At 41.2% G+C, this 72,089-nt stretch overlaps 2 protein-coding genes across 7 annotated transcripts in view; one reads left to right on the plus strand and one right to left on the minus strand.

Moving 5' to 3' along the window:
- The window catches only part of USP44 (ubiquitin specific peptidase 44), a 26,264-nt gene extending 23,612 nt beyond the window's left edge, over positions 1-2,652 (plus strand). For all 6 annotated transcript variants that reach the window (XM_077832019.1, XM_077832059.1, XM_077832027.1 and 3 more), the window contains one exon: positions 1-2,652. This exon is cut by the window's left edge and continues 9 nt beyond it. In XM_077832019.1, the coding sequence (XP_077688145.1) occupies positions 1-194 (194 nt within the window). In that variant the 3' untranslated portion in view covers positions 195-2,652.
- Positions 2,653-8,183: 5,531 nt separating this feature from the next.
- Positions 8,184-45,159, minus strand: METAP2 (methionyl aminopeptidase 2). The gene is made up of 11 exons (XM_077832073.1): positions 44,921-45,159; positions 43,621-43,725; positions 35,328-35,393; positions 34,883-34,985; positions 15,601-15,762; positions 14,013-14,194; positions 13,825-13,919; positions 13,620-13,716; positions 12,482-12,585; positions 10,674-10,789; positions 8,184-8,976 (listed from the first exon to the last, which is right to left on the minus strand). Exons 1-11 carry the CDS (start codon positions 45,081-45,083, stop codon positions 8,724-8,726), a joined length of 1,446 nt encoding a protein of 481 aa, XP_077688199.1. The 5' UTR covers positions 45,084-45,159; the 3' UTR covers positions 8,184-8,723.
- Between the last annotated feature and the right edge of the window lie 26,930 nt (positions 45,160-72,089).

Consider the following 72,089-nt stretch of genomic DNA (forward strand, 5'->3'; position numbering starts at 1 on the left):
CACACTGCAATGATTCCATACTCAACATGTGCACTATGGAAGAAGTATGCAAGGCTCAAGCCTACATCTTGTTTTACAGCCAGCGAGTTACTCAGGCAAACAAACACTGTAGAATATCATTTCCTAGCTCACCATCTGAAAACCAGCAGTGTACTGAATTTGTTGACTGTTCAAGTGAAAACAGTAGCAGCTAATCCAAAGCCAATTTACTGTGTACAGTAAAAGTTGACTTGTCAACTTTTATGCGTATTTTTAAAGAGAAAATGCAAGTACAAATTGTATTTTTTTACTTGTGAATCAATGTACATTGTTTATACACTTTTGTATTAGCTAAAGTAAGCACTCTTAAGTGTTAGTATAAATTTATATGGATGGTAGGTAACTTTCAAAGTACCTAGAATTGCTTTACAACTTTTTTTAAAAAAAATTTCCCTTTGAATTTTTAACTCTTACCTCAGGCTGTTTTTCAGCACTGTTTTTATATTTTGATAATCTGATTTGGTTTAGAAAAAAATACTCTCGATGGACAGCTGATGTCTGTATAATTTTTGTTAACTTTCTACATGTGTACGTTTTTATAGTATAATTTTATAGCATCTATTGATTCTTACTGTCTCTGGGAATCAGTCTTATTCTTCACAGAATATGAAGGTGCACTAACAAAGAAAGCCTCTATTAAATGTCAAGTAATAAACTTTTCTTCATTGGGGTAGGGATTTTTTTTCCTGAATGTCCTTCAAGTGATGGATAAGCTAGGCTCAGATCTACAAAACTGCTACTGAACGCTGAAGATGCCCATGTTTCAGCCTCTGAACGTGCACATGGGTGTGTCCATCTGCTGCCTAAGCCCTAGAGCAATTCACAAACTAAGAATGAGAGGCAGTTGGCTGCTTAAATTGCATAGTCAGAGGCCACTTACCAGATTCAAAAATGGGGGGGAGGGAGGAGACAGGTAGTAGTGCCCACCTTATAACTTGTAACCTGGGCTTAGAGCACTTGTGAGATGTGAGAGACCCAGGCTCAGTTCTCCATTCTGCCTGAAGAGGAGAAGGGATGTGAACAGAGAGTTTTCTATCTTCCAGGTGACTTCTAACCACTGAGCTGTGGAATTATGGGATGGAGCTGCTCCCTCCTGTTATTGTTCCACTAGGTGTAAATAAGGAAAGAATGATTGGAGCAGAGGGACTGGACTGGACCAACAGTCTCCCAACTCAGTGCCCAAACCCCTGGTCTACAGACTCATTCCCATTCTCATTGGGTGATCCATCCAATGAGGATAAATATTGGCAGAGAGTGGGGAATTGAACTTGGGTTGCTCACATCCCAGACAAATACTCTAACCACCTAAAACTTTAAGGTAGCTACCCCCAGCAGCAACCATTTTGTGTGGAGTGAGGCAGGCACCTAACTCATTTCCCTCAAAAAGTTTCTTAGGTTCCTAAGTCAGCTGCCTCCAGGCAGCAGGTTCCCCTTTGTGGATTGCAAAGCAGTGCCTATCTCTAAGAGGAGCAGGGCTTAGTATACACCCATCTGGGCAGCACCTACCATGCTGGCTTTTGAGGATCCATGTTATGGTTTTCTAGGTATCTAACTGTTAGGCACTGTAATGCTAGGCATTGCAACAGCCAAGTGCCTTTGTGACTCCCATCTGTAGTCACTGTTTTTCCCCAGTGGTGCCTATGGAGCTATACAGAAAGGAAAAAAAGATTATAGTGTTTTATTTGTGAAATGTCCAGAGGAAAACAATAGCATATGTGCTTAGTTACATGTCAGTGCATTAGTGATAGAAAAATGTAATAGAGCACAAATGAGGACTAGGAGATAAAACATGAAGGTTACTTATTTTACATGCACCTTTTTACAACTGTGATGCTAAACCTAAAGTGTTAATTGGGTTGCTACTCTTGGGGAAATTCCTTAGCTACCAAAAAGATTTCTCTTGCCAAACTGGAAAATGTGAGCCTAGTTCCTTAGAAAGGTAGCATTCCTTCAGTAATCTCTAGCACACATGAATAAAGCACCATAGTTAGTTGAGCAAAACACATTGCATAAAACACAACTGGAGCCTATTTAAATTTGGATGTGTTGTGGGAGCCACACCTGCCATACTTACTGCTCCTTTATTTCTAAACTAGTATTAACAGAGAATTCACCTCTGCCTCATTGCCTAAACAACTGAATATTTCCCCACCAATTGTAGGTAATGCCAAAATTGTAACGATTAGTTTAAGTTGGTGTGAAGTGTTTTTTTTTTCCCATAAAAACCTATGCAAATTACCTCAGTTCTTGGAAAATTATACCTCAATAAAACACTGTGTGGACTAACATTTTTTACTAGGGTTAGTTCCTTATCTCCTTGATTGATATAACATGTTGCTATTATAAAATAGTTCTTTATGTTGGAAAACTATACAAAACATGTAGAGTGTTACTCTTTATTAGAATATCTTGAGTATGAATCTATAGATTAGACCTTGGTGCAATATTTCATATTTTTTCATTCTGTAGTCCCCTCTCTGGAAACAGTTAACTGCTTACAAGTTTTACACTGATTTTTTAGGGGATACAGCTGATGCTTTTAATGTAAGAGTTTTATATTGCTATCTACCATTGTAGTAATTGAGCATCTTCCACATAAAATTGATTGTGTCATGGAGTCTTTGGTTCTCTTGTCTTGGGGTGTTGAGCTCTCCCCTGTATTTGAGAGCGCTGGGCTTTTAAATATTTCCTCTGAGAGGCAGTTTAGAGTTGGGGAATGGTCAAGACCTGTGGCTATCTACCTATACACCAGGTTCTCTGCCTGTTATGGTGCAAACAGAATGGCAGTTTAGTGCTTCATAGGTTTTAGGGTTATTTTGGGGGGGATCCCAGCAAGCAAGAATCTCTTCTCCCCTTTTTATGGAAGGGGAGCCACAGTCTCAGGCCTCTGTGCCACCAATAGAACCAACCACCGGTCAACCTCCCCTCTGTGCTCCACACCCCCATAAAATGAGGACAGAGTAGGCCAAAGGGCTCTTAGCTTTTTTGCTTGCTCTATTTTTAAAACAACCTTAAAGGGAACTCTGCCACAACTGTTCTCAATATTTTGCCAGAAGAAAAGCCTCACTGGAGTCTACACAAATGAGCCCCTAATAGAGAGACTTCAGTCTGTGCAGGTTAGTCTTCTCCAGCTATTGGGGCTCAAAATTCTCCAGGATTAAGGCCCCAGTCCACCTCAGCCCTTCAGGTTCATTAGTGGGTAACCAAGTGATTTTCATTCTTTCCAACTCTCCCTTCCAAAAGGAAAACTCAGGCCTCTTTAGGGATTTTCCTTTGCATTTCTTCCCCAATTATGTGTCAGGCTTCCCCTCCCCTATCCCAAAGTGCTGATAACAGCTTCAAAAGAAAACACCAACCAAGAAAACCCACCCTAAAAGGCAAGAGAGAAAAACCAGAGCTAGTGATATAGGATAGGAGAGGGGTTCCACACAGTGCTTATGACTTCTGCTTAGTTTCTCCCTTAAGGATGAGGAACTCTTGCTTTTGGATCACAATACAACCCGATCAAAGTAGCAGATGTTCTTTCCCCAGGGAGGAAAGTTGTGTCCATGACTGAAATCCAGCCCAAGGAAGAGGATGAGTAATCTAAAGTCAAGGATAACAATTAAACAAACATACAGAATTTGCCACTTCATTTTTTAACAGTGTGTCTCCTTCCATCTTAAATACTATGGAGCCTGAAAGAATCTGAATCCTTCAATTCCATGGCAACAACTTGGGCAGAAGGGATATATAGCCACACAGGAAGTCTGCAAAGCTGCCACCTGCTCATTCATCAACAACTTTGTAAATCAGTACAGGCATGACCTTCAATTCTCAACAGTAACATCCTTTTGCAAAATGATATTCCAAGTACTCCCAAAATAGACTACTACTAGTTTTAGGGGAGGGATAACACTTACTGCTCAGTACATCTCAACCATGGTGTGCTGAGCGAGGCTTTAGGATCCAGAATGGAATTTTTTTCTTTCCTAATGGCCATTTAGGGACAGACTTTTGTAGTGATCAACTCCCCTGAAAAAATCTTTCAGTCTTTTTGGTTTCTTATATAAAGCAAAGGGAGGTAGTCCCATAACAAGTGCCATGTAAGTGCTGGGCTACATAGATTTATGTATACAGTTAAAGCTAACTAAAGTTACTTGCAGAAGCTTTTTAGTTATTTTAATAAGAATTTAGTGTTACAGTACTAATTGGGAGGTATTCACCTTGGGTGTGGCCAAGCCCCAGAACTGTTTGGATAAGTCTGAACTGCCTCCTATATTCGTGGGGAGACAAGTGTAAAGGGCTGGTCTACTCGCTGATTTAGCTACAGTGTATCTTAGAAACTGATTTTAGAAATTACTTTTGCACACAATGTCAACTTGAAAATCTGTTCTTTTCTGAATGACTGGAGCCTTGCAGAATTGTCAAATGTGCCAGCACTGTACAAAATCTACTTGGTTACCTTTTACCTTGAATCTTAAGGCTGCTGGTTTGTCATGGCAAAAAGTCACAATTTTAGCTGCAAAAATCCTAAAAAAAAAAAATCACAGCACACTTTTCCAAGTGAATGAAGTGTTTTTACTTTTAAAAATGTACTGAAACATTTCAATTTATAAAACAAACAAAAAAGTGCCTCAAATTCATGTAGGAATAATCCATAATAGAATACTGAAGAAAAGTCTTATAAAAGCGGTATCAGGCCTTGCCTAAAGTAGGTTATGCATTCCTAAATCACATGGTTTTATCTCTCACCTGTCTTCACTCAACACATTTACACATGAAGAAAATTCTACAGAAGCACTATCTTGTTACAGGAAGAGAGCACTTTTCATTTTTAAGGAAAGCTAAAAGATGCTCCACAAAATACTGAGTAGCAATGACATTTTTAAATTGCAAAAGCCATGACAAACTTTGATTAACCATAAAGATAACCTAGGTGGTTTTTCCTCACATACAAAAAATATCTGAAGCAACTAGGGTTTGGCAGAGTTTCTCTAACTCCAACCACCACCTGTACAAACCAGACTAAAGAATTCCAGTAATGTTTACAAATCACAGCATTAAAAAGTTTCTCTTAACTCTTTTAAACTTTGTTTTTGTACCTCTCTTGGATTCTGAAGAGTTTTCCATACTGGAGGTAGTACTACAAGATCAAGTTGAAGATTTATAGTGAAGAACTGCTGTTCTGCTAAAGAACTAACCACTCTGCGGTTACTGCACTTTGAAGTTTAATCTTTTTTTTAAGAGGCACTATCCCATGCCTAAAATATATTCACTTAAGATACATGCTACAGTATGGGTCAGGTTGCTACATACCTCAGGCTCAGGGAAGCCAGAGTGCTAAAACTGCTACATTAAGCATCAAGCAATATAATCTGCAGTAAAGAGAAGTGTGACATTTACTACTGCTCTTTGAGTATACTGAGTACAAAGTTATTTTATGGCCCCCTGCTTCCCAATAGAGATATCAGGGTGGCAGCCCTTAGCAAGAGCTGAAATTTTATGTGACACAAGGCTGACATGCGACCTGCAAGTCTCCAAGGAAATTTTAGATCAACTATGGACTCTTTGAAAGGGTCAGAATTCACCACTCTTACTCAAGTTGAGCAGTACCTTGGGTATCTGCAAGTATCCCACTGGTTTCAATAGGAATACGCCCAAAATAAGGACTATTCAACATGGTGACAGACTCTAGCCTTCAGACTGTAAGCTCTTTTGGTTAAGAGCTGTCTTTGTGTATTCTGTGAAGTGCACAGAAAACTACCAAACAGTATATGCAAGGCCTTCAAAAGACAACTTTCTGTGTAATTATGTCCTGTAATTATACACAGTTTGCATCCAGCAGTTCTATGGTTCCAAAATGTGTTTAAACAGGAAGCATTCTACTCAAGCCTCCAAGCCCTCTATAATCCTTGTGCCTGCCATGTTTCCCAGGCAACACTGCCTAATAAAACAGGAAGTGCCTTGCCAGTTTTAGTGCCAGCTCCTTGCTATAGGATGCACAGTAGTGCTAACATCCACTTTCATCACAGTTGTGGTAGAAACTCACATAATGCAGTGGGCCATGCTTGTGTTCTGGGCCAAGGAGACTATCAAACTAATTTTAATTCTGCAAAATGCGATCAGTTTTCTCTCCCATGCCCTACTGTCTCAGCAACACTACTGCTGGTTGAAGTATGCAGCTCAAAAAGCAAGGGTGCCACAACAACAAAAAGCAGCCATATCTGCCCAACAGGGGCACAGCTGTGTCCTGCATCCCTCATGTGGTTTGGGTGTTGGGACAAGAAATGGAGGAAAACTACCTACCCGGTAAGATTTCAAAGTTATTTTCATATGCTTTTAATTGCTCTGGAAATGATCCATTAGAGAAGCTACAGAAAAAAAGAATGATGTCACTTACAGAACCACAACCAGAAGCCATAAGGCTGCCTGCAGAGTCTCAAGCAGAAAATTAATTGACGAGAACGGTATAAGGAAAATCAAAAGGCAGATCTACACTTAAAACATGACAGTGGAGCAGCTGCACTGGTGCTGTGCCACTGTTGCCCTTCAGTGAAGACACCAGTACGCCAGTGGGAGCTTCTCCCGTCGGCATGAGAGGCGGTGGCTATGTTGACAGGAGAAGCCCTCCTGTCAAGACAGCAGTCCACACTGGGGGCGTCAGGTCAGCATAACTGCATCGGTCAGGGGTGTGGATTTTTTATGCCCGAGTGACATAATTTTACTGAGGTAAGTTTATAGTGCAGACCTGGCAAAGCCTTTCAGCCCCAACCCTTTCCCCAAATAAAGCAATAAAGCTAGCTATCCACTGCTGGTACGTTACTAGTACAAAGGCTAAAAGTCTATGGCACCATCTCTGGTCCTGCCAATACATTTAAAAATCACGATTTAGCTGCCCAACAACCCCATCCATCCCACAGATTCTTTTAAATGCCAATTTTCACTACTGCAAGGTACTCAGTACAGTATGGACAGCATTAGCCAGCATAATGCCATTTTGTGATTTTAAGTTCACAGACACATGCAGATGTTGCTGCCCATTAGCTGGAAATACTTCACAGGATACATAGACTCCAAAGTGGAAACAGATAAACATGAATTAAATAAATGAGTTTATTTCACCCTTTCTATAAGCAACAAATATAAAGTATGGAAAAGTCAGGGATGATATTGTGGACCTAGTTTCTTTTTGACTTTAGACATTTTGCCATCTTTTGCTCCCCTCCCTCAAAACCGGGGATCAAGAGAGCTGTAGCTCATCTATCAGAGTCCTGGGAGATCAATACACAGCTCCCTTTAATCCAAAACGGAAGAGCTAACAAAATATGTAGTATTTCTAAATTAAAAAAATAAAAAGTTTTTGAAATAAACCAGAGACCAGTCATCTTCATATCTTCGTTAAGAGTTCTGTTTTTCCAAAGCAGGTATGTTTAAGGCACTCATGCTGACTACTATACAAGTTGGCATATTGGTTACCAGTAACTTTATGCAGAATTTTAACATTGAACCACATAAGTAGGCAGTGATGTTATGCCTACTGCAGTCCAAGCCCTAAAAATACTCATGTTTTAGTAAAATAAACATGAATGAGATTCAGCTAGTTATTGTAGCAGAGAGAAAATGATGCCTGTTATACCAAGAAAGTGTCAAGTACTCCAATTCAGTTTGCTCATCTGGAAGAGGATTCAATTACAGACTATAGCTAATGTTTTCATCCTCACTACTGTCCCTAAGTCTTTATAGCCTGTGTTTTGAAGAGGCAGGAAATGAAGATGAGCGAATATTTAATGTTATAAAAGGGGCTTTCAGGTACCAAAGAATCTGAAGTGACATTTTACTATTAAAGGTTGGCAGCAAGCCCAGTGATTGTATAAAGTGAAGCATTTAGCTTAAGAAGGCATATCAGATGTGCCTCCCTACTGAAAACACAACAAAGGAGTCAGTCAGAATGTACCTGCTAGCATGTTCCAATACAGAAAAACTCAAGACTGGAGAGTGACATGCTCAACGACAAAAAACCCCCAAATGGCTGGCACTGTCATACACTATACACCTTGACCTGGCTCCCAGCATAGATACTACTGTTAAATAAATGATCGATTGTCAAGTTTCACATAAATGGTAGGACAGGCCTAGTTTCAAGACAATAAATGGCAACTGGATATTTTTTATTATTATTTAATAGAGCAGTTCCCCAGCAGACTCCTGCCCAGAGTCATAACCAGACTTTTAAAAAGTATATATGTTTTTAAGATCTGAAAATTTGTCTATTTTTTACAAAACGGATTCCAGGAAATTTAAAAGGCAATACCATAGAGACCTTAGGCGCAGAAGTCGGGTGTAATCATTCAAAGCATTCAAGTAGGAATATGGTAATATAAATATTTGAAAAGCATTTATCATCATAAATGTTCAAAACAAAATTGATAACTCATTCCAAACTAAAAACTGAGCTTTATAGCACATATTTCCCTGAACAGAAAAAAATATACGTAACCTTCTCAAATATTTCTAGAGGCATGAAAGCTTTTTCCTTGGTTAGTTACATTAGAAGACTTGCCTTTGATTAAATTCCTTTCTTTCCAAACATGGAAAGTATTACATCGGTCCACTGTTAAAACAGACAATATGTTGCAAATTAATTCTGGTATAACGTGTTTCAACAAAGCCTAGAGTATAAAGGTGTTGAGGTGACACTGAGTTTAATAGTCATCTCCTCTGCTGACAACTTCTTTGCATGTTGGGCGCAATAATATGGTATGCTCAAACTGGGCGGTATATGAGCCTTTAATATCGCATAAGGGAGGATATGGATCCACTATCCCCAAGTCACACAGGTTCTTCAGAGCCATTAGATATTTACTTTCTCCCAGACGATCTAGCCATCTGCGGCAGAAGGCAAGAGTGCCAAAGTTTTCATTGATAACATTTAGCAAATGTTTTGCTCTTGGAAGCCTAGAAGAAAGAATGCACTGAATTAACTGCGAAGAAAAAAAAAAGGTACCACCAAGAAAGCATTTAATACAGAAATAAAATCCATGTAAAAAGATAAATGTGGGGGTGTTACACAATTGCAAAGCCAGTGATTTTGATGTCTTTTTCACATCACCTAAGGTTCTGTTCAAGGAGAAAAGTTAAAACTTTATTTTTCCACTGAAAAATACAGCTTTCAAAACAAACTAAAAATGCTGCTGCCCTATTAGCTCAGGTTTGCAAAACAGAGGAGAAAAGGTTTGAACTCATGCCTACCAAGCTCGCCTCAATTCCGGAGAGCGAGATGAAAAGGATAACTTCAAAACCTAGTTAGGCTCATTTACATGCCAACATAATTAAGCATAAGAGTTTTTTTTTTTTTTTTCCCAAGAAAGGAACTGTCAACAGAATTATTCACTTTGTAAATGACAAGTATTCCAAGTCTATCGTCCTGAAGTTTCTAATTTACTAAACTAATTTGGGATTAAGCTTTGACACCGGTAAATATCACTTTCACTTCTGAAAGTCAAATGATTTGTAAAATCTGTTAACAAATGTGCAAAATATGTATAATCTTCCATTTTTGTTTTGTCAAGACAGCTAAGAAGTGTACAACTTCAAAACTTAAGTATTTACAGACATGAGATTTTCCTTTTGCAACCTTAATGTTAATACAAAAAAGCATATAATGCATTTTACATATATACACACAAAACACACGGACACTTACTTCTAAATGTTGTGGATGCAGTAAAAAGACCTGGAAACAGTGCTGTGCATCTAGTGTACCATACTGTTACTTGCTATATTGTGTCTCTTACTCTGATTACCTGTGCTTCAAAAATACTTATCTGTTTCATTTCTAAAAATGCCATGTAATGCAATCCCAGTGAAATCTGGAAGTTAGCCTAAATTATTGGAGCACTTCATTTTATCTCAATGCACTGTTCTGAGTTGTTAATTTTTAAATACTCAAATATCCCAGCATCCTCAGCAGATGACGACACTAACAGTTTAACCAGCTCTGTTCCCAAAAAGAGATTTGCTTGTGCTACTGAACCATAAGTCACAGAAGCTCCCGGAAGGAAACAAGAAAAGCATCCGGGGTAGAGAGAAGAGGGAATTGTGAAGTTACAAAAAATATTTATTCTCTCATGTATGTATGTTATGATAGGAATATAGACTACATTTAGAGGGCATCACCTTTACTGATTTTTTTTTTTTGCTATTTTCAAGCTCTGAGGTAAGAACTGTGTCATCCTGTGTGTGTGAACAGAGTCTAGTACACACACACATACACAGGTTTCAGAGTAGCAGCCGTGTTAATCTGTGTCCGCAAAAAGAAAAGGAGGACTTGTGGCACCTTAGAGACTAACAAATTTATTTGAGCATAAGCTTTTGTGAGCTACATGCATCCGATGAAGTGAGCTGTAGCTCACAAAAGCTTATGCTCAAATAAATTTGTTAGTCTCTAAGGTGCCACAAGTCCTCCTTTTCTTTTTACACATATACATGTACATATTACAGCGCAGGTCATAAAAGCATCATTTACATTAGTCTTTTCAAGTCCCTTGAAAGATCTGATATTAGTTAAGAGGCTTTGCTGTACCCCAGCCCTAACGAAAAAAAGTGACAGCTTCCTCCAGTGCAGTAAAAAGAGCTTCAAAACCAGATCTAACCTTATTGGCACGTGCCCAACATCAAAATTTTTCATATAATGAGAACATTCCATGTCATCATGAACAACACCCTTTCCTGTGCTACCAAAGGTTTCTATAGCATATATTTCACCTTCCTAAAAGAAAAAAAAAAGACAAGTGAACATTATGTAAATACATGAAAAGTAAATCAATAGGCAAACGTTGAAACTTCTTGTATAATTAACACTTTAAGTCTAGCAAAATATGAACAGCAGGCAAACGTACATTACAAGGAATTAAACATGGATTGGTTCTTTCACTAAATAGCACCCTCAAATCTCTGAAATATTTAAAGTAAACTATGTTTCAATAACTCTTTAATTAACGTTAGGCTGGTCATGGAAATATTCCTTACTCCTTTTCTGCAGGGATCATCTATAGTGGTAAGATGACAGTTAAATCCTTGCCCTCTTTCTTACACTGCTAACAAGAAAGTCAGTATAGATAACAATTGCACTGGTGCTTTTTGTGATGAGAACATGTCATGACTGACCCAAGTAACTTCTCATAGGCCACTAAACATCTGTCAATAGTAAGTCACCTGATCACTACTGACCATGACTGGATTAGAAGCAGGGACCTAGAAATAAAATTAAAGGCTCCTTATCCCAGTACCAATCTTCTAAACAAGCCCTTGCTTTCTGATCCTGTTATTCCATTTAAAAATTAGATGCAGATCAAAATTGCAACTGGATGCGCTTGACACCTAATGTAATATACTTATTACCTCTGTGCTTGGAACAACTTTCCTTAACTTGTGCAACCTGTCCTTCAAAATGCTTCTTAAAACCCATCTTTCTGCCAAACCTAGCTAACACATACCTCCGATTACAGTTTACAAACATGCCTAACTGTTTTGAATCTGTCAAAATTAGACTGCAAACTTTTCAACTAAAAGCAACATGTCCAGCTCTGTTTGCAAGGCATCATGAACAGCTATAATACTACAGAAATAATTCCCATGCAAAAATTCACTAAAAGGATTAATTTTGTAAATACATAAAGTTAAATGACCAATAAGAACAAAGTCTGTTAGTTTATAGTTAAGGTTCCCCAATCAACCTTAGATGACATAATATTAATGCTCCTCATCTTTACCATAAAGGAACCTTTTTTATACCCAGTCACCACACTGCAATGACCTCTTCTGAAATCCTGATATGAAGCACAAACCTTCACCCTCACCACAAATACAGATTTACTAAGCACATCTCAGGGGTCACCAATGCACACAATAACTCTTCCCTTCTCATACACACTTCAACAACAAGGAACACTTGTGCTGTATTTCTTATCTTCCATGCACATTCCAAAAACAACTTTACCTTATAATCAAAATTCCACTAGAAACTGGACAGCCTAATCTACTGGATCCACCGTACTTCCAAACGTCCAAATTCTTATTTTAAGTTCATCCTTTAACTTTAGAATTCCTGGCTCTTGTTTTCCTTCTGAAAACTACAATATTCTAACAGTATTACTTAAGTATATGTATTCACAATTTTAACTAGCATAAGTCCGTTTTATTACAAGATCCCAGAACTTTAATTTCAGAAAAGTGACTGGTAGCTGGAATAGTGGAGTCATGAAGACGAAATGCCAAGCTCCAAAATGATGTTCAATATTTCACAAAAATTGTACTATGCATAGCAAAGTCAATTCCATTATTTTCCATGTGGGCACAAATACTACACACTTGGACAATGCAAGAGATAACCTTTTCTAAATATGTCACCAAAAGAAAACTAAGTGGAAGAGAGTTAAATACTTAAGATCTCTCAGTGTACCTCCATTCTTGTTGCTTCTCCTCCCTTCACAATGGGCACAGTTTTTCCAGCATGTATCCTATATGGCCCAATTGAATGTCCATTCAGATTGCGAATTGGTTTCACTATTACAGAAAACAAAGTAAAATATAAATAATTAGGTAAGTCACTAAAGGATGTTTAACCCTTCAATGCCAGTGATGTTAGCCCACACGTGGAGTACTGGAAGCGAACTGAAAGACCCATACATATTGCAGAAGGAACAACAGAAAATCACTCTGTTCTTGTATAGAACCACAGAACCACAGAATATCAGGGTTGGAAGGGACCTCAGGAGGTCATCTAGTCCAACCCCCTGCTCACAACAGGATCAACCCCAACTAAATCTTAAATGCTATTCTTTTATTATGTTCAACCACAAGCTGTTGGTGTTAGCAAAGCATTAAGGAGGGGTTCTCTTCATTGGGTTCTGAATATCTTTATCCAAACCTGAATCCTACTAAACTTTTCAAAAATATCACACCACATCTCCTTAAGATCCAGAATAACCCACAAACGGAATTTTATTTCCATTTGATGTGTTCAAATTTCTCATATAATGCTGCTCAACTGTGTCGCCACTCAAGCACATCTGTTCAGGGACTATGTCTCTTTACCTGTTCCTTAAAGCATAAAGGATGCATTTGGATATTACATAAATGTATAAATAAATAGTTGTAATATAAATTTCAGCCAGGCAAGATCCCAACTTATTGTATATATGGAGTAATGGCTTTATTACTATGAGTGTCATAATTCAGGCCTTAAGGAAACTACTTAATAATTCTAACCAGTAGATATTTATTTACTATGTATTTTGCAAACAAGAATTATGAAAGGCTGTTCTCACTTTTCACATCTGAGTACAGTAAATGCCAGATGTGGTGCTTTTGACAGTGTTTGTTGAGTATAAACAGTGAGTTCTCAATCATTCAGGGAAAAGTTCCTTTAGGATACAGTTGAGGAAAGTGATCATATGAGTATGTATAATGCAAGTTACTTGTAACACACACTTATACTACCACAAGCAAAGATCACTTCAACAGCTAGGAATAAAGTAGGATTTGTACAAACACTCCCGGGATAGCTATTTCTACATACTCTAAAGGAGAGAGCTTGCCTTGATATGTTTTGCCATCAATTTCGACCTCATAGGACTCCATAACTTCTTGGATGGCTTCACCAACATCACAGAGACGAACATCTATTCCAGCACACTGAAAATAAGAGATAAACAGAGAAAAGTTTGAAAATCTATTATGAGGGATTTAGCTTGTGTTTAAATTTCAGAACCCAGTAAAAATTAATTTTCATAATTAGTTTACCTTTATACCAGTATTAGTAGCATCTTTTACTGCTTGTAATAGTCTATCATATTTTGGATTGAATGTAACAGTAAAAGCACAGTCAATAATATGACCTGAAATCAGAACAAGAAATTAGATTCGTACAATGTTTCCATCCAATGAAACAATCCAACAATATCATAAGGAATCATAAGGAAAAAACCAACCACTAATGTGTGTTCCAAAGTCTATTTTGCAAATATCATCATATTGCAATACTGTAGGATCTCCAGCATTGGGAGTGTAGTGGGCTGCACAGTTATTCAGAGAACATCCAGTGGGAAATGCAAGACCTGCATTTAAACCATTTTCTTTTATCAGCTTACGTGAGCAGTCTTCGAGTTTTTCACTAGGAAAAGAGAGATGTTTCTATTAAAATCACACAATGTACTAAGACAGTTAATTTTAAAGCACTTGTTTACAAATGTGAGAACATACAAGACAAAGAAAAGCATTAGCCTAAACATTTAATTTCATTTTATTTGTAACATACAATCAGGAAAAGGTACAGAGCCGAAAAGTAAGCCCAGTTAGTAATGATTTAGTTCCTTATTTTATTCTAATCTGTTTTGAGACTGTTTAATTCAGTCCTGTGTTTGACCATATTAATTTGTTTTCCTAATGTTTTTACTCAAATTTGAAAGAAAGAATATACTTTGCAAAATATATTTAACTAGTCAGGGACACAATATTCACAATATAAATTCTGGGCAAATGAAACTGATTTATTTTAGTACAGTTACTTATAGCACAGAGACTTTATAGTCTCAGAACTGTTTAGTAATGTGATCAAACAGATTTTCCAACTACTCAAAAAAGGTAATTCAATCAAAAAATAATATACTATTTCCATATATTAATAGCTAAGGGGGTAAAATTAAAGCTTGTTGCATTATGTATATTTTCTTGGGCCTTGCCTACACTGGTTTACTTAGCCACTGGTTTAGCTACAGTGATACAGCTACATCAGTGCAAGCCCTCATGTAATCCCAGCCCTCTGGTGTAAACAGTGACTCACATCACTGTAGTTTATCCCACATCCCAGTATCAAATACCAAAGACTCAGAAGAAAGATTACCTGGATAATTATTTCTTTTTAACATTAACCCTGACAATCAAAAGTTTTAATTTCTGAGCTCCCAGGTGAGAATGTCACAGAAGGAGGATTGCGCACTTGCTTTTCCAGCAGAAGCATGACCAGAATGAAAACGATGCTAGTGAGGAAGCAGTAATATGCAGGAAAGATAATGCTGTGGGGGGTACGTGTATACATGCTAGCTTTGTGCCTCTTTTCCCATTCCTAACAGTAGACTGCACCTATGCCGCTCCTACACACAGTATTTTACTGGAAATGCTGGCAGAAACTGGGAAGAGATGCTTGTGACACTATCCGAGTCACATGCTGCTTCTCCTGGCACCCTGAGGAAGTTTTCTGTACAAGAACAGCAGAGGCACAGAACCGAAAAACATACAACTCAGGTGCTAAAGTGAGAAACAGATAAACACAATGGTCAAGTTAGTATGGGAACTCAATACTAAGAACTCCACTGACTAAAGAAATGGTGCTGATGGACTCTATAGACAAGAGGAAATGAAAGGAATAAATGGGAGACATTGAAAGAACCCACCAAAAAGTACCCTTAACTCAGAGCATACAAAGTGCAATCAAATTAAGTGAGACATTTTGACAACCCCCCGGCTACAAAATGTAGTTTTTATAATAGTGTCTTTCAAGAAAAATGTCTTTATCCTCACCAGATTTCTATCATTGTCATTCCAGGTTTGATCCAGCTCATAACATATTTCCTCACTTGTCTGTGTGCCTCAGCAGCCTCCCGAAAATCATTCCAAATCTCTTCACTGGCTTGATCTAGTGCTTTCTTTTCATCGCTTGTAGTTCTCCAAGCAGCAGTTCGCCTTTAAAGTAAACATGATGTACAAGTGTTAAAATTAAAACCACCACCAGTCATCACCACAGTATTTATTAGAACTCTGATCTGAGGATTGCAAAATGCTTACACAGTCACTTAATAATTAACTCTCAATGTCCCTTTGGGGTATGAAAGATACTTATTTTTGTTTTAAAGACTACAGGAGGCCCACTAAAAAAAAAACTCTAGGCACCCAAACAATTAATTAGACTTACAATCCTATATGATCATCCAGCAGTGAAAAAAATCATACCCAAATAATGAATTAACTCAGTCAGCCAGTAAATCAACCCCCCTTTAGTCTCCCAGGAACTTATGCTCAACTTTCCCCCAAACTCCATGAAATAAACAGTTTTTGTGACATCTTTTAGACTGGCAGGTCAGAGACCATTTAGAGCTTTACACGTCATGATCAACATCTTAAATTCTATCCAGAGACTAAAATAAACCCAGTGCAGATCTCAGAGCCATGTGCTCTCAGCAACATGCTCCACTCAATGAGTAAGGTGCTACGTTCTCCATTAGCTTCAGTCCTTAAATGGTTTTAAGCCGTAGCTCCATGTAGAATGCACTACAACAGTCTAATCTTGAGGCTAGAAAGACATGAGTAACAGTTTGTAAGGACTCCTTCTGAAAGTAAAGTTGCATTCTTCTGCCCCATTACAGATGGTAAAAAGCCAGCCTGGTTACTGCTGAACTATAAACATCTAGTAGAAGCTGAGGTCTGATGTTTAGCCAGAACTTGCAAACTCTGATGACTGGTGGCAAATGTACTCCCTCAAAAGGGCTATTACCTAAGTCATCTCCTAAATCTGCTTACCCCAACCCATCACCACCTCCTCATCTGGTTGAGGCTCAGCCAGCTCGATATCATTCATCAGAAATTTAGGTATTACTTCTCCCATCACTGTAACAGCCAGCTCGGGGGTGGGACACAGCAGAGTCACACAACAGTTCAAGAAAGGAAGTGAAGAAAAATACTGCAGCTACAGAAACTGTCTATATTTCAGAGTAGCAGCCGTGTCATAGTCCGTATCTGCAAAAAGAACAGGAGTACTTGTGGCACCTTAGAGACTAACAAATTTATTTGAGCATAAGCTTTCGCGAGCTAAAACCCTATATAAATTCACACTGCAATTATTACAACTGGAAGTTAGCCAGAACACCCTGATTCTTACAAATATCACTACGGGGTCTTTAAATAGACAAGTAGTTTGGACTTCAGTTTTATGCTATTGAAAAGACAGCACTTTCAACAACATCTCATCCTATTCCGTCCTGGAATGGAACCCCTCCAAAAGAGAGGGAGGGGGAGTCTGTAGGTAAAAGAAAAAGCCAGAGAAACAGTCAATGGGAATGGGGAGTGCTGTTTACAACCACAGGTCCTGAAATTTATCTGCCAATGAAATGCACCTACCTACACCTTCTCCCCAATAACGAGTTTTTAAATACATCAGAGGAAAAAAACAGCTCTGAGTACAAAGAAATCTCTGAAGTTTTTTTTTTTTTCAGCTAATAAATAAATAAATCAAGCTTCCTGCCTCACAGGGCCTTGACTACCTCTACCAAATTCAGATCCACCGACTAACACAGTGACATTTCCACAGTATTTCCTTGCTTTTCATTGACGTATACAGAACAGAAAAGACTATCTATCCCTCCTCAGGCCATATGCTACCAGCACTCCCAGCTATCTTCGAGACACCACTGACTTCCTGAGGAAACTACAATCCATCGGTGATCTTCCTGAAAACACCATCCTGGTTACTATGGATGTAGAAGCCCTCTACACCAACATTCCACACAAAGATGGACTACAAGCCACCAGGAACACTATCCCCGATAATGTCACGGCAAACCTGGTGGCTGAACTTTGTGACTTTGTCCTCACCCATAACTATTTCACATTTGGGGACAATGTATACCTTCAAATCAGCGGCACTGCTATGGGTACCCACATGGCCCCACAGTATGCCAACATTTTTATGGCTGACTTAGAACAACGCTTCCTCAGTTCTCGTCCCCTAATGCCCCTACTCTACTTGCGCTATATTGATGACATCTTCATCATCTGGACCCATGGAAAAGAAGCCCTTGAGGAATTCCACCATGATTTCAACAATTTCCATCCCACCATCAACCTCAGCCTGGCCCAGTCCACACAAGAGATCCATTTCCTGGACACTACGGTGCTAATAAGCGATGGTCACATAAACACCACCCTACACCAGAAACCTACTGACCACTATTCCTACCTAAATGCCTCCAGCTTTCACCCAGACCACACACACGATCCATTGTCTACAGCCAAGCTCTACGATACAACCGCATTTGCTCCAGCCCCCCAGACAGAGACAAACACCTACAAGATCTCTATCAAGCATTCTTACAACTACAATACCCACCTGCTGAAGTGAAGAAACAGACTGACAGATCCAGAAGAGTACCCAGAAGTCACCTACTACAGGACAGGCCCAACAAAGAAAATAACAGAACGCCACTAGCCATCACCTTCAGCCCCCAACTAAAACCTCTCCAACGCATCATCAAGGATCTACAACCTATCCTGAAGGACAACCCATCGCTCTCACAGATCTTGGGAGACAGGCCCGTCCTTGCTTACAGACAGCCCCCCAACCTGAAGCAAATACTCACCAGCAACAACACACCACACAACAGAACCACTAACCCAGGAACCTATCCTTGCAACAAAGTCCGTTGCCAACTGTGCCCACATATCTATTCAGGGGACACCATCACAGGGCCTAATCACATCAGCGGCTCATTCACCTGCACATCTACCAATGTGATATATGCCATCATATGCCAGCAATGCCCCTCTGCCATGTACATTGGTCAAACTGGACAGTCTCTATGTAAAAGAATAAATGGACACAAATCAGATGTCAAGAATTATAACATTCATAAACCAGTCGGAGAACACTTCAATCTCTCTGGTCACTCGATTTCTGACCGAAAAGTGGCTATTCTTCAACAAAAAGACTTCAGAAACAGACTCCAAGGAGAGACTGCTGAATTGGAACTAATTTGCAAATTGGATACAATTAATTTAGGCTTGAAAAGAGACTGGGAGTGGTTGAGTCATTACACAAATTAAAACTATTTCCCCTTGTTTATTCCCCCCCACTGTTCCTCAGACTTCTTGTTAACTGCTGGAAATGGCCCACCTTGATTATCACTACAAAGGGCTTTCCCCCCCTCCCCCCCCGCACCCTCTCCTGCTGGTAATAGCTCATCTTAAGTGATCACTCTCCTTACAGTGTGCATGATAAACACCCATTTTTTCATGTTCTGTGCGTATATAAATCTCCTCACTGTATTTTCCACTGAATGCATCCGATGAAGTGAGCTCTAGCTCACGAAAGCTTATGCTCAAATTAACTGGTTAGTCTCTAAGGTGCCACAAGAACTCCTTTTCTTTTTGCGAATAGTAAAACACTGGAGTTCTTCTTTAAGCTGGGCAATGCTGTCATGACAGAAAAATTTAGAGATGTGTCACCATGGACTAGGAAGTCCCCTAGCAGAAAGTAGCTCTTAGTGGCAATAAGATGTGAGGGCTGGCTCCACAGCCAACTGTCCACCCTGGTGCGGAGATGGAAAGAAGTACACCTGCGCCTCACTGATTTTCAGCTAGCATATGGTCCCTACTCAGATGGTGTAAATTAGAGCAGCAGAAGTGATGCTTCAGCTGACTCACTTTGGGGTGGGCCAGCCACAGAATCAGGAAGCTGTGACTGCTGATAGTGCCCTCTCTTGTGCCATGAAGAATCTCAGCACAAGAGAGAATCTAGCCTAGCAATTGCTACTTCTGCAATGAAGACAATTTCCTGAGTGAAAATAAGGTTCCCACAGCAACAGTAACTATCCATTTATGTGTATGCATATATGGTCCTTTGTTACATGTGCAACAATACAAAAATACTATGTACTGTGTGTGTAACGAATGCTAAAGTTACTTGATTGATATTCTTACTGTATTTGTCAAGCAGGACCACTGCCCAGCATTTTGTGATTAGTAATGATTCTACTGAAGTGTCAAAATGCAAATGGACAAGTTAAGTGTGGTCTGGCAACTTTTCAGACATTCTACTAGATTCTCAATTTAAAGCTGCATTAGCAGCTTTTTGTTGTTTCCTTTTTATCCACAGATACATAAATATCACAGCAATGAGTGCAATATAAGAACCCACAAAAAAACCCAATCATCATATGAAGCATTATCAAATGTCTTTCAAAGAAATGGAACAAAAATTTAACAGTTGCTTGCGTATCTAATTGGGATCTTTCATGCTCTAGGGGACAGTGCACTGGACTCAGTCAGGATACTAGGATTCTAATCAGATGGGCCACAAGCCTGCTTGAGCAAGTCATTTCACCTCTCTGTGCTGCTGCTGCATCCCCTCCAATCCTTTGTCTATATTGTCTACTTAAAACTATAAGCTCTTTGGGAAAGGGACCTCTAGACTCTATTATAATACAAACAATACTTAATGAGTTATATAAAATCTGTTATACAATTAGCTTTAATTGCTGTGCAAGTGACCTGTCAAGATACTGTTAATGTGGCAAACAAAGCATACTAACAGGTGCTCCAAGTTCAAAACTCTGTAAAGGCCATATAAGTGATCTGGATATTTAGTCAGGTATGAAATTCTCCCCATCTGAATGCCCGTGAGGTCAAACAGGAAGGATAAACATTTTTTAAAAAATATTTTAAATTATTGGGTTTTAATTAAAAATCTACTTATTTTTGTTGCTAGTCCTTCAGCAATTTAAGACTATAAAATGGGAAGAAAGTAAAGGTGGATCTTCTCAACTTGTTTATATGTAATAAAGTTTTTCCTACACTTAAAAGCCTCATCTATGTTGAAAAGACAAGTGCAGAACCACATTAACATCATTACTATGAGAATAATGTGAACACAACATCGATAAAGCAAAAATCCTAGCAAGTAAGACCATCTTCTGATATACTGAACTTCTTTTACAAGTCAAGAACACTGCAATGCTTCTGCCAGGCTCTATTCCCCCATAAGAATTTGCAGTTTGAAGTCAACGGGATTTGTACTGCTAAGTAACTTAGGTGCTGCTGAAAAATCACTCTCTCACACTTACTGGCAGGAGCCTGTCTTTCAGCTCTTATTCTTGAAAATTTGGGCCTATCTGTATAAATGCACAGTAAACTTTGTTAATGTATTGAATGTTTAACTTTTGACTGTTAACACTGAAGCAATTTTGTTCTGAAGTGCTAAAGACTGGGATACTAAGATAAAAGTAGTAAAAATATAATTTTTGTTCCTAATCCTGCAAGCATTTATGCACACACTTAACTTTAAGCACAAGTAGTCCCATTGAAGTAATGGGATTATTTGAGTCAAGTTACATATCTGCTTGTGTTTTCTTCCCCCAGGATCAGGGCCTTCATTTTCAATATTCTGGTTATTTATATCAATTTTGTAAAATTAAATTAAGATACCCTACCAGCATTTATAAAATTTAATTCATTATACACTTTAATCTAAAATTGCAGTCACAAATTTTCAAATTAGTTTTACAAAGCTTCAACCTCAAAAAAATTGTTCCAGCCTGCATGCAAATTAATGTATGTACAAAAGCTCAGAGAAATCCATTTTGCCACGTCTTCCTGAAATTCAGGGAAAACAATGTATTTAGGATGCCAGACATGCTGTTTTCAAAACTCCATAACTTAGTTATTTCAAAATCCAAGTGCCTTGAAAGTAAAGATAAAAGTCTTCAGACAGAACTAACAAAAGCCAAGTTTAAAACTTAAAAACAAAGCCACTGTTAAATCAAACAAAAAAAATTCATCATCTGGTAGATTTCCCCCCCTAACTTCAATTAACCTGTTTTGCTCTATTAGTTAACTCTCCACACACAAAACATACATTCTAGGTCGCAATAAGAAAATCCAGTCCAAAATAAATTTTTGAAAAAGTATCTAACAGCAAGGGTTAAGAATAAAAGTGCAAAATCACGCTTAAAGAGTCAAAGTCAGCTTGAAAATCATATTTTCATAACAAAATTCTGTACCTAGATTAGAGAATATTCTTTTTTTCAGTTTGCTGTATGCATTTGGCAACACTGCATATCACATCAGTTTCCCTATTTTGCTAATATTCAGTTGTTGTTCTTATTGCACACACTAGCATGAGGACATCACTCCCATGCACAGCTCTGAGAAGAGCTCACATGCACTCTTCACCACAAGCTCTCCAGGAGTGTTTTAACAATAACAGTGGCAAAGATTAAACAAACTGAAGCATCAGCAGGTAGGCACATAGACAGCACACTTATTCCGCGGCACATGCATTATCCCCCTGGGAAGAGAGCCATATCAACAACAGCAGAAAGAATCTTATAAAATTAATTTAAATTAAAAAAAAAATCTGTATATGCCCTTTAAATGGTGCTCTATCAGGCAACCAAATTATTTTTTGATTACTCAACTAGAAAACATTTGAATTGACAGCATTTCTTTAAATACCATATTATAGGTTGCTACAATATGGGAGATGTTCCTGCTCCCAAGGAAATCAAAGGAAAAAACTCATTGACTTCACTGGAAGCACGAGAAGACCTATGATCAAGAAATAATCTTGCTTCTTATGTATAAAATGAAAATAATTACCTGTTATGGGAAATGTTCTGACATGTACTTTATCTAGTTCAAAGCAGATTTAAGTTATAGCTAACTGCTTAAGCCAGAAATGCCAGATCAGCACTTGGATTTTAGAATATCTAAATAAAAAATAGGAGTGCAATTCAAGAGTAGATTTGCTGAAAGCAAACTATGTAAAGGAACTATTTCTAGTTTAGCAAGCCTTGCTCCTCTTCAATAGCAGATTGTTTTAGGTACAAAAGAGATGCATCACTAAAATAGCTTTTACAAATAGTCATATATAAAGGCTAGAGAAAATTGACCAAAATACTTATTTATTGATTCTTCAATACTTGGCTATATTTCACAACTCAACAAATGATAAAACAGGATGCCATTTCTTAATAAATTAGAAATGTTGTCCAAACTTTTATAATCTGTATTCTCTGCGTCAGTCTGTATGTAAATCTGTATCTAGAGATTTAATTCCTGGAGAGTGGGAGGGTCATTTCTCTTGGGCCATCAATTCATATGCTCTGGGTAAACCCTATTATTTGTATTATCTAGTATGCTAAAAACAACTTAGGTGAACAAAGTGGTCATTTTATCAATAAATTTGAGCATGTCTCTGACCAAGGCTGGTAACATTCACCTCCACAGAGGTGAATCAAAAGCTATATATGAAGTGTGCCTGGTTGGTTCTTCCAATGGACATAAAGAATCTGTTTACACTGGAAACCTAGTAGTCCTCCATCCTCCTACTCTAACTGGATTAACAATAATAATCCCTTTTAGGAAACCCTTTTATACCACGAACTGAAGTGAAATACCTTATTCAAATGACTTTACCTTGATACTCACAATATATTCAGTAACAATAAGTCTCAGGGTTATAGGACATATTGAACTCCTATTCATACCTATGGTGCTTGTTATATTCTATATTAGTAATAGCCATTGGCTGTGCACAGCCACTACAAATGCTTTTCAAAAATTAGAATTAAAAAAACACGAACATTTCACATTATATGAAAGGTAAGCATCTCTTAGAAGTGAGCAACGCTATATGAAATACATACTTCAGTAACCCCAGAAAAGGCACTTTGCCTTGATGAAACAATCTATTCTTTTATGGATAATTCCCAGGCAGTTTTACAAGTCATATAATTTGTCTTTAAACCACAGTCTTTTCATACTTAGAGTCACAGCAAGACCTTTCACAATATCTAACAAATATATAAAATACAAAACTAACAATGATTGAACTACAAAACCTCATAATCACAGGTTATTAAAAACTTGCAAAAGCATGGTGAAAGAATTACCAGTGAGAATACATGGAGACACAGATCTCAGTCCTATTCGATTAGGACATTATGCTTATTTTGTTATCCTGCACAAATCTAAGAAATTCAGTTCTGCACGTTGAACAAGACCATATGGACCTGATGGCCTATCTCCCGAAGGAAACAAGGAGCCCAAGTTATTTACTCTAGCAATGTTTAGATCTTTTCTTCATCTTTCACACTGATTCGGGAAATGAAATGGCCTTATAGGAACCAGAGGATACTGATAAAGTTTCAATATGATTGTGTCTACCGAATACAGACAAAAAACTGTGTGGTTGAATACTGGATGCTCTTAAATTACCATCTGGATTATTTTCCATTATCCAATCAGATCAAAAAGAAAAGGAGTACTTGTGGCACCTTAGAGACTAACCAATTTATTTGAGCATGAGCTTTCGTGAGCTACAGCTCACTTCATCAGATGCATACCGTGGAAACTGCAGCAGACTTTATATATACACAGAGAATATGAAACAATACCTCCTCCCACCCCACTGTCCTGCTGGTAATAGCTTATCTAAAGTAATCATCAGGTTAGGCCATTTCCTGGAAATGGCCTAACCTGATGATTACTTTAGATAAGCTATTACCAGCAGGACAGTGGGGTGGGAGGAGGTATTGTTTCATATTCTCTGTGTATATATAAAGTCTGCTGCAGTTTCCACGGTATGCATCTGATGAAGTGAGCTGTAGCTCACGAAAGCTCATGCTCAAATAAATTGGTTAGTCTCTAAGGTGCCACAAGTACTCCTTTTCTTTTTGCGAATACAGACTAACACGGCTGTTACTCTGAAACCAATCAGATCAGATGCTCTAAACGTTTTGTGTAATGTTATTTACAAAGCAAAGATGCTCTTTGTAGAAAGGTATTTTGGAGAGAGAGAGCATCACTGAATGGGGGAAAAGAAGCAAAAGTTCTCTCGGATATGTTTTGAAAACTCAAGGTTCTCATTCATTTTAGTTAGCTCATACTCAGTCTCTCAAAATGAACTTAAGTGTCAGAACTACAGGACAACATTTAATAGGTATGGAAAATGCAGACACGAGAATAATGGCAAAAAGCTAATGTAACAGGGCAAATGCGTTCATCCTCATGCACCAGTGACAGCCCTTGGACCCTGTAGATGCAGGTCATGTGCTTGCTCCTAGTCATGTGCCTACAGGTAATCACATAAGGATTCCTGTCTCCTCCACAGTGGAGCAGACTAGACACCAAAGGTCGGGGGGAGGGGGTGCTCCAAACCTTAGGGCAAGGGTCTGAGGGGAAGACACCAGCAGAAAGCAGGAGATGGCTGGGGAGGAATCCTCAGCTAGCAAAGGCTGTGAAGCTCTAGAAGGGCCGTAAGGACTACGAAGCCCTTTGATACAAGCACTAAAACAAGACCAGAGGGACAAAACCAGAATTTTGTTTCTTTGGTCTGAATCTTGGTTTCTAAGTTAATAAAGAAAAGCCCTGAGTAAAAAAAAATTGAAATTATACTGTTTGGAGCACAGTTTCAGCCTCCCCAGTTAATGAATCAGCCAACCAGCACACAGCCCCATCAGATTCAAAGTAGGCAACTGGATGCACAAAACAATACATCATTTGTGGTGCTAAAACAGAAGAAATTTTAATGGAACCAAAATCCCAATCTAACTGGGCCAGATCAGAATCAAAAATTTAGATAATCTGGACAATGGGAAAGTACAAGGCTGCAGCAACAGTAGAGATCATGCACTACTGGACCTGTGTGCACTGGCTATTTGGTTAATATGGAGAGCTGGATAAACAACATTCTACTGTATCTGGACAAGACTAACTGAAGGAACTGAAAACCATAATTTAAGTAACTATGGGCAATAACTCAGCAGAAACTGCTCTAAATGTTAAAACAAGCATAAAAACCGAAACATTCAAACAACATTTAAAACGCAAGATCTGGATGTGCTGGACAAAACGACTTAATTTCATTGTGAAGGACTTGGTGCCCACAGCTCAAAATCAGAATACAGACATTAACACCCTTTACATGAAGTGCACAAACGATACCTTATTATGGGAACCTAACAGAAAAACTAGGTTACTAGTACACACCAGATCTATAAGTGAGAAAATAAAAAGACTTTTTGCTGGAACAAATCAGAGAAACAGAATTTCTCCCTACTCCATTTTATATATGAATACATAAATGCTCTAAAGGGCATCCAGGATTTGATTGCTCTTGCTTATTCTAAGTTTATACAATTGAAATTTATTTCGTCTATTAGTTCTGAGGATTTAAGAAAACAGTGAGTAAGGTATATGGTCTGGGCAGCTGTTTAATGTCCCCCAGAGACCCAAGTTATCCTAATTATCTGCTTCTCCCAGAAAGTGAAAGAAAAAAGGACATTACAACTTTGTCTTAATCAGGCATAGCAACATAAGGAAATTGTGTAGTTTGATTTGTTTTTAAATGGTCCTTTAGTAAATACTAAAGTCTACTTCTCTATGTTATGCTTACCATATTTAGAACTACTGCTAAAATAGCATAAATATTGTAGAAATCAAATTTTCTGTAAAACGTGTGGATTTCAAAAAGCCTTAAAAGTTTTATATAAGAGTTTCAAAATTTATAGTTAAAATTGAACATGTAAAGCATAAAGAATGCACAAAATACAACAAATGTGAATATGAACTACAGTATTCTCATGTACTGGTATTACTAGTTCCAAACTGAATCTTGTTAGTATTTCAAAGAAAGTGTCGAACTTTATTATAGCAGAATGCCAACTTTAGTATACATAAGGTTGAGAAGCATTTTTTGTTTAAAGGAAAACTCTTAAGTTCTCTGAAATCCCATGCTTACTCAGATTGTCTTGATATTTGCTTTGCCTTACGGGATGCTGGGTAGTGTTAGTGGTCCAAATTTGGGATCATTTGAGAAGTAGTCCTGACATACAACCCTTCCCCACAAAAAACAGTATTTTACAAAAATCAATGGGTTCTTAATAGGGCTGTCAGTTAACTGCAGTTAACTCACACGATTAACATAAAAAGTAATCACTATTTTAAAAATTGCAATTAATCGCACTATTAAATTAATTGCATTGTTAAACAATAGAATATCAATTGAAATTTATTAAATATTTTGGATGTTTTTCTAAATTTTCAAATATATTGATCTGAATTACACAGAATCCAAAGTGTACACTGCTCACTTTATATTATTTTTTATTACAAATATTTGCACTGTAAACATTATAAACAAAAGAAACAGTATTTTTCAATTCACCTCATACAAGCACTGTAGCGCAATCTCTCTATTGTGAAAGTGCAGCTTACAAATGTAGATTTTTTTGTCACATAACTGCACTAAAAAACAATGCAAAACTTTAGAGCCTACAAGTCCAATCAGTCCTACTTCTTGTTCAGCCAATTGCTAAGACAACCAAGTTTGTTTACATTTACAGGAGATAATACTGTCGCTTCTTATTTACAATGTCACCTGAAAGCGAGAATAGGCGCTCGCATGGGACTTTTGTAGCCGGCATTGCAAGGTATTTACCTGCCAGATATGCTAAACATTTGTTTGCCCTTTCATACTTTGGTCACCATTCCAGAGGTCATGCTTCCATGCCGATGACGTGCGTTAAAAAAATAATGCCTTAATTACATTTAAACTCCTTGGGGGAGAATTGTATGTCTCTGGCTCTATTTTACTTCCATTTTGCCATATATTTCATGTTATAGCAGTCCCGGATGATGACTCAGGACATGTTGTTCATTTTAAGAACACTTTCCCTGTAGATCTGACAAAACACAAAGAAGGTACCAATGTGCGATTTCTAAAGATAGCTATAGCACTTGACCCAAGGTTTACGAATCTGAAGTACCTTCCAAAATCTGAGAGGGACAAGGTATGGAGCATGTTTTCAGAAGTCTTAGAAGAACACCACTCCAATGCGGAAACTACAGAATCCAAACCACCAAAAAAATAAAATCAACCTTCTGCTGGTGACATCTGACTCAGATAATGAAAATGAACATGTGTCGGTCCGCACTGCTTTGGACTGTTATTGAGCAGAACCCCTCATCAGCACGGACACGTCTTCTGGAATGGTGGTTGAAGCATGAAGGGACATATGAATCTTTAGCACATCTGGCATGTAAATATCTTGTGACATCAGCTACAACAATGCCATGAGAACACTGGCTCTCACTTTCACGTGACACTGTGAACAAGACGCGGTCAGCATTATCTCCTGCAAATGTAAACAAACTTGTTTGTCTGAGTAATTGGCTGAACAAGAAGTAGGACTGAGTGGACTTGTAGGCGCTAAAGTTTAACGCTGTTTTATTTTTGAATGCAGTTTTTTTCGTACATAATTCTAGATTTGTAAATTCAACTTTCACGATAAAGAGATTGCACTACTGTACTTGTATTAGGTGAACTGAAAAATACTATTTTTTTTACAGTGCAAATATTTGTAATCAAAAATATAAAGTGAGCACTGTACACTTTGTATTCTGTGTTATAATTGAATATATTTGAAAACGTAGAACACACCCAAAAATATTTAAATAAATGGAATTCTACTGTTTTACAGTGTGATTAATCGCAATCAATTTTTTTAATCACTTGACAGTCCTAGTTCTTAACTGTTTTTTACACACACCTAGGGCTCTGGTGTGATTCTGATGTCCCCCAACAGATCTCAGTTATTCAACATTTATAGAATCATAGAAATGTAGGGCTGGAAGGGAACTCAAAACTTCTTCTAGTTCACCCCTGTGCACTGAGGCAGGACCAAGTTTACATTTGTCCAAAATCGTTCTTAAAAACCTCCAGTGATAGTGATTCCACAGCCTTCCTGAATAATCTATTCCAATACTTAACTATCCTGATAGTTAGAAAGATCTTTCTAATATCTAACCTAAATCTCCCTTGCTGCAGATTAAGACCAGTTGTTTCTTGTTCTACCTTCAGTGAACAACCCTTAACGTATCTGAAGACAGTTACTGCCCCCTCAGTCTTAATATGCCAGTTTTTTAAACCCTTCCTCATAAAGGTTTGGAAAATATGACCTATCATTTTTATTGCTCTTCTCTGGACTCTCTCCAGTGCGCCCACATCTTTCTTAAAGTGTGGCACCCAGAACTGGACACAGTACACCAGCTGAGATAACTCCCAGTGCTAAGGAGAACAGAACAATTATCTCCCTGACATACAAGACTCCTGTTAATACACCCTGGAATATCAGGTTTTTTTCGCAACTGCATCACACTGACTCGTTAGTGATCCACTATAACCTCAGCTCAGTGGTTTGAGCATTGGCCTGCTAAACCCAGGGTTGTGAGTCCAATCCTTGAGGGGGCCATTTAGGAATCTGGGGCAAAAATTGGGGATTGGTCCTGCTTTGAGCAGGGGGTTGGACTAGATGACCTCCTGTGGTCCCTTCCAACCCTGATATTCTATGATTCCAGATTCTTTTCAGCAGTCCTACCACTTAGCCAATTATTCCCCATTTTGTAGTTGTACATTTGATATTTCCTTTTTAATTATAGTATCCTGCACTTGTCTTAATTAAATTTCATCTTGTTGACTTCAGACAAATTCACCAATTTGTTAAGGTCATTTTGAATTCTAATCCAGTCCTCCAAAGTGCTTGATGTCCCGTCCCGTCCCCCTTCCCAGTTTGAGGTTATCCACTAGTTTTATAAGCATACGCTCCACTCCATTATCCAAGTCATTAATGAAAGTATTGAATAATCCTGGACCCAGGACAGAATACTGAGGGATCCAAGCAGACACCTCCTCCCAGTTTGACACCAACCATTAATTATTCTTTGAGTACAGTTTTTCAACCAGTTGCAAACAAACTTTATAATTACTTCATCTCTGGACTATATTTTCCTTATGAGAAAGTTTGCTTATGAGAATTCATGAGGGACTGGGTCAAAAACCTTACTACAATCAAGATATAGCTCATCTACGGCTTCCCCACAATCCACAAAGCCAGAAACCTTATAAGAGAAGTAAATTAGGTTGGTCTGACATGATTTGATGGGTTAGTGCAGTGGCTTTTTTTTAACTGGTGAATGCTTTCACACCGCAAGCCTCTGAGTGCGACCCCCCCATATAAATTAAAAACACTTTTTAATATATTTAACACCATTATAAATGCTGGAGGCAAAGCGTAGTTTGGGGTGGAGGCTGACAGCTTGCGACCCTCCATGTAATAACCTTGCGACCCCCTGACGGGTCCTGACCCCAGTTTGAGAACCCCTGTGTTAGTGCATGGCACACACTGCCCCTTTGGGTCCAAAAATGGGGAGTAACTGTTTTTTTAAACTTCTGGAAAATGGGCCCTAATTTTCACAGCTAATTTGGAAGGGGTTCAAACTATATACAGAAAGTTAATAATTTATATACTTTCCACAGAGAGGCATGAAAATGATTGCTGGGCGCGTTGTGACTTTTCCATCTGGCGGATTACTACAGTAGAGCACCAGCACTAATCAATCAATTAGCACTGATTAGAGAGAAGATGAAGGACGATTAGGAGTGTCTCCTGCACCGACCTGAATGTGCTTAAGATCAAGGGCTCTCCCAAGCCCCCATAAACAGGAGGTGCTCGTAACGTGCTTAGATTCTTAATATTTTTAATGCAGACCTAGGTAATATGAGGGAGCCGGGGACTGGCACAGTGAGGGAGAATGTGGATGTATGTGTGGACTGAAATTAGACTGGAAATTTAGACTGGAAATTAGACGAAGGTTTCTAACCATCAGAGGAGTGAAGTTCTGGAAGAGCCTTCCAAGGGGAGCAGTGGGGGTAAAACACATATCTGGCTTCAAAACTAAGCTTGATAAGTTTTTGGAAGAGATGGTATGATGGGAAAGCCTAATTTTGGCAATTAATTGGTCTTTGACTATTAGCAGTAAATATGCCCAATGGCCTGTGATGGGATGGGATCTGAGTTACTACACAGAATTCTTTCCTGGGTGTCTGGCTGGCGAGTCTTGCCCACATGCTAAGGGTTTAGCTCACTGCCATATTTGGGGTCGGAAAGGAATTTTCCTCAAGGGCAGATTGGCAGAGGCACTGGGGGGTTTTCGCCTTCCTCTGCAGCATGGGGCACGGGTCACTTGCTGGAGGATTCTCTGCACCTTGAAGTCTTTAAATCACGACTTGAGGACTTCAGTAGCTCAGACATAGGTTATGGGTTTGTTACAGGAGTGGGTGGGTGAGATTCTGTGGCCTGCGTTGTGCAGGAGGTCAAAGTAGATGATCATAATGGTCCCTTCTGACCTTAAAGTCTATGATTCTATGCCTGGGAGAGTGCAGGGATGGATGGGGAGATAAATGGGGACGCGTGTCACAAGAGATGGGTTGGAAGCCTCAGGCCAGACAGATGGGTAACAAGGACATGAGTGACATGGAGCCTGTGAGCCCCACATTCTTCCCTCATGTGTGCGCATGGAACTGGAGTGCCCAGCCCTCATTTCCCTTACTTCTCATGTGAGCCAGGATCTGGAGAAGTCCTGCTTCTCTGCATGGGAAGCTGAAAACAGGCCTGTTCAGCGCATGTTCCAAGCCCATGGTGCTGAGACGAAAGTGAGGGGTTGAGAATGGGCACGCTTGCTGCATATCACAAGCTCAGAAAAGAATAGGAACACCCACTGACATGAATTGCACAGTTCGCACACCTTAGAGCTATTGTTTTAGGCTTTATTCCCTTGGGGTGTTCTCATTTAGCTGAGAACATATTGAGATGAATGGGCCACTTCATACATCTCTGAGCCTCCTAAGCTGCAGATGGATGTATAAAGATTCTTTCCCCTACATTAGGCCCAGATCTGGGGTAAGAATGTTCCATCTCCACTCTCCTGCCCCTTCCTGATTCCACGTGCTACAGGCATTCCTTACAGCCCCACCACTTTCCCAGTGCTCCATGGGCCCGTCAAATTTAACAGGGACATGGAGTGGCAAGGAGGAGGATGGAGCTGGTACAGGCATGAGGGGCTCAAAGCAGTGGGAATGCACATGAAGGCTCAGAACAGTGAGCAAGATGGATGAAATGTTGGAGGGATGACTCAGCAGCTGGGGGCACCTCAAAAAATCAGTTATATATGCACTCTTATTTTTGACACTTTCATCAGTAACATGGGATAGGAGAAAGGGGTAAAGAGATTTTGACAGCATGTTAATCAAATCTCCCCCATGTCACATCTTGGTATGTAAACAGCAGAGAAGAGAAATTCTTGAAAAGAAAGTAGAGTTTAGAAACACAGGCAGGAAATAAAATGAAATTCAGCATGCAAAAATTCAAAATTAACGTACGTGATAAAAAGTAATCCAAAATCAATTATTCACCAGTAATGCAAAAAAAAAAAAAAACAAAAACCCCAATTAACATGAGAGTGGACAACAAGTTCTATGAGCCTGCAATACAACATGACACCAAAAAAAGTAATGCCATTTTATGCTAAAAGTGCCCAGGCATCACTTCAGGGGCAATAACCCCTTTCCATAATAATCTCGCAAGACCACACTATATTATGTTATATTCAGTTCTGAGAATCTCAATTGCAGGAAGACAAACTGAAGTAGTTTCAGAGAAAAGAAAAAGAAAGCAGAGGAAAATTTAGCCTGAGTAGAGGTTAAAAAAACTACTGATGAGGCTCTACTGTACTGTGGAATAGTCTTTAAAGTAACTTAGAACATAAGAATGGCCATAATGAGTCAGACTAATGGTCCATCTAGCCCAATATCCTGTCTTCTGACAGTGGCTAGTGCCAGATGCTTCAGAGGGAATGAACAGAACAGGGCAACTATTGAGTGATCCAACCCCTGTCAGCCAGTCCCAGCTTCTGGCAGTTGGAGGTTTAGGAACACCAAGAGCATATGGTTTTGTTTTCCACATTTTCTCTTATATCATCTAAAATTACCCAAATGTATCCAGTAGGACATAGTCTTACCTATCAGAGCTGGGTTAAGATTTAGTCGTGGGCATTTTTAGCATAAGTCATGGACAGGTCATGCGAAATAAACAAAAATTCATGGCCCCATGACCTGTCCTGACCTTGTATTATAAATACCCCTGACTAAATCTTTGGTTTTCTCGGGTGCTCCGCGGGGCGCAGCTGCTGCTCTGGAGCGGGGTCTCCAGGGCACCCGCTGGTGCTGGGGGGGGGGTAGGGGGGGCATTCGGGGTGCCTGCTGGTACTCAGCGTAGGGGCTCTGGGGCACCTGCCACCGCTGGCAGAGGACAGCCCTGCTGGCCTGGGAACACCGTACTGCTGCTGCAGCGGCGCAGGACTTCCACTGCTGCTGGTGCGGGGCAGCCCACGACCACTGCTGTTGCAGGGGGGCGGTGCAACTGGCCTCAGGGCTGCCCCAACAGCCCTGGGGTCAGTTGCACCTGTCGGCTGCAGAAGTCACAGAAGTCCCGGAAGGTCACAGAATCTGTGACAGACTCGCAGCCTTACTGATCGGTAACAGTGGGTGGGTAAATGAACTAAATGACTGCAAAGTTCCTTATCTTGTTTGATTCAGTTTGAAAGCCACACCTATTGTGTATGGGTCACTTTTTAAAATGGGAGAGTTATTTCATCTTCCATTGTTCAAGGAGTTATGTCCGTCATAGCCCTGAAAAATCAATTATCCATTCACAAATACTTCAATATTTGTTGACTGTGTTCAAACAACACCTTAGAATTTCTATACAGTTCTCTGCCCTCAAAAAAGTTGTTCACTTGAGCCTGGAAAGCCACAGGAGGCAGCCCCACTGAACTTTCAAGCCTTTCACAAATCAAGAATTTTTTTTCCCTTTGTTGGGGTCAGATAATCATCCCTTGTTAAACAAAAGAAACCTAACAATTGGTAAATTTTTGCATTTAGCTGGCTAAAACATATCAAATTATTAAAATCTATATGTGGAACCAACTGAAGAGAAAATCGCTTTGAAACTATGTGGAGTTGTTTTGAGTAGGAGCACATGAGTGGAGAGGCACAGGATACTCAGTCAAAAGAATATGCTTTGTATTTTGACTTAAGACACATTTTAAAGGAAGACTATCAACCTGAAATTTAAGCAATTTCAAAAAATGAAGCTACTTTTCATTTAGGTACTGCACCTGTCCATGAGTTCCCTTACCAATGTTTGTGATTTTACAATCACATTTTATTTTCGAAACTTTCACTTCTACATTGCTGTGACAGACTCAAACAAGTGAAACTGGCTATATAAAGTACAGAAAGTAAAAAGTACTACAGGTAGTTGACAGCACTCCATAAAAGTAAACAGATACAAAAATATTTCTCTCTCAAATCTTTCAGTTACAGTAAACTTAGGCATACTTATAACATTGGCAGGCATAAAAATTAGTGTGATTTTTAAATTTAAATGCCATTTCAAAGAGATGTTGCTAGAGCCGTGAACATAAACAATGTTTTCAACAAATTTTACCTCATTTTCTGTTAGTTAACTGTGTGTGTGTGATGGTCACCTAAGTCTCATGGCATTACTTCTGCTACCTGAGCAGACAAGTTTTTTTTTAAACAAACAGGAAGAGGACTTGACATCAGGGCGTAAATATTCATACATTGGACACACTTTTTCCGCTAATGTTACACCTAAAAAAAAAGTCTGCTCCTAAGAAAGTCTGCGGATAGCAAGTAAAAAATTGTAAAAATCACATTATTTGTATGTGTTCAAATACTCCTCCTGCTCCTCCCACTTTCTGTGTTTTTCACCCAACTCCAGTCATCACTATGCTCCACAGCTAGCATCCTATTAAGAGGATCAAGGAAGTTCACACATGCTACTGCAGTTATTTTAGTATATTTAGGGACTCCACAAGAAAGCAAGCTACACAAATATTTGAGTAAAATATAAATTCAGTCCAATGGAGTTTAAAGGGTCTGGAGGGAGAACATTTCTGACCTGATAACCTCTGTGGAGGAACTTGTTAGATGATCCAGTAAAGAGGCATTACCATCAATTTTGTTCACAATCTGCATTAAAAATTAGTCAAGCAAAGCAGCAGGAAAATTAAGTCTTTCATTGCATATCAGAAGTTCTTTCAGATCAGATGTATTTATTTTTTAAACTTAGTTATTTTTTAGACTTAAAAACAGAAACAAAACATTTACCCATCTTGTGTTGGTGGATATTCGCATTCTTCTCCTTTTGGAAATATGCTACTGGGAAATAGATCACATACTGGAATAGAAGGTGGATCTGTCTGCACCTTAGCTGTTGAGTAAACATTTTAAGAAGTTTTATACTGCAAACTGTAAATTATTATCAACTGCAAGAAAAGCAAAAATAGCAAAGCATATTTAAGAGCCTCCTGCCAGAATTTCGGCTTATCCCCAGAACACCATGTACCATGATGCCCTCAAGTCATCTGACCTGGCTAATGCTCAGTGCAGCATTCAGAGGCACCAGAGAGAACTTTCAGACTGCCTTGGCCAAGGATCTACGTTGTGTGCCATCCCCCATGATATTTTTAATTGGACAACCATAATAGAGTAGGATAAGTTTAAGTGAGAATATGAGAAAATTCCCTTTATTATTGTTGTAATTGACACCTACGTCCTCTCTTCTTTTTCTTTTTCTTCTTTTTCTTCCCTGTTGCTCCATCTCCTTCACCCTCTCCGTCTGTAAAAGATATGTGTTTATATATACATACAAACCCTCAAAGAGTTAAATGTAGGACAAAAATTATCATGGCACCTTACTGAGAAACTACCAGGTAAAATGGCTTAAAGAACACTCAGAAAACTGATACCTCAATTTTATACAAATTATGAGACAACCTGTATCTGACACCTGAGTTTACAGCTTGTACAAAGCAATGAAAAATCAGTTTTATACAAACTCTGTCTGAAAGTTAAACATCTGACTTCAATTAAAATGTGTACATCCCTTTTAAACTAAGCCACAAGCAAACAGAAGAATTTGAGTTTTGAACCAGGTACAACACTGCATCTGGAACCAGTGCTGCTTCTACCTCAGCTGCATTGAACATGATGTTGTTCAGATTTGTTACAAGACCCCAAATCCATAGATTCTACAAACTTTGAAGAAAGCTGAATAGGTAAGAGAGACAGCTAGAAGCAATCACCAACAGTTGCAGATTCCTTCCCAACTCCAGATTCAGATATAATAAGATATTTCTGAAAGTACCACTGCTGATAGCGTACCTCTGAATAGTTCCTTTATGTTGGTGGCATTTTTAAGAAGTGAACCAATGAAAAAATATGAGGAATTTGTTAGAAATAGAATACTTTCCATCCCAAATCCCATTCTCTGAATCTAGCTAACATGAGGCCTCTGCAGAAAAGGGGTTAGAAAGAATCATATCGGACAATACAGCTGGAAAGAAGTGACTACCAGTTTAATGAACTGTTACTTTCCTTTACCAGAAAAAGAAAAACAGTGATGACAGAAGTCACAAAAGTCAATGTGGTGTTCACCACATAAGTTGTGCAGAAGATATAAAAGACAGGTACCCCAGGAGTGGGACTAATATTCATGGTGCTCCTTCCTACAAATTTTCAGAGCTTGAAGAGAGAGGAGCACATGGCATCAAAACAGCAAGAAACAACAGCTGGAGAGTGATTATAGCATGGTTTGACTCTATCCAAAAACAGTATTTACTTAACATGATGTGGCTACATCTAATAATGTTTACCTACTCCATGTGTGCAAAGATTATTTAACATTGTACAATATGTTTAGCTGAAGTGCTGATCACTCTGTACATCTATTTTACCACACCTTCTAGATTGGGGCGGGCAAACTTTTTGGCCTGAGGGCCACATGGGGTTTTGGAAATTGTATGGAGGGCTGGTTAGGTGAGGGGGTCGTGCCCCGCCACCCCCCCGGACTCCTGCCCCATCCAACCCCCTGTTCCCGACCCCCCCCCCAGACCCCTGCCCCATCCACAACCCCCCGCTCCCTGTACCCTGACTGTACCCTGACTGCCCCCTGACCCCCGCCACCCCATCCAACCCCTCCTCTCATTCCTGACTCCCCCTCCCCCCCCCCCAGACCCCTGCCCCCATTCAACCTCCTGTTCCGGCCCCAACCCCTATCCACACCCCCACCCTCTGACCACCACCCTGAACTCCCCTGCCCTCTATCCAACCCCCCCCATCCTCCCCGCTCCCTGCCCCCTTACTGCGCTGCCTGGAGCACCGGTGGCTGGCGGTGCTACAGCTGCACCGCCTGGCTGGAGCCGGGCCACGCCAACACCTCCACCACGCAGCACAGAGCACCGAGTCAGGCCGGGCTCTGCAGCTGCGCTGCCCCAGGGGCTCACAGCCCCGCCGCCCAGAGCATTGCGGCAGAGCAAGGAGAGGCTGGGGGGGGGGGGGGGGGGACGACAGCCTCCCGGGGCAGGAGCTATGGGGCCGGGCACGAGTGTCCCGCAGGCCGTAGTTTGCCCACCTCTGTTCTAGATCCAAATACTAGCCACTCCCAACTCTCCACGTTTTAGTTACAAAAACTGATTCCAGAAGTTGTCTCAATTTCTTACAAATATAAAGTGTTGCTATTTTCGTCATATTTACTCAGAACCCCATATTTGCTCATCTATAAAAATTGACAGGGCATTCCTTGGACAAAAATTGGAATCACTAGATCTCCATGCCTTTCAAATGGCAAATGATTTATGTAAAATGGTCAATGTAATCTGAGTTGTTAAATAGATTGGTGATTTTTAGATCATTGCAGCCCTGCAATGGGTGTAGATTTTAGTCCGCAAAAGAAAGTCCAGTTTCTGCGTTAAGTATCTCATTTTAGCATCTTTAAGGATGTCTTATAGATACATACAGCTTGTTGTTTCTGCTTTCTAATCTGTCCTGCCAGGTTCTCAATCAAAAATGTATTTAGCATTTAGGTGGTCAATCTCTCCGAAGAGCCTGTACTTATTTCTTTCAATCACAATAACTGTGTCACACTGATCTTGACCTTGAACTGTGCTTAATCCATTAACACTGAATCAGAAAAAGTCGTAGCCTTGGCATATAGTTCACTAACTCACAAAGTCAGAGCATCTTCCAGGTCCCTATGCTAATCACTGCAGACACTGGCAAAATTCAAGAGGTCAGTAGCTAATCTTATTCACTTGCCAGCTAATGTCTTACCCTGCACCCGTCCACACGACAAAGCCATTTACTTCGACTTAAAGGGCTCTTAAAATTGACTTCTGTACTCATCCCCCGAAGAGGGGATTAGCGCTGAAATCGACCTTGCCGGGTCGAATTTGGGGTAGTGTGGTCGCAATTCAACGGTATTGGCCTCCAGGACCTATCCCGGAGTGCTCCATTGTGACCGCTCTGGACAGCGCTCTCAACTCAAACACACTGGCCAGGTAGACAGGAAAAGGCCCGCAAACTTTTGAAACTCATTTCCTGTTTCGCCAGCGTGGCAAGTTGCAGGTGAGTGCAGAGCCTATCAGCAGAGGTGACCATGCAGAGCTCATCAGCAGAGGTGACTATGATGGAGTCACAGAATCGCAAAAGAGTTCCAGCATGGACTGAATGGGAGGTACGGGATCTGATCGCTGTATGGGGAAATGAATCCATGCTATCAGAACTCCGTTCCAAAAGACGAAATGGCCAAAAGTTTGAAAAAAATCTCCAAGGGCATGAAGGACAGAGGCTAGAACAGGGACCTGCAGCAGTGCCGCGTAAAACTTAAGGAGCTCAGGCAAGCCTACAAAAAACCAGAGAGGCAAACGGCCGCTCAGGGTCAGAACCCTAAACATGCCGCTTCTATGATGAGCTGCATGCCATTCTAGGGGGTGCAGACACCACTACCCCACCCCTGTGCTTTGACTCCATCAATGGATTATCATGCAACAGGGATGCGCATTTTCGGGACGAGGAAGATGAGGAGGAGGAGGCTGAAGATACCGCACAGCAAGCAAGCGGAGAAACCATTTTCCCCAAGAGCCAGGAACGGTTTCTCACCCTAGACCTGGAGCCAGTACCCCCCCGAACCCACCCAAGGAGGGCTCCCAGACCCACCAGGCGGAGAAGGGACCTCTGGGGAGTGTACCTGTGTAAATATAATACATGGTTTAAAAGCAAGCGTGCTTAACGATTAATTTGCGGCCAGTACAGCTACTGGAAAAGTCTGTTAACATGTCTGGGGATGGAGCGGAAATCCTCCAGGGACATCTCCATAAAGCTCTCCTGGATGTACTCCCAAAGCCTTTGCAAAAGGTTTCTGGGGAGGGCAGCCTTATTCCGTCCTCCATGGTAGGACATACTACCATGCCAGGCCAGTAGCAAATAGTCTGGAGTCATTGCATAACAAAGCATGGCAGCGTACGGTCCCGGTGTTTGCTGGCATTCAAGCAACATCCATTCTTTATCTCTCTGTGTTATCCTCAGGAGAGTGATATCATTCATGGTCACCTGGTTGAAATAGGGTAATTTTATTAAGGAGACATTCAGAGGTGGCCGTTCCTACTGAACTGTTTGCCTGTGGCTAAACAGAAATCTTCCCCGCTGTTAACCACGCGGGGGGGGGGGGGGGGGGTGTGTGAAGCGATCATCCCAGAGAACTGGGTGTGTGTGGTGGGGGGAGGAGGGGTTAGTTGGGTTTGTGCTGCACGTTAACCCGAAAACCGCAGCCCCTCCTTTTAAATTGCCAACCCATTTTAAATGGCCAACCCAACAACTGTTTGGTATGGGAAATGAGGGTGCTGCTGTTTGAAACCATTCCCACGTTATGAAGGTTAAAGAAGCCAAAAGACTGGCTTACCATGGCTGCCTGCAAGCCGAATTCTGTTGCCCGCCGGCCCTGCGTGTGTGATCTCTCTCACCAAACCAGCAGACCCTCAATATAAGAGGCAAAATGCAACCTTGTACCAAATGCACATGTGCTATGTAATGTTAACAGCAAGGTTCACTCGAAAAGAGTCTACCCATTGTTCTCTAAAATGTGTCTCTAACTACTACTCTCCCTTTTTTTCCCCCTCCCGCAGCTGCAAATGTTTCAACGCTCACACTACCATCGCCTTCCCAGAGGCTAGCGAAGATTAGAAGGCGAAAAAAACGCACTCGCGATGAAATGTTCTCTGAGCTCATGCAGTCCTCCCACACTGAAAGAGCCCAGCAGAACGCATGGAGGCAGACAATGTTAGAGTCCAGGAAAGCACAATATGAACAGGAGGACAGGTGGCGGGTTGAAGATGATAGGTGGCGTCAGCTTGCTGACGGAAGGCAGGAGTCAATGCTGAGGCTACTGGAAGATCAAACTAATATGCTCCAGGGTACAGCTGAGGTGCAGGAAAGGCAGCAGGAGCACAGACCGCTGCTACAGCCCCTTGTGTAACCAACCACCCTCCTCCCCAAGTTCCATAGCCTCCTCACCCAGTCTCCCAAGAAAGCGGTGTGGGGGGGGAACGGGGAGTGTCCTCTGGGCACCCAACCACTCTATCCAGAGGACTGCCCAAGCAACAGAAAGCTGGCATTCAAGTTTTAAAGTGCAGCGTGGCCTTGTCCTTCCCTCCTCCTGGGCTACCCTAGCAGTTATCCCCCTATTTGTGTGATGAATGAATAAAGAATGTATGAATTTGAAGCAACAATGACTTTATTGCCTCTGCAAGCGGTGATCGAAGGGGGGAGGGGAGGATGGTTAGCTTACAGGGAAGTAGAGTGAACCAAGGGGCAGGGGGTTTCATCAAGGAGAAACAAACAGAACTTTCACACCGTAGCCTGGACAGTCATGAAAGTGGTTTTCGAAGCTTCTCTGATGCGCACCACGCCCTCCTGTACTCTAACCACCCTGGTGTCTGGCTGCGCGTAATCAGTGGCAAGGCGATTTGCCTCAACCTCCCACCCCACCATAAATGTCTTCCCCTTACTCTCACAGATATTGTGGAGCACACAGCAAGCAGTAATAAACAATGGGAATATTGGTTTTGCTGAGGTCTAACCGAGTCAGTAAACTGTACCAGTGTGCTTTTAAATGTCCAAATGCACATTCTACCACCATTCTGCACTTGGTATTAAGGGGTAGGCTGGGTCCCCAAGGATAACTGTAGGCATTTTAACATCCCCAACGGTTGTTTACTGGTCTGGGAAGAAAGTCCCTTGCTGCAGCTGTTGAAACAGACCAGAGTTCCTCAAGATGCGCGCGTCATGTACCTTTCCCAGCCATCCCACGTTGATGTCGGTGAAACGTCCCTTGTGATCCACCAGTGCTCAAAGCACCATTGAAAAGTACCCCTTTCGGTTTATGTACTCCCTGCCTTGGTGCTCCGGTGCCAAGATAGGGATATGGGTTCCATCTATCGCCCCACCACAGTTAGGGAATCCCATTGCAACAAATCCATCCAGTATGACCTGCACATTTCCCAGAGTCAGTACCCTTGGTAGAAGCAGCTCAGTGACTGCGTTGACTACTTGGATCACAGAAGCCCCCACAGTAGATTTGCCCACTCCAAATTGATTCCCGACTGACCGGTAGCTGTCTGGCGTTGCAAACTTCCACAGGGCTATCGCCACTCGCTTGTGAACTGTGAGGGCTGATCTCATCTTGGTATTCTGGTGCTTCAGGACAGAGGAAAGCAAGTCACAAAGTTCCATGAAAGCGGCCTTACGCATATGAAAGTTTCACAGCCATTGGGAATCGTCCCAGACCTGCAACACTATGCAGTCTCACCAGTGTGTGCCTGTTTCTCGGGCCCAGAATCGGTATTCCACTGCATGAACCTTGATGTCCACACTGTCGGGGCCCATACTTTGAGAGAAGCCTGTGTCCATGTCCTCATCCCTCTCCTTACTGTGCTGCCGTCACCTACTCGCCTGATTTTGCAGGTTCTGGTTCTGATTCTGCATATACTGCTGGATAATGCGCGTGGTGTTTAGAACAGTCATAACTGCCACGGTGATCTGAGCGGGCTCCATGCTTGCCGTAGTAAGGCGTCTGCACAGGTAACCCAGGAAAAAAGGCACAAAACGATTGTCTGCCGTTGCTTTCACAGAGGGAGGAAGGGGGACCAGATGACATGTACCCAGAACCACCCGTGACAATGTTTTTGCCCCTCCAGCCGTTGGGATCTCAACCCAGAATTCCAACGGGTGGCAGAGACTGCGGGAACTGTGGGACAGCTACCCACAGTGCAATGCTCCGGAAGTCGATGCTAGCCTCGGTACTGTGGACTCACTCCGCCGACTTAATGGTCTTACTTGGGAACACACACAATCGACTGTATAACATCGATTTCTAAAAAATCGACTTCTATAAATTTGACCTAATTTCATAGTGTAGACATAGCCTCAGAAACACAATAACTATACTTTCCATTATCTCAGATGAGCTAAGCTGCAAGCCCAATTCAGAATGCAGAAGAACCGTACTGAATACTTTCCGAACCCTTCTTCCCATCCAGTGGGCAGTGTTAGGGTTACCCAACTGTGGAGATGGCCAAAAAATTGAGTATTTTTTTTTTTAAAGAAAAACGAACAGGAACAGATTTTAGGCACAGTCTCTATGCTATTTCCCACAATTACACAGATTTCAAGTGGTGTGAAAAGAATGGGTCAGGCAAAAGACACCAAAGGCAATCAAAAAATTAAAAATTCTGATACTTAACTTGTGTATATTGTAAAAGAATTTACAAGTAATTTGTACAGAAGAGAGGGAGAGCGTTATTTCAGTGAGAATAGCACTTTAAATTTAAGGTTAAGTATTGATAACTACACTGTAAAAGAGACAGAGCACAATGAAATTCAATGTACTAGTTTATCTATGAAGAAAAACACTCTCCCCGAGATAAAATATCCAAGGATTCTAATCCCCCCCCCGGAATTCCTTTCACTATGAAGCATTCACTATTATTCTCACTGAATTCTGACTCAACAGCCATCATCGTAACAACGTACACATTACATTAACATTAATATTCCTTTACCCCACCACTTGAAGTAAGCCATCAGAAATCCAGTTTTATCAGAACATAGTACTATGAACAGCAATTAAATGGCCTTGGATACTGTACATACATTCAGAATCAAAGGTTATTGACTAGTACTATATGCACCAATGCAATTGTTTTTCGTCTTTCTACTAAGTGTTTTTGGATACTAATATCCAATTTCATATGTTCTGAAACCTAAAGCTCCAGAGGTAGTTTGCCAAGAGATGAATTTAAAGATGATCACTTTAGGATATTGAGCCAACTTTAATGATAATTCAGCAGACAGGTGCTAAATGCACGGTTTTATTACAGAGAAAAATGAATTTACTAAACAGGTTAATTCTATTTGATTTTCAAACATGTAATATGTTTATAAGATAAGGTATGTTTAAATTCAGATTAGAAACAAAAAATGATTCACAAACTACTTGTTTAGAATCCGTATTGGCAACAATCAAAAGCATGTACCTGTACTGCAGTGTGTTTCATATTTCTTTAGTTGGGTTTCTGTGCAACAACTAGGATTACAGGTAGAATTTTCTTCAGTGACGAGAAATACACACATTTTATAATAGTGTCTTATTTATTTTAGCATCTCCTCAGACTCTTCCTCCAGCATTCCCCTATGTTATTTGTTCTATATCAGACTAAAAGATCTCTTTTGTGGTATAAATCAATAAGGATAAAAACCAGCTACAACTTTTGCTATTAGCTTGCACAATATGTTTGTCTGAAATTTAACCTCTTGCTCAAGTTACATAATGTTGCTTAACAGTGAATGAGGATAGCAAATTACTGAATATGAAGAAAGATACTGCAAATTACAATTTTGCATGAAAAAAATTACTTAAACTGGAAAAAACTAGACAGCTGTAGAAAATACAATTTCAAGCACTTCATAGACTTTCATTTTAGATGTTAAAAAAACAAAAATGTTACACTTGCCTTCATCATCATCATCTTTTTCCTTCTCCTCCAGTGTTTGTTTATCCAACTGTTTTGCTATATCATCAAGAGCACCTTCTAATTCTCTCTCTGTTTCTTGTTGTCCTGTTTGCAAGATAAAGTGTGATTTAACACAATAAAATGGCTCTGAATTATGATATGAAAACCTAAAAAATTATCTAAATATTTTTACCACCCGCATTATGAAGATATCAGAGCACTTCTCACCTTTTCTAAAGTAGCAAACGCATAATAACAACTCTTAGGTACTATGGTGACAGGGGCCATTATAAAAACCTGCACATAAAGGTAAGATTATCCAATAGTTCAAATAACTACAGTTCTTTTCTGTCTGTATAACTCTGCTGTCCCTAGCACCAGCCTGCTCCAGGGAGATAACACAAGTGTTATGAAAATAATGATAAACATGAAGTATCTTCATCTCTAACTTCTAGCCTGTTAAAAGAAACTCAGATTGTGATTTCCTTACACTATTTGCACAGACTCACCTCAGACCTCTACGTACAATATTTGGGAGGTTAGCAGGGAAAGGCTCCCTCCTGTGGGATAAACTTTAAGGCAACAAAATTATGCTCTTTATCTCTGGCCGTAGGGGTGGATACTGCTGTGTACAAAACAGCATTCACAATCTCCCTGCAAACTGTCCCAGAAATAGGCTGGGAGCTGAAACACACAGGAACTTTCTCTCTCACACAAACATATGAGCAACCAACAGTCCCTGTGCCAATTATATGATTCTTTCCATCTTTATCACTATTTTGAGTGATCTTCAGGCACCTCACATCACCTGACTCAAAGACAAGCAACAGGAGCAGAGAGAGTGAGGGAAACAACAGCAAGGCCACAAAGATACTAGCCAGTTACGGTGTCAGTCTCATCGTGGCCCACCACTGACAGACTGAACCCAGGGCAGACTTCCCCGGCCCAGTGGCAGCCACGCTCCCAGAACCCCCTCCCAGATCAAGGAGAGACTTGTCCCCCAGTCCCGCCACAGCCACACACACAGCCCCCAACCCCCCTCCACGGCCGCTTCTCGCACCCCACCCCCACCCACAGACGGCCCCCAAAAGCCGCTTCACGAGCCCCGGCCGCCCCCCGCCAAGGAGGCTTCACTCCCGAGCCCCTCCCGAGGCAGCCTCCCTGTCACACGCCGCCCCCAACGAGGTTCGCCCCAGTCCCCCCACACTAACTCTAGCCCCTCCCCCGCCCGCCGCGGGGCCCTGCCCGGCTCCGCTCCCTGCCCGCGGGAGGGTCTCCAGGCCCCGCTCCGGCCCCCTACCCGCGGAGGCGCCTTTGCCCTTCTTCTTTTTCCGCCGCTTCTTCTTGGCGCCTTCCTCGGCGCCGGGCCCCACCGCGCCGCCCTCCGCGTCCTCGGGCTCGGGCTCGGGCTCCAGCAGCAGCTCCCCGTTCAGGTGCTTCGCCGCCTGCTCCGCGCCCGCCATGTTGCCGCGGCCTGACACCGACGGAGAGCCCAGCGGGACCGCCCCACGCCACCAGCGCCGCGCTCGATGGGACAGCGCGGGGCATGCCGGGAAGGCTCGAGCCCGGCCGCCGGGCGGGGCGACGGGACGCGTGCTGGTGGGAGGGAGGAGTCTGTGCGCGCGCTGCCTGTGCGGGGCTGCTCTGCGCCCCCTGGCAGCCTGGCCGGGCCTTGGAGGGGGGCCTGCCCCTGGCCGCCTCCGTCTCCCTGGTGTCAGCCCCGGCCCGTAGCATATCGGAGGAAGACTGCGTGTCGACGGGGAAAGCGTTTTGACACCGTTTGCACAGGCGCCCCTCCCCCTCCCGTGTTCTGACCGCTTACACGGCCTGCAGAAGTTTTTCAGATTTCAGAGTTGGGGCATCTTCCTTCAGTCATATTACAAGTATTGTCACCTCTCTAACCCACCTGGCAAAAACAACCACACCCCACCACCCTGATCCCCCTTCCCCTGCTTTGTTGTCTCGCACAGTATGGTGACTGTACATAACATTTGGACCAAAAAAAGGCCTGGGGGAGCCATCTTTCAACTCCATTGCCATTGTCTGACCCGCTTCGGTGACTCCAGATACGTTCAGAGAATTGGGCTTCTGTTTGGAGGGAATCAGTGGATCAGGCAGATAGGCTGGCAACTCATTGCAAAGGAGAGTGGTGTAGAAGCCAATAATGTGGACGCTACTGTACATTCCCCCACAAGAATCTTTTGAAGGGCTATAGCAGAAAACAAAAGACTATACATATAGACTATACATAGGAGCAGTTCCTACTCAAAGGGATAATCGTTATGAATAAGTTCATAGAATCACAGAAGATTAGGGAAGGAAGAGACCTCAGAGGGTCATCTAGTTCAATCTCCTGCTCAAAGCAGGACCAACCCCAACTAAGTCATCCCAGACAGGGCTATGTCAAGCCTGACCTTAAAAACCTCTAAGGATGGAGATTAACCCATTACAAAAAGAAAAGGAGTACTTGTGGCACCTTAGAGACTAACCAGTTTATTTGAGCATGAGCTTTCGTGAGCTACAGCTCACTTCATCAGATAGATACCGTGGAAACTGCAGCAGACTTTATATATACACAGAGAATATGAAACAATACCTCCTCCCACCCCACTGTCCTGCTGGTAATAGCTTATCTAAAGTAATCGTCAGGTTAGGCCATTTCCAGCACAAATCCAGGTTTTCTCACCCTCCACCCCCCCACACAAATTCACTCTCCTGCTGGTGATAGAGTGAGAGAACCTGGATTTGTGCAGGAAATGGCCTAACTTGATTATCATGCACATTGTGTAAAGAGTTGTCACTTTGGATGGGCTATCACCAGCAGGAGAGTGAATTTGTGTGGGGGGGTGGACGGTGAGAAAACCTGTATTTGTGCTGGAAATGGCCTAACCTGACGATTACTTTAGATAAGCTATTACCAGCAGGACAGTGGGGTGGGAGGAGGTATTGTTTCATATTCTCTGTGTATATATAAAGTCTGCTGCAGTTTCCACGGTATGTATCTGATGAAGTGAGCTGTAGCTCACGAAAGCTCATGCTCAAATAAACTGGTTAGTCTCTAAGGTGCCACAAGTACTCCTTTTCTTTTTGCGAATACAGACTAACACGGCTGTTACTCTGTAACCCATTACAGTGCTTCACCACCCTTCTAGTGCAATAGTTTTTCCTAATATCCAACCTAGACCTGTTCTCTGCAACTTGAGACCACTGCTCCTTGTTCTGTCATCTGCCACCACTGAGAACAGCCTAGGTCCATCCTCTTTGGAACCTCCCTTCAGAGAGTTAAAGGCTGCTATCAAATCTCCCCTCGCTCTTCTTTTCTGCAGACTAAATAAGCCGAGTTCCCTCAGCTTCTCGTAAGTCATGTGCCCCAGCCCTCTAATAATTTTCGTTGCCCTCCACTGAACTCTCTCCAATTTGTCCACACCCTTTCTGCAGTGGGGGGCCCAAAACTGGACACAATACTCCAGATGTGGCCTCACCAGTGCCAAATAGAGGGGAATAATCACTTCCCTCGATCTGCTGGCAATGCTCCTACTAATGCAGCCCAATATGCCATTAGCCTTCTTGGTAATATGGGGACACTGTTGACTCATATGCAGCTTCTTGTCCACTGTAATCCCCAGGTCCTTTTCTGCAAAACCGCCGCTTAGCCAGTCGGTCCCCAGCCTGTAGCAATGCATGGGATTCTTCTGTCCTAAATGCAGAACTCTGCACTTGTCCTTGTGAACCTTGTCCCATTTCTTTTAGCCCAATCCTCCAATTTGTCTAGATCACTCTGGACTTATCCCTACCCTCCAGCATATCTACTTCTCCCCCAGTTTAGGGTCATCCACGAACTTGCTGAGGGTGCAATCCATCCCATCATCCAGATAATTAATGAAGATGTTGAATAAAACCGGCCCCAGGACAGACCCCTGGGGCACTCCGGTTGATACCAGCTGCCAACTACACATCGAGCTGTTGATCACTACCTGTTGAGCCCGACAATCTAGTCAGCTTTCTATCCACCTTATAGTCCATTCATCCAATCCATACTTTTTTAACTTGCTGGCAAGAATACTGTCGGAGACCGTATCAAAAGCTTGCTAAAGTCAAGATATATCACGTCCACCACTTTCCCCATATCCACAGAGCCAGTTATCTAATCATAAAGGCAATCAGATTGGTCAGGCATGACTTGCCCTTGGTGAATCCATGTTAACTGTTCCTCATCACCTTTCTCTCCTCCAAGTGCTTGAAAATGGATTCCTTGAGGACCTGCTCCATGATTTTTCCAGGGACTGAGGTGAGGGTGATCGGTCTGTAGTTCCCTGGATTCTCCTTCTTCCCTTTTTTAAAGATGGGCACTATATTTGCCTTTTTCCAATCGTCTGGGACCTCTCCCGATCACCATGAGTTTTCAAAGATAATGGCCAATGGCTCTGCAATCACATCCCTTAGCACCCTCGGATGCATTAGATCCGGCCCCATGGATGGCTCAGCTTTTCTAAATAGTCCTTAATCTGTTCTTTCACCACTGAGGGCTGCTCACCTCCTCCCCATACTGTGCTGCCGAGTGCAGCAGTCTGGGAGCTGACCCTGTCTGTGAAGACCAAGGCAAAAAAAAGCATTTAGTACTTCAGCTGTTTCCACGTCATCTGTCACTAAGGATCCCACCCTTTCCCTGACCTCCTTTTTGTTGTTAACATACCTGTAGAAACCCTTCTTGTTACCCTTCACATTCCTTGCTAGCTGCAACGCCAATTGTGCTTTGGCCTTCCTGATTACACCACTGCATGCTCGAGCAATATTTTTATACTCTTCCTAATCATCTGTCCAAGTTTCCACATCTTGTAAGCTACCTTTTTGTGCTTAAGCTCACCGAAGATTTCTCTGTTAAGCCAAGCTGGTCGCCTACCATATTTGCTGTTCATTCTACACATTGGGATGGATTGTGCCTGCGCCCTCAATTAAGCTTCTTTCAAATACAGCCAGCTCTCCTGGACTCCTTTCCCCCTCATATTAGCCCCCCACGGGATCCTGCCCATCAGTTCCCTGAGGGATTCAAAGACTGCTTTTCTGAAGTCCAGGGTCCATATTCTGCTGCTCTCCTTTCTTCTTTTTGTCAGGATCCTGAATTCAACTATCTCATGGTCACAGCTGCCCAGGTTGTCACCCACTTCTACTTCCCCTATTAATTCTTCCCTGATTGTGAGCAGCAGGTCAAGAAGAGCAGGAGCCCTAGTTGGTTACTCCAGCACTTGCACCAGGAAGTTATCCTCAACAATACTGTATCTAATACTTAGATACAGTGGGTGAGGTAATATCTTTTATTGGACCAACCTCACCCACCCTGTCTCTCTAATATCCCGAGACTGACATAGCTACAACAACACGGCATACAACAATTATAACACTTAGAGCTGTTATGCATTTTATAACTTCAGTATACTGAACAAACTAATTAACCCTCTCTGATGGGTCTTGAGGTATCTAGGACTGTGAGTCACCTTTTTACCTCTTGCCTCTACCAAGAGGGAATCTTGCCTGTGGCAGATTGTTGTTAGCTCCCTGATACCATCAGCCTGTCAGCCACTCAAACACTCTGTTCTGGCCTATGCCAGCCCTAATGTTGCCTTGCAAGTTAACAAGAGGTGCACCCCAGTCCCTGAGTCCCCTTGAACCTGAGTTCCCCTGTGATATCCAGCCCTTGACACTGGCTACATCAAGGAATCCAGATCCCTTGCTCCCAAAGAAACAGTGTACCCCAGTTTACCAGGTGAACCTTAAATCCCCACTTGTATATAATACACAGCACTTATAATAAAACTAAAGAAGGTTTAAGTAAGAATGGTGGTTCCACTAGAAACAAGAGAGAGTGATGGAAATAAATGGTTACTATAAAATGAAATAATAAAACGTGATCTAGGGCCTACACTTATAAATAGTTACCTTTCTTAGCTAATAAGGTAGGTTTCCTCTCCAAAGTTCAGTCTCTTGCCAAGGGGGCTGGTTTCACAGGAACTAGGATCAAATCTTTCATTTGACCACTCAACAAGATGTCACCTCACTCAGTAAATGGATGAAGAGTGTCTTTCTCCACACTGTTATATATGATTCAGTCTTTTGTCTTTATTCACAGACCAGTTGATCCCCTCTCTGTTATGATATGCCTTTCCCCTCCAAGTGGTTTTGGTTGTTTGTAGTGGTCATTGCTGGTTTTCCATTGACTGTTCTGGGATCAGGCAAGAATAGACAATTGAACAGTGCACTACATCACCGGCTGACCTGAGAGGGGTGGTAACTGCCTCCCACTTGAATCATTACTGAGACATACAATTTGCTGGTGACTAACTTTTACTTCAAGTCATAATAAGGTATAGTTTTCAATATAGTTACATTATTGCTGAAATATTATCCATACACACATCTCACAATGATTATGAGTATTGATAAGTTACAATATTTCAGTACCTGTCATGGATAAATACCACGGTGTTTAGGTATAGTAGTGTACTAGGTATAGTGAGTTGTCGGCTCTGAGACAGGAGTTGCTTGGAAAGAGCAGTGAACCCTTAGCCTCACAAGAGCCTGATTTTAGAGTTAGAAAAGTGAGGAAGAGAAGTTAAGTAATTTGCCAAAGTTCACATGGAGCAAGAATTATGCACAGAGCTGAGATTAGTATACCTGAGATCCTGGTTTCTAATCCTGTTGTTCAGAGGGACCACTAGTCCACCCTATCTTTCACAGGGACAGACCAGATAGACTATTCCACATACAAAAAATCTTTCCATTGTTTCTATCGCTATAGCCCTTGTCCACCCACCATTCTTGCTTGCTGGGGATGGAAACAATGTGAGGGAAATGCCATACATTGAAATTTGTAGAATTCCCACATCCTTTGCTTGTAAAACACAATATAGATGTAAAGTAGTATAAAAACAAAAAGGGAGAACAGCTGTGCTGCCATTCATCACCACTTCATTAATTAAGTCAACTTTATTCCTGATACCACTAGGCCTGGTCTACCCATAGTTTTTGTACTGGTATAACTATGTCAGTCAGGGGTCTGATATTTTTCATACTAGAATATTATAACTATACCAGTACAACCCCTATATGGACAGAGTTATGCCAGTAAAAAGCTGCTTTATGACAGTATCATTTATTTCCCTTCCTGTACGGGAATAAAGTATACTGATATAAGCATATTTATACTGGTATAACTGTATCCACTGAAAGTTGTACCAGTATAGTTAAAACGGTACAACTTTTGTGTGTAGACAAGGCTGCTAACTTTTTAACACTGTTCCCATTTCTGCTATTCCGTTATTCGTGCTCCCTGATCAGGATCTCTGCAGTGTGTAGCTGATTAGGGTAGGCCACAAAGGATCAGCCTTTCGTTTTATTAACAATATATTGCATAGCTATATATATAATCTTACTACTGCCTCGGACAGCTTTAATCTATTTCTTTGCTGTGTGGTTTTCTAATTAGATAGGAGGGAGGATGCACAGAGCAGGTGTTTTTTGTTTTTTAATCTGGACAAGCCTTCATTTTTATTTATTGTTTTTATTTGTGCATATCATCTGTATTGTGCCTATTATAGTCCTGCGGGTCCATAATATTGTTCCCATTTTCCAGTACTTTTTTTGTCTTTCAGCTTCACATGTAGCCATTGTCCCTTCTGGGGAGCTGAGGGAGGCAGCCATGGTGGACTGGGAGAGATGCACTGAGTGGTGCTCCCTATCCTGCTCCTTAATTTTTCGTAAGATTAGGAAATTTTCCAGCCCATTTGTTTTCCCAATTACATAGCAGGGGTTAGAGATAATGGAGGTCTGCAAGTTTATGGAAGCCCAGTAGGTCAGGAGGGGACTAGAGAGGAGGAGATGATATTGAGCAGTGGTGGAGAGAAGAAAAAGTGAGAGTAATAACAATGCAGAGCTGAAAATCCAGAACATGAGAACACAAGCCACGGTGAATAAGGGAGCGGGTGAGAAGAGCAAAGTAGCACATGTGTGATAGGAGAAATAATCAGTGGCAGTAGTAGTTTACAAAGGTGACAAGAAATGAATACAAAAATAACAGAGGAAATGAAATACTGTAATGAGTTAAAACTGGCATGACTAACTCATTAGTGGCAATAAATGGCAGGATGGCATGAATAATAAAAGACTGTAAATGGGAACCACATTTTTAAAATAGAAGAATTAATAAAGTGATATAAAGAAATGGAATTGACTTAATAAAGTGATAACAAATCATAAATATGTATCAATAACTGTATGCTGGAGAGCTTGTCCTGCTCCTTTGGGACTGATCCCCAATGTTTAAGAAGAGCTCATGCTATCCACATCTTGAGGGATTCACTCACTAATTCGCGTTTGGGCCCTTTCTCCGTTAAAATCAGTCTCCTGTTGTTCGTGTTTAAACTGCATTATGTTAGGTAATCCTGTGTTTTGAAATATGACATTGTATTTGACAGTAGCCAAATAAAATGGATGGTAGAGCCAGTGTAGAGTCTTGAGAAAGAAATACATGAAAACAATTTTTGGTGGTGGAGGAAGGGACTGAAAGCTAACTCTCCAGACACAAGCATACATGGGCTGGAGAAGTTAAGAAAAGGGATTATAGTTGGGTACAGTCCAGAGTATGTGGTTACTAAGCAACAGGACTTTAAACTCGGTGTAGAAAGACAGCACACTGACACACCTCCTTTTCTCTCTTTCTAAGGAGGCAGTTTGCATTTGCATCTTTTTACTAGCAAAAGAAGTTCTGTTCTTCAAGGAAAGGCTTCTTTCAGGGTATGTTATGCTTTTTTCTTCATTCAATTCTTATATTTATGCCAAGAAAGGGAGATGTCCTTTATGTGTTTATTGTACGAGGGAAATGGAGGGGGAATAGGCAATGAACAGTCTACATTCAACTCTGAAGTGGAGTATCAATGTATTTATCAAATGTACTTCTGTTGCTAATTTCATTTATTCAATTGCATGTTTATGAGATTTTAGTACTTCTCTTCCAAGCTTAGGGCCCAAACCTGCAGCCCTTACTCACATGTAAACCCACTGAAACTAGTGGAACTATTCACATGAGTAAAGGCTTCAGCATCAGCCCCGAAGATTGGAGATGTCTGACAAAGTAAAAGTAGATGTCTGACAAAGAAAGCAGCTTACTATACCAGAGAAAGTGTCTTTTATATACTCATTCTGAGAGAAAGAGAGATTCTCTCCTCACCCCATTTCTGAACATAGAGAAGGGAGGTGGGTCCTACACTTTGCCACTAGATTCTCCTTAACTAAAATAATCAGTAATATTAATTATGACAGTTACAGATATTGTTAAAGATATCTGAGTTTGTAGCATGAGCAAAATAAATGGCTCTTTTTATTCTGAAAGTTCCTTTTCAAAATTTGTATTTAAAACAGAAAAAAATATATATGCAATCAAAGTTAAAAGTGACACGATTGACAGAAGCCAAGAAACTCAGACTTAATCCTGGCAGCCTGTTTTCCTAAGTCCTGGCCATTGGCACATACCTTTTTCACCAAGCCACAATTTACGTGCAGCCTGTCAGCATGAATTCTGAATTTCCTTTCTTGTATCAGTTTTGTCATAATCTTAATGTCATTTTGAGGCCAGATTTTCAAAGAGCATGAGTGTATCTGTGAAAATTCATGTTCCCCTATCTTGCTGCAAAAACCATAAATTGGAGTGCACCGACTGTCATTTGTACACACAAACCGGGGCACATCTACGTGCATGTTCAAATGCAGATCTTTGTGTATTCAACAGGTCAACTCTTTTGCAGTTGCACCCTCCCTTGCATTTCATTTAAGAACAATTGTTTTTAAAAGGTGATAAGATTAATGTTACATAACTGAAAAAAAATAATTTCCAGTCTATTGTATAGATCTACACTTTTAAAATTCCCAGATGGTTTACTTGATAAATAGTTATTTCAGTATATCTACATCTCCACACAAACATGTTTTAGGCCCTGCTCCCATAAAGTGCTCCATGCAGTCAGACCCCTGCCTCCAAGCAGAGACCCATTGACTTTGTATGGCTGCAGGCGTCCACCTGTGTGGAGCTCCTTCCAGGATCAAGGCCTTAGACTTGAAACAATATTTCTTGAATACATATTTAAGATACCTGTTATATATCTGTGAAAAAGGCGTAATAAAAACCCTATTTGGTGAAGTTTGCTTGTGTACACACAGGGTGATAGTCACTTCTCAAAATGACACTGGCTGCCATTTTTACATTTTTATCCACATAGTAAACCAAAGAAAAGTCATTACAGATAATACGCCACAAGAAGTTGCTGAAGCTAGTGTGGAGCAATACGAACATGAATGTGTCAAAAATTGATAAACTGAATTTTTTTGAACTTCATATAATTTTTAACACAGCTAAAACATTTTAAAAAATTAATTACGCAACATTTTGTTGCTGTTCCTAAGGCGGTGGTTTCTATGTTAACTGGATAGGATTTTCAGGGTCTCACAATGAAAACAATAATGTTACCTTAATCATATTGCAGAAAATACTAACACTTTTCATTCCCACTTTCTGTTGGCATAACCACATTCTCATCCTTCTAGGAACAAAGGGAGAAAATGCCGCTGCCGGTAACCCTGGAGCCAGGACCCATATATTTCTTTGACCAGGTATTTCCTTTCATCTTTAGCACAGTATTGTTTCTTTTCCCCCCAGCATTTACATGTTTAATCCAAAATATATATTTTGTTTTAGCTGAAATCTAGAACAAAAGAACGGGGCAAGAAACTACCAGGAGAACTAGCCACTGATTTCAATTCACTCACCACAAATTCTCATCCCACGGGCTTTATTCCCAGGTAAGGGAGTTCATATGATGCTGGTGGCAATACATGTGATTCAGTTTCCACCAATTAGTAGTTGAGAAGAAAATTTTCAAAGGCAGAAATGGGTGTAAAACACCCAACTTCCCTGGATTCCCATTTGTGCCTTTGAGAAATCTCCCTTTGAGTTTATTTCAATATGATTAATTGTTTTTAACTTAAAAACAATCTAAAAAAACTGCCAGTAATGGCCAATGATAACCTAAAATTTACTTAAAGTAAAAAGAAAATGAGTTTGCACCTAAAATCTTTAATGGTTACAATTCAGCTCTGCAAATGTAGGAAACGTTCTCCTAAGTACCCCAGAGAAACACACTATATGATGATTGCAAGCTCTTCAGGGAAGAGACTGTTTCTTACTCCAGCTTTACACAGTAGCTAGCAGCAAGTGGCCACAGGCTTGGCTGGGATATTCAGGCACTACCATAATACAAATAGCAGATAATAATGACGACAAAAATATTCCTGCCCTATGGACCTTACAATGACATTGAGAAGCAGCGTGGAATGATGGATAGTTCACAGCAGTGGTTCTCAACCAGGGGTTCGGGGCCCCCTGGGGGAGGGGGGACCGGGAGCAGGTTTCAGGGGGTCTGCCAAGCAGGACCAGTGTTAGACTTGCTGGGGCCCAGAGCCTAAAGACAGAGTCCCACTGCATGGGGCTGAAGCCTGGGGCCCTGAACCCTGCCACCTGAGGCTGAAGCAGGAGTCTGAACAACTTAGCTTCACAGTGCCCCCTCTGGCATGGGGCCCTGGGCAATTTCCCAGCTTGCTACCCCTTAACGCCAGTCCTGGCTTTTATATTTAGAAAACCAGTTATTGTGGCACAGGTGGGCCGTGGAGATTTATAGCATGTTTTGGGGGCCTCCAAAAGAAACAGGTTGAGAACCCCTGGTTTAGAGGACTGAAACCCAGGAACCCCTAAATTCTAATTCCTGGTTCTGTGATTAATTTCCTATGCGACCGTGAACAAGTCCTTTAACTTCTCTGTGTCTCAGTTCCCCAATCTGTAAAATGGAAACAGCACTGACCTGAATTGTAGGGGTATTGTTCACATAGGTGCCTACTTTCTGACGTTTGGGGGGGGGGGTTCCCCCAGCTCCATCCCACCCCACCCTCACCCCACCCCTTCTCCCAAGGCCCCAACCCCACCCTGCCTCTTCCTCTTCCCTTCTGGGAGGGAGAGGGAGGAAGTGATCGGCAGGTGGGAGGTGCTGGGGGTAGGGGGAGGTGTTGATAAGAAGAATGCCGGTGGATGCTCAGCACCCACCATTTCTTTTATGTGGGTGCTCCAGGGCTGGAGCAGATTAATGACCTAGCGCTAGGTCTTGTAACCGGATCTATGTGAGTTGTCACTGGCAACCCACTGAAGTGACTGGGGTGTCACCTCCATGGGTCCAGTTGCAGGATCTGGCCCTACATGTGTGCATGGCTCTTTTTGTAAATATAAAGCACTATGGTAATGCACATAATAAATAATAAAAATACAGGGTACAATTTGCTAAATATAATGATTATCTTTAGTCAGTGTCAAGCTATCAGAAGGATTATTTTAAATCATTCCTTACCATCCTTGATGCAACATGCAGGAGGTGACAGGAGCACTTTCAAAGTGTACTTTTATTATGGTGTGTGTCCATTAGGTCAAACCAGTATAATGTGGTGCCCCTTGATAGGATAGCTACTGATCTCATAAAACAAACAGATTTCTGCTCTGACTACTCATGACCTGGGAGACCTCCAAGGAAAGCCCAGGTGTTGCAGGAAGTGGGGTAGATGATTCAACAGGTGGCCCTTTCCCTCCAAGAGATTATTGAGCGATGCTCCGCTATTTATTTCTAAAAGGTGAAATCACTACCAATTTGCTGATGCTTAAACAAGTACAGATGCTTCCTTAATTTGCATGGCACTATCTGAATTTCATAAAGTCTCATCTGCTGTCTGATTCACTAGGAGGCAATAAACATCAGCGTGGTTCCTTAGGGGAGAGGTGTAAATATTTTGAAAGATGTGAATTAGTTTTTGCTGGTGGATTCTTTAGGCAAGGTGCATCGCATAAATATTTGTTTTGATTTTTAAAACTGATATTTTTCCTGCAGAGAGATGGACACACCTGCCTGGAGAACCCTATTAGTTGGCACAAATTAATGGGAAATCTCCAGCATTAGCATGCTAATGAGCTCCTTATCAGTTTAGTGCGCCTTTACAAGTCACTTTATACCTTGTAAGTGATTTATGAAATTCTTTTTGAATGATGCTTCACTGCCTTGCTACAGATCTCAGTAGTGGCCATTAACTTTATGGCACTCCAGACCCCCTTGGAATTATTGGCTATAAGTGGTAAGGTTGCAAGAGTTAAAGGTGAATTGGAAAGAAATAAAATGGTCATATGCCTTTTAAAAAAATACTTCTTTATTAAATATAAAGTTACAAAAGGTTGGATAGGGATGGTAATTTCAAAAAGACGGGGTAGATGGCTAATTGGTTTTAGCATTGGAAATTCAGGTTTTGTCGGTCCTGGAAGACTCTATGGTGAACAGAGAACTAGTGAAATGATGACATCACAAGAGTCACGAGAGTAAAAGTTGAGCAACGGAGAGGGAAAGAGATTTTTAGTCAGAGGACACATTTTTCAGAAACACCAAAGTGACTTAGGAGGCTATTTGCTTTCAGTGAGACTGAAGCTCTTTAGCACCTAAGTCATTTTTGAAAAAGGGATTCAGGTTCCAAAATCACTTTGGTAGTGCTGACAATTTTACCCAGGTTGTTTAAGGCCTTGGCAAACATGTACGCTCACGATTAGCTTTAAGTATGTGAGACATTCCCATTGAAACTAATCATGCTTGAAATTAAGCACCTGCAAAAGTTTGCAGGACTGGGTTTAAAACCTTCTTTGTTAATACCTATTCTGAATAAAAGAAATCTTTGGTAAAGATTGAACACCTCCACCCCTTCAACTAAGGTGTGAGAGTTCAAAACAAGTATGCTCCAATACCTCCCACAACCAGGGAAGAGCAGAATTGATATTTCTCATACATATTTCTAAAGTGAAAAAAACAAACAACCTGTGAAGCCCTCTTTGGACATCCAAAGCCCAGTTTAATGGAAGTTACCCTTAAAAAGCAGAACCTTGAACTTATTTGATATTAATTTTATTTATGAGAGAGGAAATCGTTTACGAAAACAATGACCGTGTTGTGTCATTATTAAGAGGGGCAGGCATAGTTGTTGTAAGTGAATTTATTTTAAGTGATCCAAAGCATACTGAAGTCCATAGAAAGTCTTTCAGCTGCTGCTATAGCTGTGTTAAGTTTCACCATACAGCCTTGTCAGTGTTTCAGCTTGACCTAGAAGCACCGCTTCTGGGGGTGAGAAAGTAGCGCAGTGTCCATATCGATTCAATCATTGGCCTGTCTGCTGAGGCTGTAGGCAGGAATGTTCGCTTCAAGGTGGACATCTTTCTGCTGTATATACTCCCTGGTTATATTATTTAACAAAAATAATTGTTACTTAAAAGGTATAATATCTTTTCCCCAGCCTGGTCAAATGCAGGAATCCTGGTTGTACAGCAGAACATGTGGAAGGAAATGAAGACAGTTTCTTAAAAGATGATACAGCAAGAAGAGAGAAATATCCATTTCTGCCTCAGATATCTAGCTCTTCCCTATGCAAAACTAGCAGTGAAGTTCCCATCTCAAAGCCCTCTCAAATGCTTTCAATCCTTCCAGCAGATGAAGAAATACAGCCGAGCCTGTTGGATGAATATAAGTACATGGCTCCCACCATCTTACATGAACTTGGAGAAATATTGCAGCTCTTTGCTAGCTATGACATTATTTTCCCTCAGGGAATTGTAAATCTCCTGAATGACAGCTGGAAGGAGCTCACTGAAGGTGCTGATTACAGTAAAAGGCACCAGCAGTCCCTGAGGTACAAAAGCATAAGATCAGGGAAAGGCCAAGCATCAGAAGATTGTGACAAGATGGCACCGGGGTCTGAATATATGGATCATGAAATGACTCAATGTGCAAAAGGTCAGCGCAAGAAGAGTGTTTTACCTGCAGATTGTGCAAAGGAAAAAAGGAATCCTGAAATGGCACCAAATAAGCCTCTAGGAGACAAAGGCAAGTAGAATGTGCAACTGTGTTTTGCTCTAATATTTAGGTTAGAGAAGGTGGCCACACTGGCGCAGCTAGAAAAAAGAAAATTCTTCCTGTTAGGCTAAAGTGCCTGTTGGCTGTGCAGGGATGTGTTATGACTCACTGAGAAGTATTGCTTTAGAACATTGCGAAATAGCCTTGCGGCTAAAGTTAGAGGTACAAACACTTAGTGTAACAATGACAGCGAAACTAGGCAATGTTTCAAACCATTCATCAAAGCACTTACTGTTTCCCATTTCAAGGTGAGTGAAACAGCAATGAAATATTGGGCCAAGAAAGTTCATCGGTATCACAATAATTAGTGCCGAGCCATTGGTCTTGGACAAGTCTTGTTCAACTCTTTGTATAAAATTGCAGTCTTTCTGCTTAAAAAAGAAAATCTTTTTTTAAGAAATTGGCTTGCCCCATGTTTACAAGCACTCTGTTTCCTTTTTCCTCTTGTTTAGCTCCTGTTACACAACGTGATATCCACTTACCTGTCACAATCAGTTTCTCACTGTCATCTAAACTGTCTGAGGAAAGAGGTAAGGTGCTCTGCATACAGAAGGCTAAAATCCCACAGTGAGTAGATATTTTTGGAGGAAACTGTACACCTGTATCTTTGGTGTTAAGTGTTTGTGACAAGCTGGTCAGAACAGCAGTAAAACAGGCAAGGGATTCTGCATGCTTGAATTGAGTTAAAGCCCCTGTGTGGGTGAGGTTTGTTATAGAACAATAGAAAATTTCTGCTCTCCTACAAAACATTAAACAGAAGGCTTGTCACAGCCATTGACACTGCCTCAGATCAAACCCTCACTTCCACTGTCATACAAATCAAGACCCAACAAGCCACCTAGATCACACTCTGCCCTAGCTCCATGCCTGCAGGTTTAGATACCCAAACCCTCCACAATAAGTTGCCCACTGCCAATGAGACTCATCAGCCTTCCTTTGAGAAGCACTTGCAGATCCACTTATCTCTGTTGACAGAAAGCAGGACAGTTCACTGTTTTGGGACGAGTTTTTAACCCTCTTTCTGCTAAAACCTGCCTGGTCCTTTACGCGTTCCATAACTTTTTCACTTAAGGGGATCTGTAATGCACTGACTTTAATGTAAATCACAGTATATTGTATGGCCCAATAGCGTAATCTGAAGTGAAGCCCTGTTTTACTTTGTATTACTCATTAGACTTCTTTAAAAATGTTGCTCTGTAAAAAAGTGTCATTTTACCCACTTTCTTCCCCTCACCTCCTGTGGAGTTCATCTGGTGGCTTCTTGACAGTGACTCTCTGCATGTGATCCTTACCTTTTGGACTGGGCGAGGCTGAACGAACCAGCTGCAGAGGCTGCACGCTCAGCCTCTAGGAGAGGGAGGATCCATAAATATCTATGTTGTGGGGTGGGAAGAATGGGCCCCACTATCCTTTTCCGAAAAGCCCAGAGTCACTAGATATTCTGGCATCACGCATCGTGAACATAAAGGAGTCATCATGATGAGCCAGCAAGGGTTGCACCACCATGGAGTGGCATCCATTTCTGTTATTATGCTCTGGGGGTTAATGAACTGCTGGGTGCACAGAAAGGGCACTTGGTTCCTATCTATAGCTCCTGCATAGATAAGCAGCCCACTTACCCAACATTCGCAATGATCTCTGGATCGTCTGCCATCTTGATCGCACACCCCTTCAGCACTTAATATATTGTTCTGAAAACAGTATCTACTGTGGATTTCCCAACCCCATACTAATGCCCAACCAATCAGTAGCTCTCTGGGGTAACCAGCTTCCTCAGGGCAGTCACTACCCTTTTCTGTGAGGAAAGGAACTGCCATTTAGCCGGTCTCTGTTGCTGCAAGTTTAAGTTCTGCAGCCATCATGGCTAGAGTACCCCAAACCATTTAATCTCACCATCCAGTGCTTGTAGTTCTGACCCAAAAGCAGCTGTCACCTGGCTAACTTCACCGTGAAGTGGTACACAGAATCAGGGAAGCTGAACTTTGCCAATGAATTCCATCTGTTGCTGGGCTCATCGTCTGCTGCCTGTAGCTACATACAGCTTCCATCACCTCTCCTGGGCCTTCTGGGGCTCTCGGCTATGATTTCACTAGGAGCGCCAGAAGAAAATTGTCTGACCAAACAAAGATTAAACTCTGACCATTCTTCCTGTTCCTGAGAAAATGCTATGGAAATGGCTGAGCTCCTCAGGGAGTTGTGCGTGTTTTATCTCTTCTCTTACAATCCCTTGAGCTCTAATAAGGCCCTTTGCAACTACACCCACAAACTAATGCTGCAAGGAGCTGAGCTGGGAACTGTGCAATAGAGACACAGAGAACAGTGCAGCTGTAGTGGTGGACACCAGATAGAAATGTATCCAAAAAAGAAAAGTAGTATAGAGACTGCCTCGTTGCTGTTCATAGCACTGCACACTACTGATTCAATGGTGTAGATGTGGCTTAGTTCTCCAATGACTTTTTCTAGCTAAAGCTTGGGGTGTTGTCTAAGGACTCAACTGGGTGCTGCATCCAGCCCATCTGAGCAGCAGTGCCAGGCTGCTCAGGCTGTGGGGAAAATGAAAAGTGACTGATAAACTTCAGAGGGTTTGGAGTTCAGATAAAGTGCTGAACTGAAGCTTATCTGACTTGTCCAGTCCTTTGAGGCCCTCAGTCTCTATAGATATCTTTGTTCTTTGTTTTTCAACTAAAGGAGTTTGGAAGGCACTTTCCTGCCTACTAACATGGTATTCTGCAAAGAAAATACGCTGATTGAGAACATAAACAACTCCTGAGACTTAATCATTTTTTAAAATAATGTCAGTGAGCCTTACATGGTTATTGCTGAATGCCTTAGAATAGGAATGACGCTTAAATGCAACTCTGTCCTTTGCTATATCTAATTCTGAGCTCTTGTGTTGTTTCTTAAGGTTGGAGTTTCCTGCATTCTGACTCTAAGTCTGAAGATCTTGAATGGAAAGTGCCTTTTGCCTGGGCGGTGGAGAGACTACGACAAGCTCAGATACAAATGTATCAAGCAGGGGTTTCTGTGTCCCTTTATTCATACTGGGGATTAATATATATAGCAATAGTATTAGAAATTGAAATGATGGGAGATGTTTCAAACAATCTCAACTGAGAGCATTATTTCTCTGAAAATTCTGAGAAACCAACTGAAACTTCACTATTCCTATAAAGGAGCAATCCACTTTTATTTTAATGTTCATCTTCTAATAACAATAACTCCTTCGGCAGAGGCATTTCTTGGGCATTAATGACAGGTCAGGATTCATCTTTTCAGATTATCACTAATCTCCAGCAGCAGTCATGACAACTTGTTTAGATACATTTTACAATCTTGACTTTTAAATACCACTCTGGGTTTCCACAGCTGTGCCATAAACTCAAGCCTGCTGTCCTTAATCAGGGCCTCAGGAGGACTGCAGGATTATATCCCAAGGGCTGGATTCTCTGGTTCAGCTAGGCCTCTTTGTTTTGCTTACACTTGACACTTCTGTGTTTTACACAGCACAAAATGTCCTTAAACCCCTGGAGATTCCAGCAGAGTGTTTTTACTGTTCAGGGGGAATCTTTGCTGGCATAGAACTTGTAGCCTTCTCCTATATCAGCCATCTCCCAATGACGGGCATAAAATGGAAGCTGTGAGGTTACAGGGTGGACTGGGAACAGGAGGTATCTGAGCTCTGCTCTGCCCTTCTGCTCCAATTTACACCACGACTGCTGGGTGGCCCTGAGTCAGGGAGCTGCAACTAGCTTCCTGCAGCTGCCACATTTAGACACAGTGGAGAATTGGGGTCTAAATGTTTTAAATAGTAGGTACTAGTTTTATAAGCCAGGCCAGATTTAATGACGAGTTAAGATAATTACTAAATATAAATACTAATTGTTTATAAAAGCAGTTAACGAAGGTGTGTGTGTGTGTAAATCTGTAACTACAGCACAGTCTCAATATCTGTTATATATTTTAATATTCCACTCACAATTCAGTATATTGACTATTGTCATATATTATACATCTTTAGATTGAATAAGGCTTGTATATCTTAGATAAAAATGATTATTAAGACTAGGTTTATGTGGTTTTAGCAACTAGTGTATGTAATAATTATAATAAATGCTAGGGATTTTAAATTTAAGTGTATTACAAACACTAATTAATCCTCATGTTGTCATTAAAAGGTTTGTTGTCACTGTTTTATGGATGGGGAAACTGAGGCAAAATTCAAATGACTAACCCAAGCCCCTTAGCGAGTTGGTGTAAAAGCAAAGATTAGAATTTGCTTCTAGTGCTGCACTCAGGTCACTAGACCAATAGCTATAGACCAATCTCCACTAACTATATTTTATATGATTGCAAAAATGCAAAATATGAGTTTTCATATTTAATGTTACTCTTATAGGTCTCCTATATATTGATACTTAAGTGATATGTGCAGCTATACTTGTTTATGGTGCAGCTGGTAGAGGGTCTACCCCTTGAGTGCCCCCACCCCCATGTGAAGTGGGGCCAGCTGACCTGTCCATCTGGCTGCGAAGAGCAACGATGTATGCTGCTCTTCAGCAAACAGGACGGTCTCCCGCACCTGCAGGGCAAAGCATTCCCTTCCATAGGAGCTGAACATGGTTCCTCTGTAGGGTTTGCAGACCCTACTGGCCCATCAACTTGGAACTGAAATCCTGATCCCCATGTTGCAATACATTGTGCTCTCACCAGATTTCTGGCCAAGTGCTATAGCAATTGATGTAATGTTATTGAATGTTTATACTTAGCCTGATCAGCAAAAAGTAATACTGAGCCCTGTTTTGTTACATAACTTTAAATGTAAGAAAACTTGGTTTGGAGACAAGAATACTCCTTAGATGTCTACTAGCTAATGTTTTGGTACCTCTTTTGTAGTGCCTTTCCTTCTTAACGACTTTATTTGTGTAAAGCTTTTGAGATAACATGCTCATTTTAAGATCTTCTCCAAGTGTAATATATAAAAACAACACAAAGATTAGTAAAATAATGTCAAAAGTCTGATTTAAAAGAATGTGGGCTGAAGGCTGGTAGGACTAAAATTTATATCTACTCATTCTGGTTTAGTTTACCCACCCACCCTGGCTGTGATTATCTGCTCTGCTCTTGTGATCAGTTAGAATATTGAAATATACAGAAATCTTGTCAAAAACAAAGAGTACCATTTTTTATTGTTCTTGGTCACAAGATTAAAGTAAGCAAGTAGAGTGAAAGCTAAATTAAGAAGTACATGGAAACTCAACACTGATTTAGTGACTAACAGGCAAGAATGGGGGTCAGGAGATCTGGGAACAGATCCTCAGCAGGGGTAAATTGTCATATCTCCCTTGAGGTCAATGGATCTATGACAATTTATCCCAGCTGAGGATCTGCTCCCTGGCTTCTTTCTAATTCCCTCTCTGCCAACAGCCTGTATGTGATCTTGTGTAAGTAATCTGAGCTCTCTGTCTTTCCCGTATGTGAAATGGGTTTAATAATTAGCTTGTGAGGCTTAATTCATTCAAGTTGGGAAGCTCCTTAGATGGTAGACTACTTAGAAATGCAAAGTATTACTATTAACTGTAAAGAAATCTATCACCCTGGGTTGAAGGGAGAGCTGGGAATCTGGCATTTTATCTTGACCCCACCTACATCTGGCCGGGTTGACAAATTCTTCTGCATTGGAAGGGGGACATAGGAAGGGAAAAGGAAAAAATAGGGCACATTTTTCTGATACTGTAGGTTAGTATTGGAGAAATATAGAAGCAAATCCTATAGCTGTTACTCTGGACAAACATTTTTATATTAGTGGAAGTTTTGCCTGGGTAAGGCTGGTGGGATTTAGCCCTCTGAGAAATTATCATTATTAGAGGTCTGATTTTTTTTCTCCCCTGTCTAAACAGAAACGATCAGATATCTAAGCTGAAAAAAGCAGGATTTGATCGACCAGTCATTCTCCGGCATTATGGTGATACTGTTAGAGAAAATATTTCTAAGAAATTTAAGAAGCGGACCTGCAAGACCTTATTTGAGCTGCTGAATGGAAAACCCCAAACACCAGCAATCAAGCAGGCAGACCCAGCATTACGAAAACTACATTATGGGCTGATTGATGGCTCATCTTTGATTTAATATCCTTTAAGTTCATACAGTATAAGTGAGTTATAGCAATGGTTGGAGGGTTTGGAACGGGTTTCAAAAGGCAATACAAAAGGATTCAGAAGTTGTTTAGTTGAAGCGTTAAATCATAGGTAAATTTAAAAGAGCAAGACATCATCATTTTGTTTTATCTGCTTCTTGGCCTGCACTGAAATAGTAACAGTGATGTGTACAATAACAGAGTCACACCTGGATGGAGCAAGTGGACATCTGCCTTGGTGGGCTGGTCCTGGGCCCTCCCATTCCTTCTCCCCACCAAAAACATGAGCACTATTACCGATGTGGTGAGCTGCTTCTGACTCTGGGCCCTAATACATCCCTCACTCCTCCCCTGAGTACATGGATTCTACTGCCTGAGCAATCATTGAGGAGGGGTGAGAGGAAGGTCCTGGACCTCTGGTTCCATTGAGGTCATGACGAGAGGGAGGGAATATTCACTTGTTAATGATTAGAAGGCAGCCTGCCTGGTGCTGTGTAGCATGAGACCAAAACTCAAAGACTTCCCTTCCCATTTCTCCAGGCCATCAGACCTGGACGTTCACCAGCCAGCCATAAGCCTCTGGGATGGTGAGAGAGATGGAGGAACAGAGGAGCCTACCTCCTTCTCCTAGCTCAGAGTTGGACAGGCTGGAGGAATCCTTTTCACTCACAGCTGCTGATATTCAACTGACTGGTCAACGGGGGGATAAGATGAGGGAAGAGAAACAGGTTGGAGCTCCAAAGTGGGTCTTCTCCTGCCCATCCTTCCCACCTCTTGATGTGGGTGAAGGAGAGGCCTTAAGGCTATGGCACACAAAAGGGTTTGCGTGGTGACTAGTCGAGGAAAGGTCCCTTTTTATGCAGGGGGTTCCGTGTCTTGTTCATGCTGCTGCTGGGGGCGGCTGAGTGTTGGACAAATGCCACTAAGTTCTGAACCGGACTGAATGCTATTTGAGCTGCTAATCAATAACAGGGAGGAGGGCAGGCTGTTGGGGGAGAGTTAAGTGGGGAGAAAGCAGCTGTGTGAATGGATCTATGGCTGGAATCAATGGATAGTGCTCCAAATTTTGAGACGCCAAAAAAGGGGGAAGGAAAGTTTCTGAGTAGGGAGCCTAATGGCCTTAACTTTTTCTGTTGCTCTGGTCTGAGGAGAAAACATTGTTCTTCACAGTTACCAGCCAATCCACCTAAACCATCAGGGAAATGTTTTAAAAACTTGCCCCTTTCTCTGAACTGTGTGCATGGGGCGTAGGTAAAACTATAACTCAAAGAAATGTGTGGCTGTAGGTGAGTTATACCCCGTAGGGGGATAAGGCGGAAAAAGTGGATAAAGTATGAGTAGATAAAGGGGCTATAGCCGAGACTGGGATGAGAGTTTTGGACGAAAGGGGCTCAGATAATCAGGTTTTTATTGTAGCTGGGACTCTGTCTGCTTTTTCTGACTACTGTGGAGGTTGGTTGGTTTTAGATGATCACAGGGCAGGAGATCAGAAGCCTTGTCTTCACACACTTTCCTATGTTCATTAGCAACAAATGAAAGGAAATTTAATAGCAAAGGCTTTTCCCCCTCTCCATCATTCTGGGCTGCCATTGCCCTTGTCCCCGTTTTTATCGCTGTACCAGCTGCATGCTTTTCTAATCAGTCAGAGGTGTGCTATGAGCAATAGAGCTCTTTTACATCACCAACTCAGAGACATGGAGAATATCCCCTCAGAGGGGCTGCTTTCCACGTATACAAGGCGTACTATTGCTTCCCTCTCCAGGTCTCCCACAGGGTGATTCACTACTACTATTCATATGGTTTATTGACTCGAATTGCTCAGTGAAAATAAATTAATCCTCCAGGCGATACAATGGAATTCATGAAAATGTAATCCTATGAACATGAAGAGATAGAGCTTTACCAATTATACTTTGGGGGCTAGATCGTGATTTTAGGTAGAGCTAAAGGGCGGTGCAAAGCCACCCTGTCCCTGCAGAAGCCCCAAGAGGCATTTTGCATCAGAAACTGAGTCACAAGTCCTCCCTTGTTTCCTTATTGCTCGTGGGAAGGTAGTAGTTTAACACTGGCCTCTACCAACTGTAAATTTTCACCCACCCTCTGCTGGCTCAGGCAGTTTTGAGTCAAGGTTCCACCCATTCTCCACCGCTCCTTGCGCCCTCCCTCTGGGGAAGGGATAAACAGACAAGCAGCCCCACTTACTCCTACTGAACCCAAGATCCAGACAGCCCAAGATCTGTAAGGAGGGTGGGGTTTTTAGCCTCTCTTACTCCCAGGCATATAACCCAAGTCACAACTGAGGCCAGAGTTTGCATTATCAGCCAAAAGTAAAACTCATTGACTGTACCTTCAGCTATCCTTCTGGGCATCCTGCAGTCTGCCAAAGCTATTCCGATCTCCCAGGTGGTGGTGTGTACACCAATATATTCACTGCCTCTCCAGATCAGACTATACTTGGAACCTTTACACCTTTTGGACATGGCAGTATTTGCCTTCATAACAGGTAGGGAGATATATTTCAGAGCACTTGCTAGCGTACTGTATATTAAGGTTGGTGCTGCAGTAAGAGGTGCTATAGAAGAGCCTAAGATACTGCTCGAAGCCATGAATGAGACTGTATAATACAACTTGATTTCACAGCCACAGACATGGAGTTGAATCATCCCTTGCTTTATGCCACTGTTTTTCAACTATTAAAATTATATTCCATTCCCATTCCCCCAAAAGCAGCTACAGTTTTGGGTAACTCAAGTTTCTCTGCACCTAAACTCTTGATTTGCTCACACTGATGGAATGACAGTGTATACAAGTCAGAGATTTTGGGCTACCAAAAACTTCCATCAGCCAAATTTTGAAGCTGAATGGAGGTCATTGAAAATTTGGCTCCTGACTTGTACTGTGATATAACGACCACCAGCCAAATCTCCAAGGGCAGAAGGCACATGCATTTACCAGAAAATCCACCCACAGCAGTGGAGACATCGGGCAAAAGTTTTTCATCCCAATCCTGGCTCCTTCAAACACTTGAAGAAAGGCAGCTCTGCAAACCCTCCATGACATTGGTGGCAGAGAGACATGCCACAGAACACTGTCTGAGTAATCATTCCCTAGCACAGTTCTTAGGAAAGCAAACACACACACACCCCTGCCTACCTAACTTACACTGTTTCATGAATATCAGAGAAAGAATTGGTCAAATACTATTTGTTAAATGCATTTTTTGATTAATGTTCATCCGAAGTATCTGTCAAATCACAGATAATCGGTGTGCCTTTGTGGAAGGAAGGAGGGGGGTTGTTGAACCCATTTGGAAGTATTTACTGATTGGGCCACAGTTGGGCCCTTTGTACTAAGCTAAATATTTTTGTAGAGTTGTTGAGCCACATCTGTTTTGAATAACAATGGTAATTGAGACAATTTTTAGTAAAACTCAATTAAGTGAGACCCTTAATTGAAAATATTTCCCATATTGTCTGGGATGTCTATTTTAGTTCTATCTTACTTCTGCTATTTGTGACATCTTCTCAGAACACTACATTGAAGTAGGTCAGCTGATGTGTTTGTGCCAGGGATAAAGGTAACTGGGGGTTTGTTGTTGCGAATGAACACTAAAGAAAAACCGTAGAAGTGTGACCCCCAAAAAGCAACTCAGGAATCTTAACAACATGGATTGATTGGTTGGATTGATAAACGTGACTATCTTTTCCTTATTTTCTTCTTCTTCCCTCCAATTTGCGCTGGCAGCTGAAGAATTTTTGTGCTCTTGATAGTGCACTAGAAATAAGTATTAAAACTCACCAAGTATGAGTCATCAGTTTCTCATACATTCTCCTATTTCATTTTAATTATTAAAACAGCCCTTCAACGTCTCTGTGCCTCACTGCTTCACCTGTAAAGCAGGGCTAGTATAGATCTGCCTTACAAGCGTGTAGCGTGTAGCGTGTGAAAAGCACAATGGCATGCTGCATGTGCAAAGTTATTATGCTAATTAAAACCACTTAGATCAAAGTAAAGTTCTTGGACTGCTCACATTTTACAAACGTGAAGCATTAAACCTGGCTTTCTGTTTCTGGTTGTTGTTCACAGTAACATCATAGCGATGATGTTTAATCAGGAAGGAGGCATGGTGACTAATAAAGATGGAGAAATAGTCAGAGAATGGATATGGCCTCCGGTGGGAAAGCTTAGTGATCCAGTTTTAATGCAGGTAATATTTATTGGCTTGATTTTTCTGTTTTGGTTTTCTCCTTTTGCAACAAAATTGCCCTTTGGGAAATTTCTTCATTGCAAGGATAATAATACTGCACTTTCCATCTTCTAAATGCTTTACAAAGAATAGCTAAGTAACACTCCCAACAATCCAGGTGTAGCAAGGTAAATATTGCTGTCTGTATTTTACTCATGTGGAATCTAAGACAGGGAAAAGATAAGTAACTCGCCCAAGGCTGCAGAGAATTGTGTAAGGGCTCATGATTTCCTGAGGCCACCAGACCATCCATGCACCTAGGAGCAGTGTTTTAGAACATTCTCTCATTACTCTTTTAAAATACAAGTGAGTTCTCATTTAATTTATCTTTTGTGTGTTTTTAATAGCAAACAACTGCTGAACCTGACGTTAGGACTGATCCAATTCTCATTGACGTCAATGGAAAGACTGCCACTGACTCCAGTGGTTGTTGGATCAGGCCCAGAATGCTAAAAGATACTTGAAATTAAGGTAAAAATCAGGGATACATTTGGTAGAGAGGCCCTGAAAATTACACAGAACACCCAAGCGTAAGTTTGAGGACACTTGCAGGCAGTTGGTAGGAAAAGGGGTGTCTTCTGAGATTTTTTTTTAACCCAGTTGCATGTCAGTTTAAAGTTTCGTACACAGAAAAGCTTTCAATTCCATTTAATACTGCCTCCTAAAGGATGACTGGAAGGAGAGGAGAGGAAACTGAAGTGACACTTCACTTGTTCCCCTGCCTTCCTTTCTCAGACCTCACCTGCCAATAGCAACATCATCTTTCCCTCCCTGGAAGGTTCCTAGTGCATACCTCACTTACTCTGTACCCTCCCATCCCTAGCAGCTTCCATCGCCTTCCCAAATCCCATTCATAATTCAGTCTGTATTTAAGAAAGAAGAGAAAACAACCATCCTTTAAATCCATATTGCTAGTCTGAAGGATAAGTGTCCACTCCTAATATCTAATGGCCTCTTAAAGGCACACTAATGCTGACATGGCAATGGAGAAAAAGTAGCTTAAATTTGTTGATAGATTCTTAAATTAACTTGTCAAAAACCTAAGCATCATCGTAGACAGCTGAAAGAAAATATCTTCTCAACCCACAATTGTAGTCAAGAGAGCACATAAGATGTTGGGCGGTATTTAGAAAGGGACAGAGAATAATACTGAAAATATAATGACAGGTTTCAGAGTAACAGCCGTGTTAGTCTGTATTCGCAAAAAGAAAAGGAATACTTGTGGCACCTTAGAGACTAACCAATTTATTTGAGCATGAGCTTTCGTGAGCTACAGCTCACTTCATCAGATGCATACCGTGGAAACTGCAGCAGACTTTATATATACACAGAGAATATGAAACAATACCTCCTCCCACCCCACTGTGCTGGAAATGGCCTAACCTGATGATTACTTTAGATAAGCTATTACCAGCAAGACAGTGGGGTGGGAGGAGGTATTGTTTCATATTCTCTGTGTATATATAAAGTCTGCTGCAGTTTCCACGGTATGCATCTGATGAAGTGAGCTGTAGCTCACGAAAGCTCATGCTCAAATAAATTGGTTAGTCTCTAAGGTGCCACAAGTCCTCCTTTTCTTTTTGAAAATATAATGTCATTATATATGCCAATGATACACTCTCTCGTAGAATACTCTGTTCATTTTGGTCACCCTATTTCAAAATGGATATAGGAGGAATCAAAAAGGTCCAGAGAAGGCCAGCAAAGACTACTAGAGACACAGAAAGATTTCTGTATAGCAAGAAATTAAAGTGATTAAGACTATTCAATTAAGAAAGGAGACAAAGAGGTGACATGAGACCATTACGTGGTTTAAAGATTAAGTGGGCACCCCATTTATAATAAAATAACAAGGAGACACCCAAGTACACAGAAGAAAACAATTTTTAAAAAATAATTAAAGGAAATATTTTTCTATGCAATGCAGAATTAACCTGTGAAACTCACTGCCACAAGACATTACTGAGACAAAGAAATTATGACTTTAAAAATCGGACATTTCCTTGTATAAGAATATCATCCACATGTGCTCTCTGAAAAACTCTCCTGGAACATTTTCATACAGCTCAATGGAGTTATGCTTTACTAAGGAGCAGACACCCTAAACATTTGCTAGCAAAGCCCTTAAGTGTGCCTTGAAGAAAAGAATTTGTAAAGGCACCAACCACATAAACGTCAGGTCAGATTTTGTTGCTTGTTACTTGATACACAGCTATTGGCAATGTGATTAGTACTTTATACAAGGTATCCATTCAAGAGCACTGACAGAATGACAGGTAGCCAACAAACACAAGTAGTTTCTTGTTTCTCAGTTCACCTTACCTTAGGTGGCAGCCTAAATGAGGGAGCAGCTGGGAACAATCACACAGAACATGTGTGATAGGCCTGGTACAGCTAACAGATTGCCTTTTATATAGGTGGTACAAACGTGTGGTTTTGTAGCGTGTGGTTCCGAGTTCCCTCTTTGCTGTTGCCATGATGTTCCAGTATAATGACAACAATGAAGTCCTAGGAGACCACGGATTTGTGACAATATACTGTATGACTGAAAAGTGCAAAACAAATTCTAGACACCGGATACTGTCTAAGTTCTGCTCATCCACACCTGCAACCAAGCTCAAATGCCAAGCATAGGGTAGAATGTTTCTTGCTAATCTGTGCCTGATTCTGTAGGTCTTATACATCTCAAGAAGCAAAGGCACTTTCTTGAGTCACCTTAAAAGTTGGGGGAGTTTCTCATATGTTCCCTCACTAGACAATGACTAGTGCATACCTTCCTGCCTCTGCATGATCCAGATTAGTATGTCCGGACAAGAATAGTCTGGGCAAGGGGCCGTTTCTGGCCAGACTTCATATGCATACAGTATTAACTAACTTTACATCATTAATCTTTGCTTGGAGACAAAACCAGAATTTGGCTCAACATTTAACTGAAAAGGCTGATCACTAACCATCATTTGGGTTGGCTAATCGCAATCTTCCCCCGTTTTAACATTTGGAGAGGTCACACTATGCAGCATCTCCCACCTGGGCCACAAAAATGAAGATTGGGTATAGAACATGACTG

Source organism: Eretmochelys imbricata, chromosome 1 (assembly GCF_965152235.1).
Source record: "Eretmochelys imbricata isolate rEreImb1 chromosome 1, rEreImb1.hap1, whole genome shotgun sequence".
NCBI lineage: Eukaryota > Metazoa > Chordata > Testudines > Cheloniidae > Eretmochelys > Eretmochelys imbricata.

Excerpts from the sequence above, each read along its gene's own strand:
- METAP2 (XM_077832073.1), bottom strand. The coding sequence starts at position 45,083 with ATGGCGGGCGCGGAGCAGGCGGCGAAGCACCTGAACGGGGAGCTGCTG. Across the intron at positions 35,394-43,620 it reads AAAAGATGATGATGATGAAG|ACGGAGAGGGTGAAGGAGAT; the intron begins GCAAGTGTAACA and ends TATCTTTTACAG. Across the intron at positions 15,763-34,882 it reads TATCCACCAACACAAGATGG|GCGAACTGCTGCTTGGAGAA; the intron begins GTAAATGTTTTG and ends TTTACTTTAAAG.